Source organism: Lissotriton helveticus, chromosome 9 (genome assembly GCF_964261635.1).
Source record: "Lissotriton helveticus chromosome 9, aLisHel1.1, whole genome shotgun sequence".
In the NCBI taxonomy this organism is placed as follows: Eukaryota; Metazoa; Chordata; class Amphibia; order Caudata; family Salamandridae; genus Lissotriton; species Lissotriton helveticus.
Window position 1 is genome coordinate 1,223,795,128 of NC_136070.1, and position 72,089 is coordinate 1,223,867,216.

Below are 72,089 nucleotides of genomic sequence, written 5' to 3' on the forward strand. Positions count from 1 at the left end.
TTTTTATTTAGAACATTCTACCCTTAATGGGTGGGTTGATCTAATAGCCTATAGCCCTTCTGCTTGAGACTATACCAATTGTTAAAAGCTCTCTCACTCGTTATAGGCCCTCGCCGACTCGGTTTAGGGCCATTAATCACCAGTATAGCCCTCTGCAACAGGCTATAGGCCTATAGTAATGGCAATTACAAGAAATGTACATTAGCTCTCCTCACACAACAGTGGCTACTAAAATTTCAGACAAAAGGACATTTTCCAAACTAGCAAATTTGAGGAAATAAACAGAAGCCTGGGCCCTATTCAGAAAAAAATCGTTCACATACAGGTTTGAAAATTACATCTCAGATTGAACGTATTGTTATAGGAAATTTTATTTTCAAACATTATTCATAGTACACCCGGAAAACCTGCAAAAAACACAGTTGATGGACAGAATGTAGAACAATGTCATACATTCACCCCAGTACAAGGATCTGGGCCTAAATCCATCGTTTTTTTGCACTCCACATCACCCTGGGTTAGACACTGGCTATATGCAAATCAGCTCTGACCCTGTGCCTCGTGGGAACAGTCCAGTCCGAACTACCAAGCCATGTCTTTCCCAGACCGGAATCAAGCATCCAAGGACCAGTTTCTGGCTATCAGCCTTCATTCAGCCTGGATAGCTTGACTCCAGTGATGTGGAGAGCCTGGGACTCACGTCTGAGCATCCCCAGCCCACTCGGGGTGAAAATTTGGCCATGAGTAGGTTTCGAATTATACAACTGGGAATGTCCTTTGACATGCCCCACCTTATTCATGTCCCCATGAGCAGAATTCTACATAGTGTAATTCCACACAGGAGAAAATGAGTCTCCCTTGCAAGTAAAAAAGTGTTTTTTTTATCAGGGAAAGCAATTCTTTCCATTGAGAAAGTGGCCTCTCTTCACCTCCATCAAGTCTGAAGCTGGTCCATTATTCTGCTTATGCTTGGCTCCAAATATTCAATGGACCCCCAAAAAAACAAACAAAAAAAACAGAACAAGGAAATAAGACCCGGCTACAGACCAAGCTCTGTTGGCTAGCTCTAATGTGGCAGCTAAGCAGCGGGCCTTGCATCCTGTGGGATGGACGCACACAGTGGAGGTTTGCTGCCATACACTCCTGCGGGCGACCCCAGCTGTGCATGACTGAACGCCATTCTTGGTGGGGTGTTGCCAAAGCAGAGGTTTGGATGAAGTGTGAGTCTATAGGTCAGACGAGCTAACTCGGTTGTCACCCACGCTGTGCACAGTATGTGCCAATAGGAAACAGAATTAGCCACCGTCATTGATTTGGGTGCTGGGTCTGGATGCTGGCCAATCCCGCTGCCCACCTCCAAAGGCAGTGTACAGTGCATATTGGATATTAAGTGCATTCAAAAAATGAGATTCACTGCAAAAAAGCACATGTAAAACAGAGTTATGGTTCTGCCTCAAACAGACAAAACCAAGAAAATGTCACCAGTTGATGGTTACTAACTTAGACAAAACATGGCATAACTCATGATCATGGTAGTGACAACAACTCCTAGGCAATGTCAATAAAGCAAAGAATATACACAGTATCTATGACATTCAGAAGACCAAGGAAGACAGAAAAAATATATTCAAAGTTGTAAACGTTTTAATAATTTCTTCTCATATTATCTAAACAAATGATATTTATACAAAACATTTAAAAAATGAAACACAATATGTAACACATCACATTTAATCAATATGTAAAAAATAAAGGGTTAAAAAAGTGGCAATATCTTTATTAACTCTGCCAAATGAAAAAGTGTTTATAAGTTAGCAATACAATCTGAGAAAAATACAACCAAGAATCAATCAGGTGTAAGAAAATGTGAGCAATGTAAAGAATGCTAGGAACCTGGCTTGAAATTGAATTAGTGTATGTGAAACTGAACATGATACTGATGAGCATGACTTAGTAAAGAGGCCACAAAAGTAAATAAACTCCATATAGAAAAGGCACAAGGGAGAGGAGACATTGAGAGAAGAATAATGAAATATTGGCATGTGTTGATACTGTAAGTTAAGAGGGCACACGGGGCGAAAAGACTTGGAAATACAATGGAGAATATTAAACTGAGTCAATGAGAATGGTGCAGCCACCTCAAGTATGCAAGATAGAAATCAAAGACTAAATAGTGAATTAAAACGAATGAAGGCTGTGAAGAGAAGGAGCAGTGCAATAAGATAGGGCAACAAAAAGCCAATCCTGGTGACTCAAATATTACAGAGATGTGAAGTCGACCTCATGGTCACAGGATACACACCAGTCAAGTCCACTCAGCCTGTCATCCTTCTGAGGATGGTCAAATGAAAACCTGAGATTTAGGTGACAATAATCATATGATATCTGTCAATACTACACCTGTCATGGTACACTTAAGACACGAATGGTTATAGAAGAACATTAAGTGAATTAGATACAACAATGCTTATTCTCAAAATTGTTTCAGCCATAAACATAGGTTTACAGCCAAAAATACATCAGTTCCACTGTCAGGAATTCAGAAAGTGATTCCTGGTGGGAATAAATGCGTATGCTATTACGGATTTCTCTGCCAGGCACATAGAATTCTATTAAAAAAACAGGTCGATGTAAAAACTGAGTACAGGCACCAGGAAACAGAAATGAATGTACACTGGGGTGGGGAAAATAAAACAGAATATTTAGTTGATGGAAAGATCCAGTGGCGGCTGGCACAGATCGGGGGTGGTGCTGCGGAGGCAGGGGGTAGGTTAAGGGTATGTAAAATAAGAAAAAAAACGTACCTTACCTCGGCGTCTCTCCTCCTCGTCCCTCTGCACCACCGGAAGAGAAAGCACATCCAGACTCCCCTAAGTCAATCACAATGCCGTAATGCAGCCTGGGTGGAGAAAATTCATGCGCACTTACAAAATGTGCTCACCACTTCCCCTGCTCCTGAAATCAGAGCAGCTCCACCCTGCCCTGCAAAGCTGCCGCAGCAGGACAAAATAAAATGAAAATAAGCTCGAGGTATTATCATTTTATATTTCCTTTATTTCACCGCTGCAAAGCAGTGGGCCAACTCTCCTTCACCTTAGCGGAGGAGCCGCCACTTGAAAGATCTATTCTTCATCTATTCCAATGTGGGCAGGAAATTGTAGAAAAAGAAGGAAGGGACAGAAAGCAACAACACTTCGAATGAAAAGGTCCATGGCATGGAAGTTGAATCAATTTCTCTCACATTTGAATCTTACCTCTGACTTGTGAGGTTCCACTGGGATTCATAATGAAAATAAACCATGTACAATTACACATCATTTGAAACAACGGGAGTAATGAGCCCTGATTCGTCCATTTGTAACTACAATTCAAAAGTCAAATGTTATTAGTGCATTACTGTGTGATGATGATGAAGATGTACGTCCATCGCTGTCGATGAAGACCTCAACATCTCATTGATTGGTTGGCTGGCTCTGTGCGTCTCAATATGACTGACAGTGTCACTTGCTTGAGTAGACCTTGCTTAATGCCTTACAAATTACTTTCTAGAATCATTTTACAGAAGAAACGAACAGAGGCCTTCTCCGCTAAGTGTAAATATTGCTTGGATTTAACCTTGCTTTCTGGTGGTGGTTAAATATTAGGCCTGGCGGGAATGTAAATTACGCCGTCATAAATTGCAATGATGCAGGTTTGCGTTACTATGTGCCGTTCATTAGGTAAAAATTTACAACGAATGGCGCCATTTGCCATAATAATTGACTGCAAATGAACTGGAAAAACAAAACGCGAGCGGCTGTTGTTAAAACGCGTTTTCACACTAAAAACTGACACAAGGACGCATTTTGTGCTAAAATATAGTGTGAAATGATGGATTTGCATTGCAAATATTCTGCTGAATTTTCCAAAATTTCATGTAATTGCATAAAAACAAATGACTTTAATTTTGCACACCCCTTTTAAATTCTTTTGATTATAACTAATGCACATACGAAAACGACATGGCATACAGCAATAATGGATTTACAATGGGTGTAATCTGTTATTGAGGAATTGAGAGAGAGGCTCATGACCCACTCATTGCTTTGCTTCTTCTGAATCAGGGCTCATATGACTCCAGGCAAACTACCCAATTGTGGTAAAAGAAAACACTTTATATATACTTGTGCCCTAAGGCAACTATAACTTGTGCCGTTGCCATGCACTGATATTTACCCCTCATATTACATCACATATGATATCTTCTCTGACATTATTAATAATATCAGTGCAACATTTGTCATAAATTATTGATGAAAAAACTGTGCATTGCAGGGGCACGAGTTATAGTTTATTGAGATAACTTACTATAACTGCTGATTATAATTAGGTTCTAATTAGGTTCAGATTTTACACACACAAAACCATGTTTTGCGTGTAAAATCCGAACCTAATTATAACGTCCCTGTAACCTTTGGTTTTCTTAGTGAATTTCTATGGTTTGCTTTTTATTGTATTCCCGAACTATAACGTCCTTGTTACCTTTGGATATATATATATATATATATATATATATATATATATATATATATATATATATATATATATATATATATATATTTGGCCGTCCTGTTGCTAAATGCACAAATTTCTATGGTTTGCTTTTTATTGTATTCCCGAACTATAACGTCCTTGTTACCTTTGGATATATATATATATATATATATATATATATATATATATATATATATATATATATATATATATATATATATATATATATATTTGGCCGTCCTGTTGCTAAATGCACAAAGTGTTATAAAAAGAATAAATAACTGTAACTTACTGCTGCTGTGGTGCCGTGACTTCTGTATACAAGGTGGGAATCAGAAGATTCGAAGCAATATATATATATATATATATATATATATATATATATATATATGTATATATGTATATATATGTATATATGTATATATATATATATATATATGTATATATATATGTATATATATATATATATATATATATATATATATATATATATATATATATATATATATATATATATATATATATATATATATATATATATATATATATATATATATATATATATATATATATATCTTTTTGCAGGGTCACCTAATTGTAACATTTAATTTAATTTACTTATAAGCTTCTAGTAAAGTAGCACTACATGTATGTAGGTCCTTTAAATTATATGCTACTAGTGGGTCAGTAGCGGTTATTGTGCCACCCACTTAAGTAGCCTTTTTAAACATGTCTCAGGTCTGTCATTGCAGCCTGTGCATGCAGTTTTAAATTGCCATTTTCAACCTTGCAAAATAACTCGTGGATTTTTTTGCGATTTATATCTACTCAACTGGAGTACTTTCTACTGGCTAATCAGTAAGTGCTACCTCATTGGGTAAATGTATAGTGCTTTTCCTACACTGCAGCTGCGTAAAGGGCCAGAAGATTTGTCTCCACTGACCATGTGTGCCTGTAACTTTGACCCCGCGCCAAAAGGCGCCGAGGTCCCTTGAGTGAGCTGACCATCACAGTTGGGAAAGGGCGGGAAGACGTTTGATACCGCTAGTGTGTGGTGCGGGGCTTCTATGCGTGTCAACATGCCTCTTGTGTATAAAGGGTCAGAGAGCGAGCAGGGCAGCAGGTGAGGAGAAATCAGCCTCCTGGTCACAGGAACTACACGGGGATTGCGCTCGAGAAACTTATGGATTCAAAGACCTCCCTCGAGTATTACAGCTAATTTTCGATGGCAGATAGGGGGTTAAAGCACTCTTGCCCAGCCTCGACCGTGCTCACTAATGTTTTGGGCTGGTTAAAACGTTACTGAATTGGAGCTTTAACTCGGGCACCTGCTTTATTTAGATCTGTAAGTGCTTCCTGTTGAGGTTTAATTTTCGTGACAGGAGCCTCGTGCCAGAATGAATCCTGCCCTGCAAAGTTATCCACGAAGATGCCACCGTTTTGTGCAATACCTCTACTCAAATGGAGTACTTTCTACTGGCTAATCCAGTAAGTGCTACCTCGTTGGGTAAATGATAGTGCTTTTCCTACACTGCAGCTGCGTAGGGCCAGAAGATTTGTCTCCCCTGACCATGTGTGCCTGTAACTTTGCCACAGCACCAAAAGGCGCCGAGGTCCCTTGAGTGAGCTGTCCATCATAGTTGGGAAAGGGCAAATTAGTCTGTCCCTGGCCCAGTGCATCATGGGAACAGGGCAGACCAGACTACAAAAGCCAATTCTTACACTGGGAAGGAAACAAGCTTCCGGGGACCGGTTTCTGGCATTACAGCCGTCTTCGGCCCGGCTTGCTTGAATCCTGATGGTGCAATGAGCAAGGGACTCATGTCTGAGTATACCCTTCCACGCTTAGGGTGGACAAAAATATTTACAACAAGGGGTGGTGAGGGACAGAGTCTCTGAATTAAGCAGAATACTCTCACCCAGTCAAGAGATCAGGGCTAGATCCAACACCGTTTTTTAGCTCATTGCACCATCCCAGTTTCAGAACCTGGCTGTATGCAAATTAGTCTGTCCCTGGCCCAGTGCATCATGGGAACAGGGCAGACCAGACTACAAAAGCCAACTCTTACACTGGGAAGGAAACAAGCTTCCGGGGACAGGTTTCTGGCATTACAGCCGTCTTCGGCCCGGCTTGCTTGAATCCTGATGGTGCAATGAGCAAGGGACTCATGTCTGAGTATACCCTTCCACGCTTAGGGTGGACAAAAATATTTACAACAAGGGGTGGTGAGGGACAGAGTCTCTGAATTAAGCAGAATACTCTCACCCAGTCAAGAGATCAGGGCTAGATCCAACACCGTTTTTTAGCTCATTGCACCATCCCAGTTTCAGAACCTGGCTGTATGCAAATTAGTCTGTCCCTGGCCCAGTGCATCATGGGAACAGGGCAGACCAGACTACAAAAGCCAATTCTTACACTGGGAAGGAAACAAGCTTCCGGGGACCGGTTTCTGGCATTACAGCCGTCTTCGGCCCGGCTTGCTTGAATCCTGATGGTGCAATGAGCAAGGGACTCATGTCTGAGTATACCCTTCCACGCTTAGGGTGGACAAAAATATTTACAACAAGGGGTGGTGAGGGACAGAGTCTCTGAATTAAGCAGACCACTCTTACCCAGTCCAAAGATCAGGGCTTGATCCATCACCGTTTTTTAGCTCATTGCACCATCCCAGCTCAGAACTTGGCTATATGCAAATTAGTCTGTTCCTGTCCCAGTGCATGATGGGAACAGGGCAAACCAAACTACCAAGCCAATTCTTATACTGGGAAGGAAACAAGCTTCCGGGGACCGGTTTCTGGCATTACAGCCGTCTTCGACCCGGCTTGCTTGAATCCTGATGGTGCAATGAGCAAGGGACTCACATCTGAGTATACCCTTCCACGCATATGGTGGACAAAATGATTCAGAAAAGGGGGTGGTGATGAACAGAGTGCCTGAATTAAGCAGACCACTCTTACCCAGTCCAAAGATCAGGGCTTGATCCATCACCGTTTGTTAGCTCACTGCACCATCCCAGCTCAGAACTTAGCTTGTCTCCTTTCTGGTGAAGAATTGGCTTGGTAGTTTGGTCTGCCCTGTTCCCATGATGCACTGGGCCAGGGACAGACTAATTTGCATATAGCCAGGTTCTGAGCTGGGATGGGGCAGTGAGCTAAATAACGGTGATGGATCAAGCCCTGATCTTTGGACTGGGTAAGAGTGGTCTGCTTAATTCAGACACTCTGTTCATCACCACCCCCTTTTCTGAATCTTGTGTATAAAGGGTCAGAGAGCGAGCAGGGCAACAGGTGAGGAGAAAGCAGCCTCCTGGTCACAGGAACTACACGGGGATTGCGCTCGAGAAACTCAGGGATGCAAAGACCTCCCTCGGGTATTACAGCTAATTTCCGACGGCAGATATGGGCCCAGCCTCGACCATGCTCACTAATGTTTTGGGCTGATTAAATTGTTACTGAATTTGAGCTTCAACTTGGGCACCTGCTTTATTTATATCTGTAAGTGCTTCCTGTTGAGGTTTAATTTTTGGCCCACAGGAAGCACTTACAGAGTTAAGGCAGGTGCCCAAGTTGAAGCTAACTTTGTAACCATTTTAGAATGGCGCTGGCAAGCTGCCAGAGTTGCTTACTTGCAAGTTGCAACTCTGGCAGCTTGCCGGCGCCATTCTAAAATGGTTACAAAGTTAGCTTTCTTCAACTCGAGCACCTGCCTTAACTAAAATCCGCCCGCAAGCGGATTTTTCAGCAATTTCGCTAGATTTGCGGATTGCGAAGATGCCAAAAATCCGCAAATTCCGCGAGCGGAACGGATTTTCCGCCCATAGTTGCTAAACAGCCCACAGGACAGGATGCATGTATTTGTAAGTTGTACATGTCCTGATAGTGATAAACTTTATAGGCCTACCTTTCCCATAAGGTACCATTAGGGTACATTATTACATTTAATAAGTGATAACTTTTGTCTGGGAGTAGGCTGAAATGATGTCAGGTCTGGTGTCTGAGGAGTTGTCATTTAAAGCCCTTTCTAAAGGTAAAGTCAGCTTTTAGGTCACAAAATTTAAAATGCCACTTTTAGAAAGTTGACACATTCCTGTCCTAACCATTTGGTGCCAGCAACCTGTTTCCTGGGTCACAGGACTAGGTGTAGTTGGCAGTTGGCCGTTGTTTATTCCTCTCAGTCAGCCACATAATAGAGGGGCTGAATGTGGGCAAGATGGGCTATCCTGCCTTAATGGGAGGGCAGGGCTGTCACCTATAAATCTTGCACTTCAAAGTAGCTCCCTCCGTCCACCTACAAATAACTCAACACTAACCTTTTGTGAGCCCAGACCCAGTGGAGCAGGGCAGTGAGGTAGGAAATTCCAGACACCTCTGTGGGGGGGAAAGATTCTCAAGCTTCTCCCACTTACGGCCATCAGGTATAAATATAGGACACTCAGACCCACTCTTCAAATCACTTCCGGACCTGTGTAAGGCTCAGAAGAAGGGCTGCTCTGCTATTGGAAGGACCATCCAGATGCAAGAAGGACTGCCATTCTGCCCTCCTGCCTGAGGAAGTAAGACCGGATTTACTCCTTGAAAACAGAACCACCAGAGTGAGTCTAGTGGCTAGCTGACTGGCCTCCTTTTCTGAGCTACAGGTACATTACTCTGGATACCTGCCCTGTATGTGCCCAGCTGGCCACACTCAAATGGACCTCCCTTGCCCTGCTGCTAGGGGAAACATCCTTTACAACGCAACTTTTACCACGCAGTGCCTATACAACGCAATTTTTACAACGCAAACCATTACAACGCATTGCACTGGGGGGCGCTCTAGGATAGGGAATAGATTTAATTTACTATCCAACACCTTCCCTACTATCCACGGGGACTGGAGTTGGAATAGTAAATTAAACTATTCACTATCCAGCACCCCAAAGCGCTATGCGTTGTAAAGGCATGCGTTGTAAATACCGCGTTGTAAAGGCATGCGTGATAAAAGCATGCATTGTAATGCCATACATCTGCTGCCAGCCTCTGCTGGGGTGAGTTCTGAACCCCAAGAGGTGCCCCCACAGGTCCTAGACCCTTGGCTGCCATCCGAATGTACTCCTCCGGGCCCAACTGTGTGTTTTGTAGCTGTTCATTGGAACTGATGCAACAAGACCTAACACGATGCAGGACCTCGCATCGCAGCCTTCAAAACCCGTCATCGGAACTGATGAGTGTCACGCAACCCGACACAGAACCTCACATTGCAGACTTTGCAGCTCCTCATCGGAACTCGATGCAGGTTGGAACTCGATGCAGTGTGGCACAGAGAAACACAATGCTCCGCATCAAAGACATAAAATACATTATTCAGTAGGACTAGCCTGGTCCTTAAAACCGGCCTACAGTGCATCGCAATGGCCCGAACTTGTGACTGTGTCCCTGTTCAGTGCAACCAGATAACCACAGTTGGAGCTTTGCACTTTTGGGCACTACTTTTGTAAAACCTTTTAGTTGAGTTGTGTTTTCACTTTATTACTATTTGTTCATCAGTGATGTAATCAATTATGTCATTTGCGGTATCATCAGTGATGTCATAAATTATGTCATAGAACATGTCATCAGTGATGTCATATGTGAGGTCATAAGCAATACATAGCGGGGTGCAAGTTACAGTTAGCACTGCTAACTATAACTGGCAAATTTCTGTGTTTTTTTATTAGTTCACAATGTTAATATTCACACTGACAGATTCACCTAACTAAAACATTACTTTAACCTTTGTTTTTATCAGTGAATATGAATAATAGAGGGAGAAAGAGAGAGAGAGAGATTTTTCCTTTAGTTTGTATATGAAAACTATATTAAAATTCCAAAACCATGTTGCTTTAAAAAACTCAAAGGCGAAGCCTCTATTCTGTTGACAGTAAGTTGGGCTAGAGTACTGGAATGCTTATGTTTGTGGCTACTAGACAAAAGCAATGTATCAGTTTTACAGAAATACGTCTACGCTTTGAGGTCTTCAGTTATGAATGATCTGATTTTGCAAAGAAGATGAACAAGGACAGACGGGAAGGACAGGATTTGAAAGTGGGAGGGCAGTCTATCATTTGGAAAGTTTAGAAGACACAAAAAAGTCAGACAGGTTTGTTAGAGTAATAAAATGCTTAACTTTACAACTATGAGAAGATCAATAACTCGGTGGGAAGATGCTCTCTGAGCGTGTTTTATGACCATAAAAGATGGTGTTGCCTTTATCAAGGTAAAAGGTTTATAGGAAAGAGAATAAAGGAGAATTAAATTGTCCATACAGTTGCATCGTTTATTGTCCAGATGTGGCAGGGTCATCACAGTGTATTGTGGCGTGAGTGATAGAGTGAATGAAATGGAATGAGGGGCTTGCGCGTGTGTCTGTGTGTGTGAACGTGTGCAGGTGTGTGTGTGCACATGGGTGTCTATGTGTTTGACCCAGCTGGGTCCGGCAGGCTGGGACGCATTGAGCCAGTCAGAATCCACTGTCCTATATAGAATGAGTACAGCACACATGTGCGATAACCTATGCTCACCCTAGGGTAGCTTCACACAGGAAAGTCAGCCTTATCTCCAGGGCTCAAGTTTAAAGCATTGGCATAACACCACCCTCACAATAAACTATGCATGCTACAAAAAAAAACATACGTTTGTATAAAGCATTGATCGTTGTATGTACACATATTGAAATCAAAACATATACCCATCACGTATACACAGTTATAAGCAATTGTCGAATTTACCAATTAGGAGCATGAACATATATGGTCTATTCAGAGGTATTCTTCAAACACGACATTCCCCAATATCGCATACCCCCAACAGTTGCAATGGTCAAGAAATCAAGGTCTTTCACTATGCCTCTTGACCCAACCCCTCAGTCACTCAACTACACCAGCCAACGATACACGTTGCCCCTGATGGCGCCAGGTTGATTACATTATCAGAACCACCTAAAGCTGAAAGAAACAGTTACTTAGTTTCATCCATCTGGATTAGACCTCCAGGCACTCAGGGGCACTTGCACGAGGGCGGGATCCCTATCCCCCCATAGACAAAAGGGTGTGACCCAGGAAGTTGACGCACTTCCATGTCTGGAGAAATGTTTCCCCTCAAGCGGAGGTGTGAGCTGTTGTAGCTCCCAGCAGCCAGCCGTAGGTACCCACAAGGCACAAAGAAACCCCTCTGGCCTAGTCATGATGTTCTCCACAGCAAAGCACATTTTTTGTGCGTCCGGGGAAGGTAGCCAGCAAACTTGGACGGAGGCCGCGAAATCAGACCTCCTGATCTAGAGGTCGAAGACAGTATCAACTCCCAGGTCAGGTCCTCAACACCTCTCAAACACCACGTGTTCCGGAGTTCAAGTTAGCACAGGTCCCTTGGTTGCAAGCACATGTATACCTCGGACTCTGAAAGCTTCTCCCGCACTCCTCCAACTTCTCATGTCTCCGCACCTCAGGGGGGCTGCTGATCTTTAACAGCACACTCTCTGCACAGTGTGATGACAGTGTACGTTAGGATGGCCCTTGTCCCAACCGACAATAACTTCCACCCGTTTCCACCACACCCTCTGTGGTCCTTACAATCTCATGGAAATGGATAGATCCTTTGTGTCCCTGGGACCTCATGTACAGGAGGCGAATGTATAATGATACCAAGCATTCCATCACAACAGATACTTGGCCAAGGGCTTTAAGCGTTATCAGCCAACACGTTGCTTGAGGTCGGCTAATCAAAATCTTCTGGTAATCCCCAGATTTAGACTGGTTACTAAAGGTGGGAAATCCCTTTTTGTTCTGGGTTCTAGGGCCTGGAACAAATTGCCACCTCAGCTGCGACTTATCTCCAAGGAGAGCCACTTCAGGAAATCCTTGAAGACATGGATTTTCTCCCTTACTGACGCTGCATGCAGGGCGCTAGTGTAGTGTGTGTATCGTGCCTTGTGTTGCCTCCAGTCCACCAACCTATTCGAGCTGGGTTGGTCTTGAGCGCCAAGGTGCTCCTTGGAGTGGTAGTAGCGCTTTATAAATGAGATTTTACATTACACTACATTGCATTACATTACAACACAGTATTTTACATTGCGGTTTTGACAATGCAAGTCATTACATTGACTTGCGTTGGAGGGCGCTGGACTTAGGAATAGTGTGAATTACTATTCCAACTCCAGTCTACATACAGTAGGGAAGGTGGTGGAATAGTAATTCCCACTATTCCTTAGTCTAGAGGGCCCTCCAGTGGAAGTCGATGTAACAACTTGCATTGTTAAAACCACGATGTAACCATTACGCGTTGTAATGGTTGCGTGGTAAACGGATTTTTCCCACAGGATGCCAGCCAACCAGCCCTTAGAGAGTACTTAGGTACCTGGGCCATGACAGTCAGCACTTAGCTGCAGGCCAGCAACATCCAGGCAAAAGCCATCAAGTGATAGTTCCCTTCCTGGAGCATCACATTTCCCAGGCCACCACATGTCTGCAGATAATCCAGTTGCAGTCCCTTCTGCCCTAATGCCTCCTCTAGTTGAAGTCCCAGCATCGAACCAGCGTAGAATGGTTCCAAATATAAAAGCGCATCCAACTTCTGAGGCCAGAAGCCCAGTGTCAGAATTCCTGCCACAGCTCACCTCTCTAGACTACCACAATATACCGTCATAACTCATATACTTCCTCCCAACACTTATGAATGAACAACCGTTTTGTACCCTGACTTTGACCATATTACATGCTGTTGGTAATAGCTAGCTGCTGTTGATGTTCCCGGTTGGTTTGAAAAGGCTTAATAGCTTTTACAAATATTTTACCATACGTATGCAAGGTCAGGTTTCAGGCGCCACGCAAACATCCAGAAGATCCCCTATAACAAGCATCAAGCAACCGGTATAGGTGACCTCAACGTGAATCTTCCGGAAGACTGCCCTCATCAAATTAATCCCCTGCACCTGTTCCTTGCTATAAGCAATTAGAATGTGATAGTTGTGAACATTCTAAAGCATCTTCTAGAAGACAGCCTCATCAAATGAATCATCTACACTTATTCCTTGCTATAAGCAATCAGAATGCGATCTTCATGAACATTCTAAAGCACCTTCTAGAAGACAACTGTAGAAATCAATGAGGTCTGGTAGACAGCTCTTGTAGTTGTAGTTTATTCTTCAAGTTACAGCTTAGTAAATTCCAATGTAAGCTCCTAATATAAGCTCTTAATATAAGCCCCACCAGGAGCAGCCTCCTGGCTGCTCAGCCCATCTTCTCCAACTGCTTGCCCTTCAAGTACAAACATCCATAACATTCCAAATGGCATCATATAGCTAGAGCATCAGGCAGAGAACCAGGACAAGGGAGATGCATTACATAAGAAGCAGATAACTACAACAACCGTATCAAGTTAATTATCTGCACCTGTTCCTTGTTACAAGCAATTAGAATGTGACCTTTATGAACATTTTAAAGCTGTCCTATTTAAATACCGTCCACGCTCTTCGCCTTCGCTTAGCCTCTTTGCCTGCCACTTATCTATTTCCTGGCTTCCAGGACTCTGTCTTGCCAGCTCCCTTGATCCTCCAGCTTTGACCTCACCACAAAGAACGTCCTGCATTAGTCTTGCACCTGGATGGGAAAAAGAACAAGAAGAAAAGTAGAGACACATTAACAGAATTGATTTTATTATACACTGAGCTCAGTCACTACATCGTGCTGCAAACAAAGGTAACTAGTGTTTTTGTTCAACTTGGACCCATTGTTGGCAGGGCTCTGCCAGAGAGAACTTGGGTGAAGCTTACCTCATCCAAATTTTCATCCAAATGTGCTTGTGGGTTTGATGCTGAGATGATACTCACTACAGTTTTGAAATTTGTGATAAAGGAGCCTCTGTGGACAATCTAAATGAAATCAAAACAACAACAAAACTAAAGGTTGGTTTGAAAAGCTTTTGTGAGGTGATTCCTTAAGAGATAGAGTTAATACTAGATTAAAGCCTTATTATTAGCTTGTTATAGGTACCATATCTGCAGGTACCATTCATCAGACTAGGGTGAATGCCTGCTGCAGTGTTGCTGTTGAGTAGACGAGCCACCGCATCTTTGACTCTACACACTCTCTCCATCCCAACCCCCTGGGATTTGCCACCAGAGCAGTGCCTCCTCATGTAAACAGAGGGCAAATCTCAGGAGGATTTGGGAACTAGCATCACCGCCCAATTAGAATCATGTGGGATCAAGGTAGGTGCCTTATGACACCTCGTAGTTATACCCACAGTGGCCTTTGAAGAAACGATCAGTTCAAAAGTCCACCTCTGAAATGCACATGCCCTCTCAAAGTTTTGTCCTGTCTGCCGTCCTACCCTGGGAGATTTGATCCCTATCTTTAGTGGGGCGAAGACCCTGCCCCTTGGAATGCACTCGCCAATTCCACCCCCACGTAACCATCCCAGAAAGGCCAGTCAGAGGTCTGACGTTTCCCTTTTGAGCCCCTAGCTTATGGCCTTCTATCAGGAATGCACAGATGTACCTGTCCCCCAGCACCCAGATGTGAATTGGAGACAGGCTGACAGGCACACAGAGCCATGAACATCAAAAATCCCACATCGATATAAAACGCTGTACTGCTACTATTCTGCCCAAAAATGCAGCTCCATAGGCTTTCCCTACATTCCCCCATGTTAATCCAATGGGAGAAGCAGACCCCATTGTACCAAACTTATCATCTGGTGCCAATCACAACCTTTGTATGTCATGCACACGCACACATGCCCTACCTCTTCTTGACACTGCACCCTGTCCACAGGGAGAACCCCGATATAGCAAGAGACAAGCAGCACCTTAGCAAGCAGCTTTTTAAATGCCAAGCTCAGTAATAGTGACATGCAAGCACAGGCTCCACCAAGGCAAACCTGAGGCATGATCGATTAGCTACCTCCGTGGATGGCACAACCTGTGCTGCAAGCCCACGGAGAAGCATTTGAGTGACATGCCCTGGGTATAAGTTTTACCTTTTGACAAGGGACTTAACAACTAACTCGAATCAGCCAATCATGTATACACCAATCATCAGTATGTATATGACAATCACAACTCTTTGCCACTGAATGGCAGTTATCAAACACTCTCACTGTCCTTAGCCAGCAAAACAAGGTCCAAATATGAGGTCGGCAGCCAAAAAGGTCAGGGGAAACCATGCCAAAAGATGCAAGGTCTAACATTGTGCATAGCCTAAATCTCTTCAATTGCTCTGTATGTTAGACTGGGGTCATTTCTGGGGTATTCTTTAGTGATAAGTGATGAAGCCAGCTTCATATGAGTCGCTTGATTACTTTTGCATAAAAAAGTACACTTGTCCACCTGATCCAGTGTTCATGCTCTACATCACCACATCTGTGAGATGGTTACATAAACTCAGGTTCAGAAAATAGCAATTCTGTCATGGGAGCATAATGTATCATGAAGTAATAGCTCAAATAAAGGGCAGGATTTCTGGACTTGAAAGGGTTAATAATTTTTAATTCATGGGCAAACTCTTTCAAAGTTCTTGTGAAATTGCCACGAAAGATAAGCTACCTAGGGTGCCCACAGGGCGGGCTGCTGGTCAGACAGGGTGGAGGATCATTCGAAGAGCCAGGGCTTGAGGTCCTTCCTGAATTGGGTCAGCGACGCTGATTGCCTGAGGTACAGGGGCAGGGTGTTCTAGGTCTTGGCGGTGAGGTAGGAGAGCAGCATTCCTTTGCCAAGCAGACAAAGTAATATACAGGTCTGGGGTCTGGTGATTTCTATGCTAATTTTCTATGGTTTATTAGATTTTATTCTGAATAATAAAGTATTCATTCATGTGAAGTCTTCTCAAATACTCTTTCATTCCTTCAAGGAAGATAGTGCTGTTAAAACTTTTATTGGTGCAGAATATGCCCTACAAATCAGTGGTTCTTAACCTGTGGTCCAGGCAGTGTTTCATTTGAGCCAGTGTTCGCAGGTGGGGGCCACCAGCATTTATTTGTCATCTTTAGAGATTTCTCAAGAGCAAGAGAGGGAAAAACACTCAAAGGAGAAAAAAGGAGAAAGCGAAATCCTGAAAAAACACCCACAAAGGGAGAAAGTATGAACCTACAAAAGTGAAATAAAGGGGCAGAGAGTGTCTGGCAGTGGGTTGAAGAGACTTGGAGTGGATTCAAGACTACGCAGCCTTGATATTCAGCACACTGACATTAAAAAAAAAACACTGGCTTCTGAGCAGAGATTTGGTCATTCATCCTTTTACAAATTAAGCCCTGGGTCCAGGGATCCCTGGGGTCCAAGAGGCCTAATCGGGGAGTCTGCAACTCCTTAGAGAATGTAATGATATTAACAGATTAATCAAGGATATATAAATAAAGAAGCAAAAGGTAAAACTGACATTTTTTTAAAGTTCTGGAAATATGAAGGAATTTAAAATTGTAGGCTAAAATTTAAGTTGGTATCCTCAGAGGGCATTGTGGGAGCAGTGCAAGTGCAGGAAGCAGAATATAGTGTGGATGATGGGTGTATGATGGGTGGCCTCAATTGAACTCAGTAAACGCTCTGACCTTGCATTTAAAATTTCGTTAATTTATATTTGGTTGAGAATTATTGGTTCTGTAATGTTTGTGTATTATTTGGCAGTTCAAATCATCGCAATTGTTCATACCAGGGTACCCGCTTCTAGTAATTACTCACCGGGGGTCCCTGGTACCAGTAATGATTAGATTGTGGTCCACAGAAGTCAAAAGGTTGAGAACCACTGCTATAGACAGTGCAAGTGTTTCTGATGTGTTCAGTGCCTATGTTGGGATTCTTTCCACAGGTATATGCTTAGAGATGTTGTTAATTGTGTTGGTATTTTGGTGTCCAGATCGTACACTTGCAGTGCAGTTTAATATTTTCTTTGTCATTGTGGAATTATTTGAGTTTCTCTTCCATGTGGCACATTGCATTGCTTGCATGTGCAGAGCTTAGCATAAGTTTTTCATAGATGTAATCAGCGGTTGTTGAGGTTGCCTATCCTCTTATATATATGTTGATGATACTTTGCAAGTGGGTAAATATTAAATTTATCAACCTATGTTTGCAATGATCCTCTTTTTGCTTTTCAAGAGATAATTTAATTTTTAACATAACATAACGTGTATTTTTTTAGAGCGCATGTTCACCCAGAAGGGCCTCTTGGAGCTGAGTAACAGATGTTTATTGTTACCCAACTCAATGATACTCATTTTATCGACCTCAGAAGGATGAAAGACTAAGTGGACCCACCAGGATTGGAACTTGTGACCATGCGGTCAAACACAGGCCCGCACAGTGGACACAATAGTACACTAAGAAGATCCGGCTATTTTTCAAATGTTAAATAGGGGTGGGCGGACATCTCCGTTCTGCCCTCGGAATGTGTGGAGATTTGCCCCTTCCGCCTTTCGCAAAGAAGGCGGAGAAACGGGGCAAATTTCCGCACACTCGGGGGCGGAACGGAAGTTGGCTGCCCCCCTCCCGCCCGCCTCCAGCCCGCATCCCGCCCACCTCCAGCCCGCCATATTAAACAACATTAAAGCCTAAACTAACGATTTAAAAAACGTACCTTATCGCGGGGTCATCTTCCTTGTCTATCTAGCCTTCTTCTTGAAACTGCGCATATGCGGGAACCTGCGCATGCGCATTCCTGGCGAGGAATGCGCATGCTAACCTCTCGGCATGGAAGGAGGTAGAGGTCTTCTTATTGGAAAAGTTTGCCATCCAGGCTGTAACACTCTTATCTTTCACAGTACAGAAAAAAAGTCTGAAAACTAGAACCAGAAAGTAATGTGGTGATTAAGTGGAGGTGATTATAGTCTTTATCAGAAAAACACATTGATTTATTCATGTTATCTATATATGTGCAGGCTTCTGTGACTTTTCCTCAGATATGAGTCATCGGAATTAGCAAGAAAATTAGGGGTGGGTGTATTTCGCATAATTCTGTGTAGTGGAATCAAGCGGAATTACCCAGGATTTCCACAAGATTAAGCGGTCCTAAATTGACATGAGGATACATTTTGCACTGAGAAAGTATAGATAGTACTATATGCAACAGAACAAAAAAAATACTTGCAGCCGGTCACGATTGCTATAATGTGCTCTTGTAGTAGAATTTTCCCCTAACTAAGGGGCCTGCGTCCGTCCGCCACCCCCAAGGTGGAGGGACCGTCTGCAGGGGCAGCGGCGGTCCCTCCAGTGCAATTAGGATGTGACCGCCACCCTGGCGGTCACATCCTGTATCTTAGAGCATATTAGAGCTTTTCCGCCGCGGGACCGCGGCGGAAAAGCGGCGGGCGGTCTCCCCGTCCACACATGACCCCCCTGCCATCCTAATCTGGCGGGGGGGTCTTTTCTCCCACCGCAGCGGTGAATCCGCATCCTCCGGTCTGGCGGTGGCTTCCGCCGGCCCGGAGGATGCGGATTCACCGCAATCCTAATCGGGCCCTTAATTCTGGCATTTAGTGCTATTTTGTTAGTGCCAAATGCACTCCTGCATCCAAAGTGGCCACAGGGATGCATTTTGCACTAAGAAACAGCTCTAAAAGCACTAGAAAACAAATAGCGAGCTAAATATGTTCTCGCAGTAGGATTTCCCACCACCCAAATACTCTTAATTATGTGAGGAGGAGTAATCGTGTAATTACCGGTAATTCTGCATCAAAGAGTAACTAAGAATTACCCATATTACTTTGATTACTCTGCCATAATTTAAATTCTACCCAGGTCTAAAGAAAATGAAATAAATGAATAAAAAGTGAATCAATACAACCATAAAATGGCACAAAATAAAAAGCTCACTAGAATACGCTTTGCACCAAAATTCTCCAGTTGATAAAATATTTATGCTAAGATACCGTGGATAGTAATGCATAAAAAGATTTGGGATGTTCGTATCCTTACAGTTTGTTAATCATTATTTTTATTATGTGGTTAAGTTGGGGAGCTGTGGGATACATCTATGAGAAAAAACAATAGAGAAAATTGAAACAAGTGCAGAAGAAATCTAGATCAGGCAATTTATGGACAAATTACCAAGGGGTCAATTACGAGTTGAGCAGAGCAGTATCTTTTGGTGAGAAACCACTCTGCTCAATTAAGAATGACTGTGTGGCCCTGCATCTTGGTGCAAGAACTTCAGACCAGATGTTTACCTGCTGGAAAATCAGTCAAGTAAAATTGCTTTGGAAAAGGGCTGCAAGTGCAGCCTGACCGAGGTCCCTGGAACCCACCGGACACCCACGTAAGCATGTAAAGCTCCCCTGTCAAGCCAAATCCTCCCCTTCCCCAGCCACGGACCCCGATTATGACTGTAATTTGTAAATCTACTGTAGAGCTAGAATGAACCAGTCTATAAATCCACATGAAACTTGTCTTTAGAGTCCATATTTTGAGGAATGGTTGTCTTTTCCCAGGTGGAATCTCCCTACGTCAATAACTAGGGCAAACATTTGGGGTTTTTATTTGATCCCAGCTACAGCTGTAAGACCAAGGTTTACTAGGTCTAGCCCTTCTGTTTTCCACTCGTGGATTCATATTCACTGAATTAGATTTTACTTTCCATCTCTCGAGAACAATGTGCCGAAGTACTTGGGGGCATATTACCAACAAGTAGCGATATTTATCGCTAAATAGGCTTAGCGGCGATTTTTTTATCGCTGAGCATCGCCGGAATTTATATCTGAGATAATGTGCTATTAGCAACGTTAATCTCCAAAGCGATACATTTTCCGGCAATAGCGGCGAAATGCGTGAATATCGCTGAGAATACAGCGATATTCACGCATTAACGACGAAATGCTCTTAGCCATGTTATCCACCTCCCATTGGATAACATGGCTAAGAACTGGCCTGGGCAGGTGTTAGTATTTGGAGATATTCGTGGTTAGCACGAATATTTCCATCGCTACGCCTGCCTTGCTAATAGGCGATAGCGATGTTAGCGACTGTTTTCAGTCGCTAACAGTTTGGGTACGCCCACTTTGCATGTCATTAGCGATAAATATCTCTAACATGCAAAGCGGGCCCCAAACCGCTCGCTATCACCTAAAAGCTGTCGCTAACCGCTGTTAGCAACAGCTTGCTAATAGGGCGATAGAATTATCACCGCTTAGCGGTATACTCAGATGTGAGTCCCTTGCTCATTGCACCATCAGGATTCAAGCAAGCCGGGCCGAAGACGGCTGAAATGCCAGAAACCGGTCCCCGGAAGCTTGTTTCCTTCCCAGTGTAAGAATTGGCTTTTGTAGTCTGGTCTGCCCTGTTCCCATGATGCACTGGGCCAGGGACAGACTAATTTGCATACAGCCAGGTTCTGAAACTGGGATGGTGCAATGAGCTAAAAAACGGTGTTGGATCTAGCCCTGATCTCTTGACTGGGTGAGAGTACTCTGCTTAATTCAGAGACTCTGTCCATCACCACCCCTTGTTGTAAATAATTTTGTCCACCCTAAGCGTGGAAGGGTATACTCAGATGTGAGTCCCTTGCTCATTGCACCACCAGGATTCAAGCAAGCCGGGCCGAAGACGGCTGAAATGCCAGAAACCGGTCCCCGGAAGCTTGTTTCCTTCCCAGTGTAAGAATTGGCTTTTGTAGTCTGGTCTGCCCTGTTCCCATGATGCACTGGGCCAGGGACAGACTAATTTGCATACAGCCAGGTTCTGAAACTGGGATGGTGCAATGAGCTAAAAAACGGTGTTGGATCTAGCCCTGATCTCTTGACTGGGTGAGAGTACTCTGCTTAATTCAGAGACTCTGTCCATCACCACCCCTTGTTGTAAATAATTTTGTCCACCCTAAGCGTGGAAGGGTATACTCAGATGTGAGTCCCTTGCTCATTGCACCATCAGGATTCAAGCAAGCCGGGCCGAAGACGGCTGAAATGCCAGAAACCAGTCCCCGGAAGCTTGTTTCCTTCCCAGTGTAAGAATTGGCTTTTGTAGTCTGGTCTGCCCTGTTCCCATGATGCACTGGGCCAGGGACAGACTAATTTGCATACAGCCAGGTTCTGAAACTGGGATGGTGCAATGAGCTAAAAAACGGTGTTGGATCTAGCCCTGATCTCTTGACTGGGTGAGAGTACTCTGCTTAATTCAGAGACTCTGTCCATCACCACCCCTTGTTGTAAATAATTTTGTCCACCCTAAGCGTGGAAGGGTATACTCAGATGTGAGTCCCTTGCTCATTGCACCATCAGGATTCAAGCAAGACGGCTGAAATGCCAGAAACCGGTCCCCGGAAGCTTGTTTCCTTCCCAGTGTAAGAATTGGCTTTTGTAGTCTGGTCTGCCCTGTTCCCATGATGCACTGGGCCAGGGACAGACTAATTTGCATACAGCCAGGTTCTGAAACTGGGATGGTGCAATGAGCTAAAAAACGGTGTTGGATCTAGCCCTGATCTCTTGACTGGGTGAGAGTACTCTGCTTAATTCAGAGACTCTGTCCATCACCACCCCTTGTTGTAAATAATTTTGTCCACCCTAAGCGTGGAAGGGTATACTCAGATGTGAGTCCCTTGCTCATTGCACCATCAGGATTCAAGCAAGCCGGGCCGAAGACGGCTGAAATGCCAGAAACCGGTCCCCGGAAGCTTGTTTCCTTCCCAGTGTAAGAATTGGCTTTTGTAGTCTGGTCTGCCCTGTTCCCATGATGCACTGGGCCAGGGACAGACTAATTTGCATACAGCCAGGTTCTGAAACTGGGATGGTGCAATGAGCTAAAAAACGGTGTTGGATCTAGCCCTGATCTCTTGACTGGGTGAGAGTACTCTGCTTAATTCAGAGACTCTGTCCATCACCACCCCTTGTTGTAAATAATTTTGTCCACCCTAAGCGTGGAAGGGTATACTCAGATGTGAGTCCCTTGCTCATTGCACCATCAGGATTCAAGCAAGCCGGGCCGAAGACGGCTGAAATGCCAGAAACCGGTCCCCGGAAGCTTGTTTCCTTCCCAGTGTAATAATTGGCTTTTGTAGTCTGGTCTGCCCTGTTCCCATGATGCACTGGGCCAGGGACAGACTAATTTGCATACAGCCAGGTTCTGAAACTGGGATGGTACAATGAGCTAAAAAACGGTGTTGGATCTAGCCCTGATCTCTTGACTGGGTGAGAGTACTCTGCTTAATTCAGAGACTCTGTCCATCACCACCCCTTGTTGTAAATAATTTTGTCCACCCTAAGCGTGGAAGGGTATACTCAGATGTGAGTCCCTTGCTCATTGCACCATCAGGATTCAAGCAAGCCGGGCCGAAGACGGCTGAAATGCCAGAAACCGGTCCCCGGAAGCTTGTTTCCTTCCCAGTGTAAGAATTGGCTTTTGTAGTCTCGTCTGCCCTGTTCCCATGATGCACTGGGCCAGGGACAGACTAATTTGCATACAGCCAGGTTCTGAAACTGGGATGGTGCAATGAGCTAAAAATCGGTGTTGGATCTAGCCCTGATCTCTTGACTGGGTGAGAGTACTCTGCTTAATTCAGAGACTCTGTCCATCACCACCCCTTGTTGTAAATAATTTTGTCCACCCTAAGCGTGGAAGGGTATACTCAGATGTGAGTCCCTTGCTCATTGCACCATCAGGATTCAAGCAAGCCGGGCCGAAGACGGCTGAAATGCCATAAACCGGTCCCCGGAAGCTTGTTTCCTTCCCAGTGTAAGAATTGGCTTTTGTAGTCTGGTCTGCCCTGTTCCCATGATGCACTGGGCCAGGGACAGACTAATTTGCATACAGCCAGGTTCTGAAACTGGGATGGTGCAATGAGCTAAAAAACGGTGTTGGATCTAGCCCTGATCTCTTGACTGGGTGAGAGTACTCTGCTTAATTCAGAGACTCTGTCCATCACCACCCCTTGTTGTAAATAATTTTGTCCACCCTAAGCGTGGAAGGGTATACTCAGATGTGAGTCCCTTGCTCATTGCACCATCAGGATTCAAGCAAGCCGGGCCGAAGACGGCTGAAATGCCAGAAACCGGTCCCCGGAAGCTTGTTTCCTTCCCAGTGTAAGAATTGGCTTTTGTAGTCTGGTCTGCCCTGTTCCCATGATGCACTGGGCCAGGGACAGACTAATTTGCATACAGCCAGGTTCTGAAACTGGGATGGTGCAATGAGCTAAAAAACCGTGTTGGATCTAGCCCTGATCTCTTGACTGGGTGAGAGTACTCTGCTTAATTCAGAGACTCTGTCCATCACCACCCCTTGTTGTAAATAATTTTGTCCACCCTAAGCGTGGAAGGGTATACTCAGATGTGAGTCCCTTGCTCATTGCACCATCAGGATTCAAGCAAGCCGGGCCGAAGACGGCTGAAATGCCAGAAACCGGTCCCCGGAAGCTTGTTTCCTTCCCAGTGTAAGAATTGGCTTTTATAGTCTGGTCTGCCCTGTTCCCATGATGCACTGGGCCAGGGACAGACTAATTTGCATACAGCCAGGTTCTGAAACTGGGATGGTGCAATGAGCTAAAAAACGGTGTTGGATCTAGCCCTGATCTCTTGACTGGGTGAGAGTACTCTGCTTAATTCAGAGACTCTGTCCATCACCACCCCTTGTTGTAAATAATTTTGTCCACCCTAAGCGTGGAAGGGTATACTCAGATGTGAGTCCCTTGCTCATTGCACCATCAGGATTCAAGCAAGCCGGGCCGAAGACGGCTGAAATGCCAGAAACCGGTCCCCGGAAGCTTGTTTCCTTCCCAGTGTAAGAATTGGCTTTTGTAGTCTGGTCTGCCCTGTTCCCATGATGCACTGGGCCAGGGACAGACTAATTTGCATACAGCCAGGTTCTGAAACTGGGATGGTGCAATGAGCTAAAAAACGGTGTTGGATCTAGCCCTGATCTCTTGACTGGGTGAGAGTACTCTGCTTAATTCAGAGACTCTGTCCATCACCACCCCTTGTTGTAAATAATTTTGTCCACCCTAAGCGTGGAAGGGTATACTCAGATGTGAGTCCCTTGCTCTTTGCACCATCAGGATTCAAGCAAGCCGGGCCGAAGACGGCTGAAATGACAGAAACCGGTCCCCGGAAGCTTGTTTCCTTCCCAGTGTAAGAATTGGCTTTTGTAGTCTGGTCTGCCCTGTTCCCATGATGCACTGGGCCAGGGACAGACTAATTTGCATACAGCCAGGTTCTGAAACTGGGATGGTGCAATGAGCTAAAAAACGGTGTTGGATCTAGCCCTGATCTCTTGACTGGGTGAGAGTACTCTGCTTAATTCAGAGACTCTGTCCATCACCACCCCTTGTTGTAAATAGCGGCCGAAAACAGCCGCTAAAGCGGTGAAAATTCGCTATCGCCACCCTTGATAATATGCCTCTTGGTTTCCTAATACTAGCCCATTTGGACTATGGCAATGCACTATATCTTGGTGTCACTCAGGCACTTCTTAGGAATCTTTAGCAATTGCAGAACATAACTGTTGGCCTTCCAGGCTGCGTCCTGGAAACCGATGGCTTAGATTTGAGAGGTTTTGACTCCAAAACAAAGACAAGCGTTGGCAAAGCCAGTAGTCTGGTTTGACCACCAACCTTTTGAATTTGTCAATGCTTGTTTGCCATCATTTTGAAAAACTTTATTGTTGGGGATGCTGCTGGGCCCTACCAAAATCATAGCTAAAATAAAAATATAGTTTTGTTGTCAAAATAAGAAAGCACAGATTGCCATAGTTGTCCCTGGAACTTAAGGGAACTACTGTGCTTGTGTTGATGTGCTCCTTGCGAAAGGACAGAATGCTGCCACTCACAGTAAATGTTGTCACTGGCTGTACTGGGCTTCCCCACTGTCTAATGCAATATGTGTAGAGGGCAGAACGAACATGTTAATGACACAATAACAGGCCAATGGATAAAGAAGGCTGGTTGGAAGACCTCATAAGTAAGCATATTATCCATATAACTGTGGTGAAATCAGAGGTCTTTCTAACACCACACTTAAAAAATGCAGTGAAGCAAGCTTATGAAATTGAGGAAATAAAAAATCCTTTTTTAACAAACCTATGTAGGTGATACACCTCCCTTTTAGATTCTGATATGCTTTAACGTGCAGCACTGTACATTGCCTGTGTAGTGCTATTTTAAGATTGAACGTTTTATCTTGGAGATCCATTCTACCTCTCATTAACAAAAGGCAATTAAAAACCTCATTCAAGAATTTCTAGCAGTTTAGTTAACCCTTAACCAAGGAAACGATTAGTGTTTCTGCTAGGACTCTCTCCATGACCATATGTGATTAAGACGCATCACTCCCACGGGGACTAGTCTAGCCTTAGATGGACAAAGTGACCTATTGCGATTCGAGTGCATCCTGAAATCAATATAGCTTTAGCATCATTGCAGAACAGCAATGAGACAGGTGTTCACTTGGTATTCATAATATGTTATGCTACATGTTGTCTTGTAGTGCAACATGGCAGAAACAGTGCATGTACCTAAAACAGGTTACAATCAATAATGACAAGGCACTGAGAATTTCATTTTACAAGTGTTTTACATTTATATTTTGAAAAATCAAAAATCTGCAAGAAGGTTATCTGTTGACTTGCTCCAAACGTTTCACATCACTAAAATTAATTTAATAACATACTGATAGGCTCTGCAAAAGAAATAGGGATAAATATAGTTGAAACTGTGAAAAAGCCCAAAAACCCTATGAGTGTTTGAATCATAAGTACACCTAAAAAAAGAGCTCAATTATCAAACAACGCTGGTTGGTGGTTTGAAATGCTGATTGTTGTCGCAAAAAATGGCAATATGCGTTTTGTATTGCCGTGTATACATAGTTCACTATTCAGTATATGATGCATGTATATAGTATTTTTAATCTATGACCAATGAGTGTATGTTGTTTAAGTTAGGTTATTGTTAACCATTGTAAGAGTTCTATGTTACAATACATGAAAATCCCAATACAGGTTGCTTTACCCCCAAAGTGTAAAGTTCTTCTGCTTTATACTGTGTGTAATTTATTTCCCTGTACAGAGAGGATGTGCCTGGAATTTTTATAGAACATGCATTTTACTCTGTTGTAGACACATGTAAATGTAATATGTTATCTTCAATGTTTATGGCTACAGCATTTGTACCATTACAGAATATTATGTGAAGACAAATCTATGCTTACACTTTGTCTCTGCAATTATATACAATGCCTGTACTCTTTTTGTTTGCAGCTTACTGTAACCTGTTGTTCAGAAAACATACTGCAAGCAAAGTGCTTGCAAGTTAATACATTGTGCTATGAAATATATGCAATTCACTATGTTTTTATAAAGTGTAGTATATGCATTAATCTTCAGAATGTCCAGTTACTATGAAATGTGTACAACTTACTATTTAATATTTGTAGTATACGGTTTGGTAAAGAAGGGGACCCCTACAATGAACAATAGTACTTATTTATTTATTTATTTGGCATACTTATATAGCGCTAATCTGTCACCCAAAGGGCATCCTGGCGCTTTGACTAGATCAGCCACAACTATCGAAACGGAAGTAGGCTGCGCTTCAGAAAAACAGATGCAAAGTTAGGCTATTCTGGGAAATAGATGGGTTTTCAGCCCTTTTTTAAAGGCTAGGAATTCACCCTGGCTTCTTAACGAGAGTGGGAGAGAGTTCCAGAGTTTGGCGGCCGCAAAACTAAACGACCGTCCACCCATCCTTACTCTCTGCACTCTAGGAACTGACACCAAGTACGCCGACGAGGAGCGCAGGCTCCGAGATGTGGCATACCAGGAGAAAAGGTTCTGTAACAGCACTGGGCCCTGTCTATGTAAGGCTCTAAAGACAAGACAGGATGCTTTGAAAAGGATCCGCTGGTGAACCGGCAGCCAATGTAGATCTTGTAATGCCAGAGTAGAAGAGGCAGCACGTGGTCGAGATAGTGCCAGCTTGGCTGCCATGTTCTGGACCCGCTGCAGCCTGCCCACCAGCATTTTAGGCGCCTCCAGAAGTAGTGCGTTGCAATAGTCCAATCTGCTTAGGATCAGACCCCGCACTACCTCTGGCCTAGCCTGCGCTGGAAGAAGTGGTAAGACCTTCCGCAGCATCCGAAGCAGCATCATGCAAGTGGCCACGGACTTATTTACAAAAAGATCCAGTTGAAGGTTGGGGCCAAACATGACCCCCAGATTGCGGGCAGACTCTGCGGCCGTCACCGTCCCAGAGAAAGAAGGAGGCCAAAACTCATCCGGTAGAGCGCGTGGTACACGGTCATTGGAACAGTAGAGAACCTCCGTCTTAGATCCGTTGAACTGGAAGGAGTTGGAACGCAGCCAGTTCGAAGTGGCAGTCAGGCAGCGATGGAAAGTCTCTAAAGAGACGGCATCTTTGCCCTCCAATGAAAAAACCAACTGAGTGTCGTCGGCGTAGTTAAACACCGAAATGCCGAAAGATTTTATCAGTTGGATCAGAGGGCGGAGATGCAGGTTGAAAAGTATGGGGCTGATGGCCGAGCCCTGTGGTACCCCCTGCCCAACTTTCCTCACATCAGACTTAAAAGGCAGCAGAGCCACTACATGCTGTCTGTTATCAAGATAGGAAACTAACCAATCCCTGGCCAGCCCCGTAACACCGCTCTCCTCCAGTCTCCTGATAAGGGTGGAGTGGCACACCGTGTCGAACGCGGCCGACATGTCGAGCAGCACTAGAAAGGCTGCCCGACCTGTGTCGACCCGCGCACGAAGATTGTCTAACACGGCTACCAGCGCTGATTCTGTCCCATGCGCTGGCCGGAACCCAAACTGGGCCACATCCAACCATTCGTTATCCTCGAGAAAACTAGATAAGGAGCGGGTGACCAGCTTCTCCAGAATTTTGGCCGGAAAAGGGAGCAGGGAGATCGGTCTATAGTTAGACAGACAGGTGGGATCGAGTGAGGGTTTTTTCAGGAGGGGAGAGACTACCGCTAACTTCCAGCTCTCCGGGACGGTTGCAGTATCCAGCGACTGCTGGCAGATGGAATACAGCGGGTGGAAAAGTTCATCCTGGAGGGCTTTCCAGATCTTATGTGGAAGGGGATCTAGCGGCAAACCTGAAGATACCGTCTGTGCCAATTTACAAAACTCCTCTACTTGCTAGCTATAGGGAAAAATTACAATGGTGTAAAGATCACAGCTAAATGCAAGTTAAATAGTTATATAAAGCATATCAGGCCATACATTTCTATATCTTATTTGTCAAGAAACACATTAAAATAAATTTAAATAGGCATATACACGTGACAGACTGTTTATGTATTTTTTATATGACAAAATATTTTTTTATTTTTTTTATTTTTGTCATTCAAGATATTTCATTGATGAAAATACTCTTATTTTTCAAGATTGTCTTTTTTAGGTATATCAATTATAAAGTTTTGTGTACATATGTTTATATCATTGTTCTCAATTCTGTAAAAATCATATGCATAATTATATGCCTATGAAAAGACAAGTATATACAAGCATATATATGACAAAGATAGTACAAAATAACACTATACATGAAATTAAAATACACGAAAAAGTGATAGGCTATAGATCAGTTCAAAGGCTGGCGGTAGATGAAAACTACGCGAGTTTCGGCGTGTGTGTCCTTGTCAGGAAAACCCGGCTCAACTTTTTCTTTTATTGGTGTAATCAGAAATGATCTTTAGGTTTGGAAAAAACAATTCTAGCTCCTTCGGGTCCAAGACCAATAGCTAGGAATTGATTGTCTGTGTTGGTACTGTGTGGTAGTTTAGAGACTGCAGTATCTATATTTATATTGTTGCTGCTCCATCAGGTGGTTTAAATCAGCAGACATGCCTCAGTTGATTCCTAGCTCCCTTCGGCACAGAGATAAGTCAGCTCTCTAAACTGCGCGGGCTCTATCCCGCTGTGTCCCAGTGGCTCTATCGCGCTTACAACAGGGCAGCTCAGGGCATCTATGACAGCTCTAAAGCCAGGCGTTTAATGTGTTTCTTGACGAATAAGATATAGAAATGTATGGCCTGATATGCTTTATATGACTATTTAACTTGCCTTTAGCCGTCATCTTAACCCCATTATATATGTAGTTTACTGCAGTATATACAAAGAATAAAGTGTATCATATGCAGTTTGCTATGCAGTGCACAGCCACAATGTGTGCCCACTTGATTATGTAGTTAATAAAGTTTACTAAAACGTTTGTACAATGTTCTATGAAGAATACGCAAAACATTTAAAAGTTTGTACTATCTAGTATATACTTTTTTACTACCTAATTGATCTATTGAGTGCATTCAATTGTGCCAACAGGTCGAAATTATGGACCAACCTTGAGTGTATGGGGCTTGAGGTGGACCTTTTCTCTTTCTTAGACTCCTCCACCGGGATCTTCTCGCCTCAGTAAGATTTGGGGAGGCCGGCGAGTTCACTGCCCCATTTAAATGTAATCATGAAGTACTCCAATGTTGTGTACTAGCTCCCATCCTTTTCTTGCTGTACATTAATAAACTAGAGAGGACCTTGGTAGCTGCTTGGGTGGACGTACCTCATGTTGCGAATGCCCGCATTGTTATATGCGGACATTGTGATGCTTCTTGCAAGAATTGCTAATGACCTGAAGAATTTGATTACTAGTTTTTTTTGTGGTATTCAAGAAGGACCTAGATCTGGAGACCAATTCCTCAAAAACATTTAGGGGCCTATTACGATTGCGGATTTCCCGCATCCACCGGGCCGGCGGAAGCCACCGCCGGCCCGGAGAATGCGGGAAATCCGCCGCGGAGCCTTGAAAGACCCACCGCCATATTAGGATGGCTGTTGGGTCTTACTATCTGTCCTCCGCTTTTCCGCCGCGGGCGGATTCCGCCCGCGGCGGAAAAGCATTAACATGGCTGGCGGTGTCTATCAGACACCGCCAGCCATATTAGGATGTCTGCAGAAAGATGCCTTTACACGGCGGCATTTCCGCCGTGTAAAGGCATACGGATTTGTGTTTGGGGGCCCGTTGCGGGCCCCCAGGGGTGAAGGGGGGGTGGGGGGGGTGCACATGGGGGGTACCTATGGTACCCCCCTGCATTTGCCTGCACAAAGCGGTAGGCACCGCGAGGTGCCTGCCGCTTTGTGCATGCAAATGCACAACTTACTTTTTTATCATTGCGGCGGGTGCTGCTTCAAGCAGCACCCGCCGCAATGATAAAAATACAGGATGTGACCGCCAGGGTGGCGGTCACATCCTAATTTGCACGGAGGGACCGCCGCTGCCCCTGCGGACGGTCCCTCCTTCTCTATGGTGGCGGACGGACTCAGGTCCGTCCGCCATCATAATCGGCCCCTAAGTATGGTGGGTGGCCCTAGGAACACTGAAACTTGTACACTATCCATTTATATAGGGTGAGTTCCTTTCCATATCTTGGGTTGGTATTTGATGATGCTTTTACCTTGTCTGCATGCTTTAGAAGCAGACTGATTCATTTTTCTCGTGCTGTTGGTACTACCTTTTACCTCGCTGCTTGCATTAGAGGAAATCCAGTGGCCCTGACTCTAGAAATTTATAAAAGGAAGTGCCTTAAGATCGAGACATATGGCTTGGGGATATGGGGCTGTGGAGGTGCAGGATCTATTCAGTAGGCTCAAGTAGAGAAAAAAAGATTCTGCCTATACCTGTTGGGGGTCCCCCTCATCCTCTTATTTTTTCTTTCTCAAGAACTAAGCCTAGAGTATGGTCATGATCTTATTGATGTAGCTCCTGGCTCGCTGGTTTTCGATCTGGGATAACAAGGAAGCAGAGCTTAGGCGGCTGTTGTTAGAGATTGCCTTTTGTGTGATCATGTATTGAACATCTCCTGGCTGAAGTATATAAGGGTTTCTACTTTGGCTTTGGGTTGTGCATATTTGTTTGAGAAACTAGATGCCATTACTAAAAAGGATAAATCTTTGGTACATGACTGTTTCCTTAAGCACAGGCAGGCTACTAGGGAAGCTGTGGAACTTTTGAAGCCATCTGTAAGGGACTATTGCTCGATTCAGATGACAACTGGGACCGCCCCATATTTACTTTTTGTGCAGAATGTGTAAAAACATAATTTACTAACCCAATTTAGATTTGGTACGATACGCTAGTTGTTATGTTTTCCATTAGGGAAAAACTCCTCAGCTGATACTTGTATTTACCCATGTGATGAACTATCAAATCAGACTTTATTTCACTTTGTTTTTTCTGCAATTATTACCTTGACTGTACTAGGAGGTTTTTACTGGCCCTGTTGTGCTGATATAAATTTAAGAAATGTAAAGTTGCTTTGCTTTTTTACATCTACTAAATGATTATGAGACCTGTAGTTTGGTTGCTTTTTGCACATTATTCGCTTGAATAAGGCAATGTTATTTTAACTAATGGTCGTTCAAACCTAACTGCACTTTGTCTCAGCCTTCCTAGTTCCTTGGATAAATCACTCAATGTTATAAAGTCTTTTATGCTTCATCATTGGAATATTAAGCAAGGTTTTATGTTTTGGCATGTATTTTTCTTCTTTGATGCCTTTTAAATATGTATATATATATTTATTGTTCTTTTTTTAAACTTGTGTATTTTGGAATATGTCTATCTTTTATGATCAATTTCGGAATGATCGAATAAAGGTTATTGACTATTGACAACTACCTTTGTAGAATTTCCCATGTATCGTATGAGGTTTGCTACAATGTTCATGCAATCTAGAATGGAGTTTAGACAGTTTACTTCAAAGTACACGTTATAATGTAATAATACAATTATAAAGTTTGGACATATATTTATTAACACCAAAAAATAAAAATATAATCATTTCTTCCATCCATGTTTATGTGTTTGTTTTGATGCCCAAGGGGTCAAGAGTAGATCAGGATGTGGGTCCCTTGCTTACTGTGCCACAGGATCCAAGCTAAACCTCTCTGATTTGGCCTAATATTAAATAATAAAAACCTGTCTGGGGTTGCTTGTGCTCTCTTCTAGAGGTGTTCTCGCCTAACAGCTCAGGGTGGACTGTTCCCATGAGGAACAGAATCAATAATGATTTGCATAAGGCAGTCCTTTGTCTAAAATGGCACACTGGCTGAAAATCAAAGGACTTGAATGCTACTCAGAGTGATTTTCTGTTGCTTATACTATTTGCAAGTATTACTCCCATCACCTTTTGTGTGTTTGATGTTATTCAGTAAGTATCCAAGAATATGCCCAGTTATGGGCTCCTTGCTCGCTGTGCTACAGCGCCAGGATACCCGCAGGGTGACAGTTTGCGCTATATAAGCATCACATACAATACAATACAAGATGAAAGCTTTACTTAACGGACGAGGCCAAAGGCAGTCTGGGGTTGCTTGTGTTCCTTTATGGAGGTCTTTGTCTGGTGGTTCAAGATGATCTATTCCCAGGAGAAGCAGGGCCAGTACTGATTTGCATACAGCCAGCATCTGTTTATTGTGCCACAGTGGGTCAAAACAATGGGTGGCAATGCTACCCAGAGCATCGGCCAGTGTTTTAGGCTGTCTCCAAGCATTTCCCCATCACCTTTTATATGTATGAGCCTGTGGAAACCCATGTAAGCAGGTGCAAAGTAAATTAATAGCCAATACTATATGTTATTGAAGGAAAAAGAAAAACAATGATTTCTGATTAAAGCTTGCTAGATGAACCTTATGGCAACACTATGGCTGTGGGTTTCTCTAAACACCATCTAAACCAGCTCTGTTGGATTATCCTGAATGGCTTCTGATACACTCCTTTCAAGCAGTCACTAGAACCTTGAACTGGTCATCCAAAACTGAGTATCTATCCCCAGTCCAAACCTTTTGTCCAATCAAGTCTCCCATGTTGCATGAAATGTTGGGGTTAGCCTAGGCAAAGTGGCTCGACTTGCATCAACCCAGAACATATACAATGCACCGCTATGTGTTGCACACATCTAACAAATTCATCTAATATCGCTAGTGAGACAAGCCATCATTTTCTGAGGAAGCCATCTGGCCTTGGCAGATGTCTTAGATGGTCGTTTCCAGGCTGGTTCCTACTGAAGAGAAAAGAGCAGTTGTGCTTGTGAATCAGAGAAAATAGCATCGGATAGCGATCTTCAATTTCACGGGCGAGGAGATAAATGGGCTTCTATCACTCAATTACCATCAGGGCCATTTGTCCGCCGTGCATGGGAGGAATACAAACTTAGCTGCAGTGGCATGCAGGACATGGCACTCCTTCACCACTGGAGCAGTTCTCAGTGCAGTTATCTGCCATAGGCAGGCGGCACGCACAAAGGCTCAAGAGGAAATTACAACGCGGACTGTAATGAAAGTGGGGACCGAGACAAGATGCAAAATCTATTTCATTAGCCAAACATTGGACCTTCATCTGCTTTATAAGGGAGCATCCTTGCTGTGTAATCAGATGGCACATTGAAGTCTGTGGGCTTTGTGTAACTGTTTATTGAGAGGTTTAATGCAACAAGACATGCCAATCAAAAGCTTCTGCAGGGCGTGGGTGTGTTCCCTGTCATACTCCTTCACTGTAGAGGGTTTCATCAAAACACTACCTAGTTCTGCATCACTTACTCCACTTACTGTCTGCACTGTGTTCAGCCTCATTGTCTATCCCTGTGGGGGCCAATTCACAAGCTGCATTTTGTAGTATGTAAGTAGTACGGTTACAGAGCTACAAAAGGCTATTCACTAACCTATAGGCGGAGGTCACCCCTCCACTTCTCCTATATTTTATGTGCAGAGATCTCCAAACTGATTGTGGAGCTCTCCATACACGTAGGCCTACATTTCAGTAGTAAAAGGGGGAAGGACTGGAAAGAAATGACTGGAAAACATGTATGAAAAAATCAGAGGGGTTTAGGGAGGAGAAAGGAAGCCCCAAGTCAGGGCTAGAGATGGGTTATGGGATGGACAAACACCCACCCACATAAGAGTAAGCTCATTACTATTCACAAACTGCACTTCTATATTTACTACAGCCAAAAAATATGTAAACCAGTTGTAAGTGTACTCCAACTCAGAGCTGCAGTTAGTCAAGCAAAACACATGGCCAACCACTGGAAATCCAATATCCTCACATGGAAAATATTGGGAGCAGGGACTTAAAGTGAAAGCCCGTAGAAACTAGAAAAGAAACTTAATTAAAACTTGAATATTTGTTTATTAGAAAATATGTAAATAACATGTTTTATATGTAAATATTATTAAAACAAATCCTTTTAATGTAATTCTATACATAACTTTAAATAAGTTTTACTACATAATAAATACATTTAAATGTTCTATTTTTAGTGTTTTTTAAATTGAATAATTTTAATTTCATATAATATATTACAATGAATTGTATATTTTGAAAATAATGCTGTAGCATTTTTATTATTTCCGGACATTAAAATATTTGACTAATTTATTTTGAACATTAATACATTTTTAGACTTTGTCCCACATTTCAAACTTGCGAGATCTCGGTCTACCTGTGAAAAGATATAACTAAGGAACTTTACACCAGTACATTAGGCTCCACTCTCTGAATTCAGCAAGTGGAGGCATTTAAGTTTACGCTTTTGAGTAACTTTACACTCGTAAATGTCGAATAGCCAAAAGTGGTACCATTACTCAAAAGTGTAAGAATATACTTACATATGTAGATTTAGTCCTGTGTAAGTTTATCTTTGTGATTAGCCCTTTTTCCTGCATCACTTTCTACACAGCTTTTTATTCCACTAAACTAAATAAATGGGAATGTATGTAATCTAAGGTGAAATCTATGCAGGATGACTCTGCTTGGTTCTTGGAGGGACTCAAGACATAGATGCACCAGGAGACATCTAGAAGTGATAACAAATCTGGGCTACATTTCTTTAACGTGTATTATGCCTTTTACTGGAACAGATTGGACCTGATTTAACATTTCAAAATAATAATAATATCTTCCTAAGCATTAATGAAACCAGGAAAGTTTGTGCATGCTTCTTTGATGGTGCAGGCTGGTGGAGAAGGCATTCTTCATTAGCATGGATGCAAGGATGTTTTTGTCCTCAAACAACATAATACATTTTTGCACTTCCATTCCACCCCTAAAAAGTCCATGTTTGAGGCTATTTGTTTGCAGTTCAGTAGACTTGTGTGCCCTCTGATTGCAACACTTTGATTACATTGTAAGGTAACTGTTTAGTGTAGCCTTAATGCAGCTGGGGCCCTCTTCTAAGCAATCAGTATGATTTGTATGCCCAGGGTCAGCCTCTATAGAAGCCAATGGGTGAGTTTTAATCAAAGTACATCTTTCTGCCAGGGAAAGTCTACTGTTGTTTTGATTAGGTGTCATCTGGCTAGGTCACATGAACTGCAAGAGTTTTTAGGTAATCATGCACTCATTCCAGGCACAATTGAACTGACAAACCCCCAAAGTTCAGATCAAACTTGACACTTCATACCTGTAGTTCACTGTAAATATCTGTTCTACATTTGTGCAAGCCTCTCCTGCCCCAGGGCATAATTGCTCAACTGGTGTGGTTTGTGGGCTCTGACTCATAAACTCTGTTATTGTGGTCAGGCTACTGCTTTAACTTGGTTTTGGGACAATTCATGCTTTTCTTATTCCTTGTGTGTATGGATTGGTATGTATAGATGGTGAACCTAGCTAGTAAACAATGGAGTGCTAGTGTTTTAATGATGGGTTTGGAGACGATTCACAATGTCATGTACCTTAAGTGGGCATTACACAATTGCACTTCACATATTTAGACAGAAGGATATTATGCGATTTGTCCAGAATCACACAATGTTGAGCCAAGTGCAGATGCTGGGACTTGTACCTGGATTCCAAGGTTACCAATTCGCCAGTTTAAGCCACTAAGCCACATCTCCTTCCTAGTGTTCAAAGGGACAGATGCAATGCAATGATCATTGATTGATAGTAACTGCAGTGAGGCTCCCTGTGGGAGAAATGAAAGAGACCCATGCTGAAGCTTATTGTTTCCAAAGAACTGCACTGAGTTCTAGAATCTAAGTGTGGGGTGAACAGCAAACTGAAGGTTATTCACGTTTCAGTGCAGCATAATAAATAATTGGACTGTGATATTATCCTGGAAAAATTACACAATTATTTTTAGAGGTTTGGTCTGAGGCCACCAGTTCACACTTCCTGCCCTCAATTAAGCAATTCCTAAAAATATAATTATCAAGCCAGTTTATGATCAGATAAGGAGGCCGTGTGGTATATTAATTACATGGCCACCGTTAGCATACATTTGAGTGCTAGACGTCGAAGCACCAGAGGAATAAAAGTTTTTCCATATTCATCCTTAAATTGCTAGCTAAATTGCAGATCAGCAAAAGCCTTTATGAGTACGGCAAGTAGTAGTACAGGAGTATGCTTCTATGTACATATGTACTCTTACCTTATTAATTGGCTCTGAAACGGCCGACTCCCGGTTAGTATAAGTGCAAGAGTGCATGGCCCTTTCTATTTGTACTAAGGGTACATGAATGTTTCATTTTATTCCCATTTTAGATGTTTTAGGGCCAATTCACAAAAGCATGCAAGAGTTGGTAAAATGGTACCGCAGGAATGGTCTTTTACGTGAAATGTGTCTTGGTAGTGGAGGCTGTGGGAGTAGGGTTGTTGCCACTTTCATCTCACAGCTTCATGGATGCAACAAGCCCCTCTAGAAGGGGCAACACTACGGACCCGATTCACAGAACTAACTTAAGACAAAAACCTAACCTTACTACCATTTTGGTATTCACAGACGGCACTTACTCATTTTGGTATTCACTGAAGGCACTTACTCATTTCGGTATTCACAGAAGTTAGGAGTCCTAACTTTAGGACTCCTAAATGCCTTCTGTGAATACCGAAAGTCTTAAAGTTAGGATTTTTCTCGGTTTAGGAGTAGTAAAGTTCTAACTTTACTAAAACCAAACTGAGGCCCAGTTGTTTTGGGGGCCCAGAGCACCCAAAGTATGGCTGTATTTTACCAGCCGATCTAACTTGCTTGCAACAAGGCCCATGGCACTATTGTCACACAGGTGCTGGCTGCCCCCTTCTGACTGTATGCTCAAAAAAATCTTCCGCTGGATCCCCACCGAAACAAGAAAGACGGTCACCCATGCACTGGTCACAAGCCGACTGGACTACGGAAACACCCTTTACGCCGGCACCACAGCCAAAATACAGAAAAAGTCCAACGCATCCAAAACGCCTCAGCCAGACTCATCCTAGACATCCCCCGTCAAGCTCACATTTCAGGTCACCTGAAAGACCTCCACTGGCTCCCCGTCAACAAGAGAATAACGTTCCGCCTCCTCACCCACGCACACAAAGCCCTCTACGACCTAGGACCCGAATACCTCAACTCGCGCCTGTCCTTCTACACCCCCACCCGCCAACTTCGATCGTCCAATCAAGCCCTCGCCGCAATTCCACGCATCTAAAGATCCACCATGGGAGGAAGATCCTTCTCCTACTTAGCGGCCAAGACCTGGAATTCCCTCCCCACCCACCTCCGTCTCACACAGAACCACCTCTCCTTCAGAAAACAACTTAAAACTTGGATATTTGTAAAGCTCCCCCCCCCTCCCTCAAGCGCCTTGAGACCCTCCGGGTGAGTAGTGCGCTATACAAATTTTAACTTGACTTGACTTGACTTGACTTGAATGCTGGGTATTTCGAAGAGTATCAATAGAAGTAGTAGAAATAGGGGCAATGTGCCATTGAGAGTGCAATAGAAATTGGGAGTTGATAAAATGATGGAATTTCTTTCAAGTACAAAATTTTAAATTTTTATGAAAACACTGCTTATACTTTGGGTTTTCATCTCCTTGACAATGGCATATGAGATATGGTCTTGTGTACAAAAACCATGTGAGATTCCTTCTTAATGTATTTTCAATACTGTTTCCAAAGTCAAAAGTGCATCGCATGCACCCGCTGCACAGATCCCTTTTCGCAGATGCTCACTACACATGTACTGCTTAAATCAGCCTCCGACAAGAGAAAATTACATGTAAAGCATAGGTGGAAAACAAATATTATGCAGAATACCGGAGCCCCAAATATAGAGAATTGCACATCCACAAAAAATCAGCCTGGCTAGTGGATGTTAATGCTTTACCAGAACCACTTGATCTTTCAGAATCTCTTTCTACTGAATCATGACTTGCTTGGCTTTTGGAGTGAGAAAAGGATGAGTCCCTCATCATAGTGGGGTTGTGTGATACATTCCTTCAAAGCCTGGGTTCAGGAAATACAATATGTTTGCTATTTCTTGGAATAACCAATATGATCACCTACTCAAGTTTTGTATGGTTAAAGCCCCGTGGTCCATGATAACAGGCCCTGAATTGACTGCTATGTAGATCTGTAAGCACTTAAAACATTCAGTGACCAGACCTGCTCTGACTAGTACTGACTTGTTAGCACCCTGTAGTTTATTTCATTGAGTTAGATCTTTCTAAGGCTCAATGCATCATGTGCTTTTCATGGAGGGGGGTTGGTTACTATGTACAGAATGGTGTCCTATGTTGTTAAGAAGGGAGTCGTGCATCCATTAGTTTCAGGGTCTGAAGAGAGGTTATTTCAGTGTCTCTGGGCCCGATTCACAGAACTAACTTAAGACAAAATCCCAAACGTACTACTTTTGGTATTCACAGAAGGCATTTAGTAGTAGTAAAGTTAGGATTTCTTTTTAAGTTTGACTTAAGACAGACTTAAGACAGACTTAAGACAAACTTAAGACAGACTTAAGACAAACTTAAGACAGACTTAAGACAGACTTAAGACAAACTTAAGACAGACTTAAGTCAAAATCCTAACTTAAGTCTGTCTTAAGTCTGTCTTAAGTCTGTCTTAAGTTTGTCCTAAGTCAAATTTAGACAAAATCCTAACTTTACTACTACTAAATGCCTTCTGTGAATACCAAAAGTAGTAAGTTTAGGATTTTGTCTTAAGTTAGTTCTGTGAATCGGGCCCCCAATTATGTAATGGAGACATGGAGAATTATGTCTCTTGTGGAGGGGGAGTCTCTTCTACAGGGTCCCAGAACCTGCTCTACAACTGGTGGATGCTGAAAGGCAGTCTTAGGAGTCAGATTGGGAACAGGCCATATCATATTTCAAAGTTGATGGGTGGCTGCACAGTGGAGACAGAAGAAACCCAGTGCCAAATACACTAGACTTTCGACTTGGATAATGCCCCAGGGGTTCTGATACCCACAGGTGAGCCGTAACCTTACCATAAAGAAAGTACATTCTGGTAGAAAACACAACATCAACTCTGATACTCGGGGATTCTGATATTAAGGAGATCAGGAGTCCCTTATGGCACAGAATGGGCACTGCCATAAGAACACCATAGATGAAGCCACCCAGGACGTGAGAGCCTCTTGCCACAGAATGAGAAAGCTCAACTGGAATGCTTTTCGTGCATACCTCCAGAGAGCATAGGCAGCCCTACCATAGAGAAAAAGCATTCCACGAAGAGATGTCTCAAGGATTATAAACAGATGTGTGCCATGGATTCTGATACCTCAGGAGAGCAAACACACAATCAGGGAGTGCTCCATGATGCATTTATTACCCCCTTTGCAATGTGAAGGAATCTCTTTGCAGACGTGCTTGTCTCCCCAGTTCTCAAGTTAACACATGTCTTCGGAATGACCTTCTGCCTGTGTGCCCTTATCCTGTGCCTCCCACACCACCCTTAATGACTGGGTCCATACTTCCCCTGCATGCCTGTGTCTCTCTTATTGTTGAACCCTATGTCTATAGTCTCCAGTTCCTCTATGCCTGTGCTACCCTCTGCTTGTGCACTCTGTACTTCCATCCAATGCCCTCGTGTATCCTGGTCTTGCCCCCAGTGGACCTTTGTACCATTCTCGCACATTCTCATTTTTAATTCATATGTGTACCTGGCGCGTGGCCTTGCCTTTGCATCCTTCCCTTTCTTGACCCTGTGTTTGCTTGTGTGTAACACCGTGCCTCCATAATCCTGCCACTAATGTGCCCATATCACGCTTGCTCACTGTGCTGCCATTCACCCATGTGCCTCACTGCCAAATGTGTCTACCTGCTCTCTCCTCACCTCAAGCTTCCTTTTTGTCCTGTGTCACCTGGCACCTTGAATGCGGTGGCCCACACCCACTATACCTGTGCCCCCTTAATGCACCCTTGCCCCTTCATGCTTCCTTACATGCTGTCCCTCACTAAGATGACCAGAGCCAAAGCTGAAGTTCCATCTAGAGTACCCTACAAATTGTTGCGATAGACGAGTATCTAATGTACTAATGTACTATGACATACTGTGCCTCCTTGGCCAACATAAGCAGTGCCCCATTTATCCAATGTACATGTTGCAGTAAATGGTGCTATCATTTATCATAAACATAGTCATCTGTTTCTTAACTCATTTTATTAATGAGTAGGAAGGAGTAGGAATCCACCTGCTGCACAGCTACTAGGTGAGAGCGGGACGTGGAGCAGTGCCAAGCAGACTCCATATAAACAAGGCAATGACTGGGGCACTTAAGCTATGGGGGGAGGTGGTGAAACTACTCTACGTTATCAATAGCAAATGTAATTAACTTGATTACCAGGTCACAACTTGGTTTTAATACATTAGGAAATTGCAGTCGTTTGACTGGTGATTGTCGTGTATTTAAGATAACTGAGTGACCGGGATCTTCACATTTACTAACTGTTCCAGGTGCAAGGCCCATTGACCATGAGTGTGTCACCCATGATGAAGTTTGGTCCTAATTCCAGAATGTTCTAGTTTCCTTCTTATAACCTGCTCTATCCCAGTCAATGTGAATGCTTTTATTTCAAGTCTTGCTATGATCTTCCTCAATTGATTGCCTGCATTGTAAATAAAAAGAGGCTCTGGCTTAAGAGCAACTCACTCAAATTATTTTTCAAAGCTTTAGATTGGTCCATGAAATGAGTGATATATAATCTCACTCTATAGCCTTCAGAAATAGTCACTGGTCGATATGGTAGTCCACTTGGATTTCCTTTACTGTGGTCAGCTTCCCCACTAAAAACTAGTAGGAACTAGCAATGCACAAGTGTTTAGGTTATGGAGTGGAAATTTCTTCACCTTTCCCATTATTCTTTTGGGTTTTCAAAACAGGTAAGATCAAGGCTCAAGAATATGTGATTTAATGATCATGCATTCTTTAAAAAATGTCCTCTTAGCACCAATACTCCCAACTACTAAAGTGAGTTTGGGAGGGAAGATCTTCTATAGAAATTGCATTTGGCAATCAGCGCTGCAGCTCTGTATTCGGTATCCTGAGTTTCAAATGCAGTGAACAAAAAGTGTTGTTACATAAAAATCAACAATCTGAAAACATATCTGTAAATCCGATAAACTGATCATCAGCAATTACAGGGTTTACAAAATATTTATCTGATGTGGCAAATTCCTTTTCATCCCATTACACTTCACCAGTCGCTGATGCAATTGCCATTTTTAAGTTTCTAAACATGTATCTTCCTTTTTCTGCAGATCAGTGCTCTGCTTCTTTTTTTAACTTTATTTCCTTTTTTGCCATTTAATTCCTTTTTACTCCATGAACATTTTGAAAATTGTAAAGTTTCTGTGTTGCCTTTAACATTTTAGATTTTATTATTTAGTTATTATAGTTTTAGAAGCAGTTTAACTCTACAGAGCTCTGTTATCATTTGGCTATAAGCAACAGGATTTTTTAAATTTAAAACAAAATAAAATCACTATTATTTTGAGAATGAATGTTTCTTTTCTACAGAATTTTAACTATTTTGTAGCTACTTACTTCATATCGAATAATGACTTCTAAGAGGATGCTGTTTCTTTAATTAGTTTATTCTAGACTATCATCAGCATACTTATATTTGTATTTCTGACGCGAGAAGTTTGATAGTCTAAAAGTGTAAGCTAATTCACAAGGGCATAAATATACACACAATACATAATTTGTTTATGTAGTTTATGAGGTCTTGGCTATTCTGCAATACTTTTTATTTGTTTGCACAATACCCACATGATGTACATCAATGCAAATATGATGGTAAAAGGTGTGTTGTGTTATTAACTTTTACTTTTCAAACTTTCCGTATTTCTTTTGACTATTATGATTACAAACAACAGTTGAAAAAAGTTTTCTGCACGTGAGATTTCATGTTGCAATTGAGCCCTCTTGAGTCACATTTAAGTTGTTTCAAGAAGAAGAAAATAAGGGATTACCCACATCCATTTTGTTTCAATATCGTAGGGAGAGCAACTGTTAAAAAACATAAGCATTAATATGCATTTTTGCTCACCCCAAAAAATATTTTGTGGGAATTGTGCCCAATCGATTATTTTTTTAATCAAATGTAAAAAAAAAATGCAATGAAATTGGAAAATTTTCCCCATAATTTTGCTAGTCTTTACAAGAAGTTATGTGATTGTGGTGCCACTACATCAAGAGAGGAAAAGTGTATGATGCCACTGCTAAAAAGAGAGAAAGTGATAATACCTGGCTGGGGAGGCAGGACAGTGGTGACACTTCGAAGAAAGAGAGTATTTCACACCTAACTAGTAATACGACTTTACCTGGGTACAAGAACAGAAGCAACACACTTTGACATCCTCTTCCTCTATATGAAAATCTTGAGTAGCAGAAAAATGAATTACTTCTTCGTCCTTCTTCCTTACTACAGTCTTTACTCATACGCCGTGAGGACTGTGGCGAGGAAGACTAGATATCAGATTAATGAAGATGCGAGTACATACTCTGCCTGTGAGCCTAAACAGATCAAAAAGTGAAATTCAATTGGTCAGCTACAAACAGCCAATGGCAACACCTCCCTTACTGTCCAAATTCTTAATCGCTTCAGGAGTTCACATCAAACCCCTCTTGCTGCAAAATAAGCACCAAAAGTGAGATTAGATGCAGTGATAACCCCAGCAGACTTGATATCATTGCTAACACAACACAACCTAATCCATATTAAGGCATTATTATTTAACATTTATATGGCGCAACAAGTCATCTCCAAGGGGATCTCTTGGTGCTTGGCAGCACTTACCTAGACCCTCGCCCACACCAACCCCCTAAAACAACCAGGGGCCTCATTTATGAGGCTGTGCGTCACTCTTACGCTACCGGTGCGCCACTTTTTGTGATGCACCAGTGGCGTAAAAAATGCACCTAGTTCCGCCATATTTACAAAGTGACGCATCTAGGTAGATGTGACACTTTGTAAACCCCTGCGCCACATTATACCTGCTTCAGGTATAATGTATGCAAGGGGGGCGTTTTGACGCAAGAAACGGTCATGGAAGTGACGCAGTGAAATCTATAAGATTTCACTGCGCCATTTCTTGGCCGCTAATGCGTCATAATCTTACACCTGCCTCACAACAGGCGTAAGACTGACGCAGGCACTAACAACATGGGACTTGCCCATGTGAAAGTACACATTGCTGGAGTTGCGTCACTTTTTTGACACACTCCAGCAATGCGTCACTTTTGCGCCTACAGATACGTCAGAAATACTGACGTATCTGGAACTCCTTGCGACATGATGCGTCATATTATAAATATGACGCATCAATCATGACGCAAGGAGTGCGCACTGAGAAGTGACGCATCGCTGCTTTCATGCAGCGATGCGTCATTTCTCATAAATGAGGTCCCAGGTTTTTAGGCATTTCTTAAAGTGTCCCAGAGAGGTACAGTGACGTATCTCTTCCGGTAACCTGTTCCAATGAAAGGGGGCAAGGTAGGAGAAAGCGCGCCCTCCCATTCTTGAGGCATCAATTGAATTCACAAAGCTCACCATTACGCACAACATTTAACATAACATAAAGTAGACAAGACCTTCAATCAAAAGTTGAAGTGTAGAATCTCAAGAATTGACATCGGAGTCGAATGTGTCTATTCTGCCATATTTCAGACCGGAATCGCCCATTGGCCTGGAGTCTGCCTATCTGCAGTGCTCATCCATCATAGTAGCTGAAAGATTGCTGTGACGCATAGGGTGACACACAGGGTGGTTCAAGACCATTTCACTAAAAAATAATACAACATAACATAACACAACATAACATAACATAACATAACAAAGTACCATATGTGGGGAGAGGAAGATTACATATGTCATGCCCTGATAGAAGGCCTAGCGGAATTGATAACTTATCGGTCTAGGACTCAACGAGGCTGAAACTGATGTGTGGCTGATAGGCTCATGTTAGAGGTTGTGCTTGACTGAATCAATTCATCCACCCCCTGCGGTGGGTTGAGATTGCTTCAATTTGTATCAGTGAGCAAGAAACCTTCAGTATATCTAGGATGCTGTAATAGACTTTGATGCACATATTACCTTTGTTGTGTGATCTGTGTTCTTCTGTCTTTGGCTGTTGAAGCAAACCCTCCCATTTCTTGATAAGGCCCATGTTCCAGCCAATGTTGGGTGATTGATTCCTAACTGGATTATGCCAGTGCTCTCATGCGGGGCTTCCTCAGTTTCAAATTGGCTGTCTGCAGAAAGATATGAAAAGTACTACTTGAATGACCCTTAATCTCCACCGGTGTTTAGTGTGTACATTATAAGTGCAGAAGGCCAGCAATGTTCTTAGGAGACTGCACCCGGCATTGCCGTATGTTGGGGTTGCCAAATAACACAGGTGCCCAGACTTGATTTCAACCTGCTACGTTCTTCCACCACTCTACATTTCTTCTTTATCTCACTTTTGCAGGTTCTTTTTCATTCCGTTTTCCTCCATTTGTCAATATTTTCCTTTCTTTCTCTTCCACCTTGTTGCCCTCTTTTCTGCCTTTCTCTCTGGCTCTTGGGCAAAGTCTGAGGATGTAAAATATGTCCTGGTCTGCAAAAATCAGTGCTGCTGCCCACCACCTGCAACTAGAGGCTCAAGTTAAGCACACATAGTAATTGTGCAGCATCACACTTTGGCTTTGATATTTAAATTCATTCTGAGTTTTCAAGTGCATCATATTAAGTTTCTTCTTAGTCAGTTGCTGCATCAATTGATTTGCACCAGTTTATTTGTAAGATAAAAATGTCCTATTTCTCCACTGTTGGTATTGTCAGATCAGCCAGTCATGAGTTGCAAGTGGGCCCTGGAGCAGGACTGAGATAGAAAGAAGAATAAAGACTTGCCCTATGAGTCCAAAGGTCTGGCACGCCTCCTGACATCTGGGAAAGCTAAGACTGATGGCTTGTGGAAAGGGCATCACAACTTGTCCTTCAATAATGAACAGTTCTAATGAGTTCCTATGCCTCTTATCTGGTTGTGCATTTTATTCTTCAATCACTGTCACTCTATGTTTGCTTGGCTCAAGGTCTAGAGACAATGGGCTGATTAACAAAAGGAATTGTGAATCTGTAATTATAGAAGTATTATTCTGCAGGGGCGCAGATTTACAATTTTCTATTGGTCACAAAATTCAGCGGTAGGAGACCCTGAATTCTGTGCCGGGTGCAACAATGAAGGCATATTACTAAGGAGGCCCTGTGTGTTCTTTTTTCAATGATTACATTACCCAATGTAGAATTGTACATAATGTACAACTCTGCTCTGCGGAAAGAAAGCCAATGGGCAACTGCACTTTTATTTCTTTTTTTCCACGAGGAAACATATTTCCCAGTGGAGAAAGCACTTCCCCAGCTTCCATTACACCTTCTTCATGTCTGGGGTGGTCTATTGCAAACACAAGGAGATGATGGACGGAGCGCTGAAACATTTCAACATACCCCACGTCACAGATCTGGGTTGAATCCATCATCATTCTTTAGCTCACTTCGCCATCGCAATTAAGACCCAGCCATATGAAAATCAGTCTTGACCCTGTGCCTCATGGGAACAGTCTAGCCCGAACTAGCCAAGCCATGTCTTCCCTGGACTGGAAACAAGCATCCTGGGTCCGATTTCATGGGGAATACCCCTCATCGGCCAGGCTAACTTGAATTAACCGCATCGCTGCAGCGGCTTTTCCCGCTGTGCGCGGCAATTTTGAAATTACCGCGTTACATGACGAGCTCAGCTCGTCATGAGCGTACGGCAGGTAACGCTCATGACGAGCTGAGCTCGTCATCAGCGTGGAAGGTGTTAAGTGGCAAAGTGAGGTGATCTATTCCCATTCCCACCTTAACCCGTTTACCGCGGCGAACATTTCGCCGCGGTGCGGGCGTTCGACGGAGTGGGCGGGGCTGCGTCAGCCGTTGGTCATGCGCAGCACCAGGGAGGTAGTGTTTGCATCGGCTAACGGCCGACGACAGCACGGAAGGGGTTAAAGGGGAGTTACAGTTCCGCTGGAGTTAAACTTGGGCCGCATCTAAAGTGTGCAAGGGACAGACAGGAGTTTGTGAATTACATCAAAGCCACAAGTTTCTGCTCCTTCACAAAACAGCAAGGCAAACCACACCCAACCTTGTTCCACTCATTCCATACCCCTGTGTGGGAAGAGGACGGAAAACATTCATGGCCATAAAAATTAACTTACGGCTGTAAATGGACTAGTGAATCCCGATCAATCTAGTTTGTCTTGTGAGTCATATAAATAAATAACATTAGTCAAGTTGCTAGAGAAAATTAGCTCATTTGAGAGAAAGGCGGAGTGACTTCTGACCGTGCTGCAATTTGTTAATGATTGCAAGTCAATAAAACCCTTTTCTATTGGACAGATAAGAAATGACGTCACTGCAACACCAGAAACAACTGCAACCCTCCACAGGGAATGAAATGATTCCAGGGCTTTAAGTGGGCAGGGTCTGAGCACGGGCAGTTTTTTAAAGGGGGCCTCGAAACGGGTCTCTATCGCGCTCGGTTTTGTGCCTTGGAACAGGCAGTCAGTTTTTTTCGAGCGTTGTAGGGGAAAAATCCTGTAAAGAGAGTAATTTTCTCTCTGGATTTCCCTTCTCCTTTTGAAACTCAGGAACAGCAACATTGTTGTGGTGTCACCAGGGATTAAAGTGGAAGCTTTTTCAATAGTATATACAAGCCACAGGTGCTGCTTATTTATCTTAACATTGTTTAACAAAACAGAGCCACCCAATATTCCCAGGGGGACTGGGTATAATCAGTAACAACATACAAAAATGTCCCTATAGGAATTGTTCAATCAATATTCAATAAATTAAATAATTTGCCACCGAAGTGATCAATTATTAAGAAAAAGCAAGGAAAAACAGATATAAACTGTTTTTTATTATTCTCCCAACTATTCTTTTACACGCACAATTGTAGGATATGGCAACAAAAATACTACTACGTTGACAGAAATAATTCTCAGTAGTATATGGCAACTTTTGCTATACACATGGAAAAATGAATACCATGTACAGGAAAATACTTTTCATAATACAATCATTTAGAAATCAAATGATGATACAACAATGAGCAAAAAGTTGTCAAGCGTCGACGTTTCGGTCCTTAGTTGGTTTCAACAATCCATAGGACCATCTTCAGGACCATGCGTTGCACATATTAATCCAGGACCTCCAGCCGGAAGTCATAAGGCTTTGCACTGCAATAACCTAAAGTAGATGAGGTCAAAAGATCTACACCTATATCGTCTTGTGCATCAGATTCAAGCGTAACCAGAAATGGGGCGATCACGTCACTTGATGGTGTGAGGGGAGCACCGTCGTTACTGCCCGCTTATTTATCTTAGGCAACTAACAACCATTGACAAAGCCAATAGTCCTGACTTGTAGGTATGATGTTACTTGTTGTATCATATATCTGGATGCAATGACAGAAACAGCAAAATACAAGTCGGGCGACACACTATGCTAAGCACAGATTTTTAGCTTATGTGTTTTTAAGCCACGCCCTTAATTACATTGGCCACGCCCCTTTGAGAGACCTCCTAGTGTTTTCATTTCACTTGAAGCCCTGAATGATTCCCATCCGTTCTAATACCCGCCTCGAAGACTGGGCATCGGTGCGCTTTTTTCAAGTCACGCCTTGGGGCTGAGAAGGGCAGCGGTTTGCACCCAGGGTGACGCGGGCCCTGTCACTCCTGCAGCTGCATCAGTGGCAGAGATGCCAATCCGCGCTGATTACAGAGCTGCAGTCGATGCCTATTAGAGAGCGAGGGATCGATGGTGACGCGGGAAGGGGTGACCCTCGGCAGAATCAAATGTCAGCGCTGCCCGCCCTGTGGAGATGAGACAAGCCCTCGAAATAGATGAGGCGCCGCGTGACCCCGGCACCGGAAGGGCAGGCGAAAGGTCAAACTGTTAAACGCTGGCCATAGGCACGTGCTCTCATCCGAGGGCAGCTGGAGAAGCCCTCATAATGACGTGCGTAAGGGTCCCTTGAGTGGCCATTTGCCATGAACCAAAACACCCAAAGGAATGTTTGCAATTAATCGACCACTTGTTCTCCATGGAATGTGTGGGCAGCTTTTTTTTTTTTTTTGCAGATTTACGTAGCTCAAACATGACTCGAAGGTATTGGAGCGCTTTACATGAGCACCAGTCACTTTAGACAAGCTTTGCTGGGCTGCCCTGGCAGTGAACAGCTGCCTTTATCTTTCTCTGCTCCTCCCCTGTCCGAATGCAGGAGTAGGCGCAGGGCTCAAGTCGGGGTACCACGTGGGTGGACGGCGTCCCCCCACTTATTTTACTGGGAGCTCCATAACTGGAGCAAATGGAGCCACACATTCACTTTTTGGCCTCTCTGGGGCGAGATCAAAGCTCATTCAGAACGCTGCTCATGCGCTGACTTCTCTGATGCAATCGCATCTAAGGGGTGAGCGAGGGGAGGCAATGAGGTCAATGGTGCAAGCCACCTTTCGTGACGTCACTTCCTGTCATGACGTCAGTGTCCCCCCACTTCTTTTTTTAGGACCTGTGCCCTGAGTAGACGCTGGTTTTTCTATGGGGACAATCATCCTTTATGGGAATTCAACCTTTCTCTAAGCTAAATCCTGGTCTTCTATTTACAGCCCATCATTTTGTGACGTGGACAAATGATGCAATTACTCACCTGGGTGGTCTTGCAGATGGCACAAATGGCATACATGCAGTAGCGGCCGGTGGTGGGAGTACTGCGGGGCGGGGTTGGAGCAGGGTTGGGGTTAGTAAACTATGGAATACGGCCGTACAGAGGTAAGTAAACAAATAAATAAATAAAGCAAATGTTGTTGCGCGCGCGCTGCATCACATTTGGCAGTGCAGCACGCACAATGGAATTTTTTTATTTATTTATTTACTTACCTCTGTAAGGCTGTATTCCATAGTTTACTAAACCCCACCCTGCTCCACCCCGCCCACCCCACTGCTGCAGCACTCCCACCACCGGCTGCTACTGCATACATGCCAACAGACCCGATTCAGGCAGAAGGCAACATGGCTTTATTTTTTACAGTTTCCCACCTAAAATTTACTCTGTTTTCAGTGGCAGGAGGAGCGTTGCTCCACTGCTTTCTCACAGTGTGAGAAGCAAAAACATAAAATAGTAATAACTTTTAGTTATTATCCTTTTATGTTTCCTTTGACAGTGAGCAGGTTGGCGGGCCGCTCTGCTAACAGAGCATGGCGGGGGCGGAATGGTTTGCCCACTCCTAAGTGCGACAGGTATGCCCAGTCGTGGGTCTCATGCTCACTGTGCCACTGGACCCAAGCTGCATCTGACTGCTGATCCCCAATCAAGGCAAAACCAATATTTAGTTACTTGTGTTTAGGGCCTGAGACGGCCTGACTTGGTAGTTCGGGCTGGACTGTTCCTTGTGGAGCAGGACCAAAGCTGATTTGCATATGGCTGGGTCCAAGCTGAGGTGGCATGGTGGGAAAAAAACGGAAGGACTGGGATGCGTACCCAAGTGGATGATACCAATTCAAACATTACACCCATCACTTTTTTGTATACTTCACTAGTGAAGATTTCATAGGAAATGAAGCCCATTAAGCCCTTTTTGCTTCTCCATGAGGATGGTTCACCCTCTAAACTCCCACAAAATATTGGGACAATCTTTTCCTCTTTTCACCGTTGAAGGGGAGAGGATGGAGTACCTTTCCAACCGCGTCCAATGTGAAAAGGGATTGTTTTAGAGCTTGGGAAGGATCACAAATATACGTGTTGGTGGTCGAACACAAACGTAGAAAATAAACCACCCCCGGAGAAACAATGTGAATTCCAAATTCTGAAATAGAACATAATGCCCACAGCTCATACTCTGCCAGTTAATAGCCCATCCAAAGTTATATGCCAGAACATAAAATCCCATCAGATTTGATCTTACAATATCACAAAGTGCTGCTATCAAATGCCAGCACCTTGCCCAAATGCTCCCAAATGCAGAAATAATATTAGGAGGCTGCGGACATGTTCTGTGGGGTTGTAGCATGAAGCCCATCAGCCATACCTGATGCGGTTGCTGCGCAAAAAGCGCCGGGGCTACGTGATTACAATCCAGATTGTACGTAGGGGCAGATTTATAATAAGTGGCGCATCCCTGCATATCAGCAGGGATGCGCCAGTTATTGTGCGCCATGCCTCCGCCACCATGGATGCGCCGCATTTACAATCGGCGCACCATGGGGCAAAAACGGCACAGATGGGTGACGCATCTGTGCCGTAAAAGCGGTGCATTGCTGGAGTTGCGTCGCAAGCGAGACGCAGCTCCAGCAATGCTCTGGGGGTCCCTATTGTTACAATGCTGCGTCAAACCTTACGCCTGCTTCAATCAGGTGCAGGGTTTTGACGCAGCATGGACCCAAAAGTGACTGAGTGAAATCTTGTAGATTTCACTCAGCCACTTTTAGCAGGCGTTCCTGTGCCAGAACGCCCCACCCCTGCGCAGGAACGCCTCTTTCTGGCGCAGGGCTTTACAACGTGAGGCATCTCCCAGATGCATCACGTTGTAAGTACCCCGCACCATGGCGCATCTTTTGCGCCGCCGCTGCATCACAAAAGTGACGCAGCGGCGGCGTAAAAGGGGCTCGTAAATCTGCCGCGTAGTGCCCAAAAGTGGCAGTCAGGGGGGATCTACGGCGCTCAAATAAGGTGTTCATCATAAACCTTTTCATTTGAACCATCTGGTATAATCTGTAATTTTAATTATAGCTTGATTTTGATATACCACATCATACTGCATTTTTGCCATTTCAGAGGGTTTAAGCTCATTACCAAAATAAAAGGTGCTCTATTTACCTACCTCAGAAGGATGCAATATAGAGGATTGGCTTTGCCCACATTTCATTAAGTGATCCACTGATCACTACAGGTTTCAGTAGTGAATATTTCACTCACCCAGGCATTCCTGAGCAACCGGGAGGTGTCATGATTCCGCTTAGCTAGCTCACATCTATCGATCAATGCCACCTTTGGCATGGGCTTGCCTGGGAAGCACAGTGCTAAGGTAAGAAATTGTAATCATCCTGTTTCTGCAGGACATACATGTGGCCAAATGTGCTATGGCATTTTTAGTGGGGCTTTGAGTTCTTGAGCCCAGTGAACCTGTGGCAGCTGCAACCAGCTGAGCCTATTGTGCTGCATATCAAAGATCTAACAGAAGCTGGCAATTGTGAATGCTCTGAGACTAGGGGTGGGAGTAATTTGCAAAATTCAGTGTAGCGTAATCACACGGAATTACCGAGAGATTGTGCAGAAGAGTAAATCTGTATTTAGCACTATTTTTTAATGCACAAATGCCTCCTTGCATGCAAAATGGCCACAAGAATGCATTTTGTGCTAGGAAATAGTACGAAATGTAACACAATGCGAAAAGCAAGTGCGAGCAGCCACTTGCGCCTGCTAAATGTGCTCTTGGGGTAGGATTTTCCCCCAACTTGCCCCCGGTATTTAGCGCTATTTTCTTAGCTCAAAATGCACCCTCACATCCAAATCGGACTTGAAGATGCATTTTGGGTTAAGAAATAGCGCTAAATGCAGCAGAACACAAATAGCGAGTGCAAGCGTATGCTCGCAGCTCTAAATGTGCTCTTGCGATCGGATTGTTCTCCCCCAAATTACTCTTAATTACACGAGCAGGCATAATCATGCTTATTATCAGTAATTCTACATCAAAGAGTAATACGGACTTACCGAAATTTCGGCAATTACTGCAACATAACTAAAATTAGGCGTTGGCCTATATGAGGCCCTTACCTTGGGGGGTCGCTTGGGAGATTAACCAAATCGCCAAACGTACAAATGCCTTTACTCCTCCACTCTGTTGTAAATGTAGAAATCATATCCTGTTTCAAAAGTTTCAGCCTTGCTGCTTATGTAAATATCAACTTTTATGTGCCTACCCTGATTTCTGAAAAGTACTCAACTATAAGTTTGGTTGTACTGAATAAATACTCCCTCCACTTACTGTGCCAGGGCCAGCCTGTAGGTTACTGACCTACAAAGAGTAGACTTATTCATCATGTCACAGATACTGTCAGGTTGTAAGTGTTCAGATCTCCCCAGTATCTAAAGCACAGTTTATTATGCTAGTTTTCACCCTGCTAATCTGCATGGAAAGGCAACATTGAAATTAAAGCATGTGCCTTCCCCAGTTTGTAAAGCACTAGCGCCATTGCAGTGGGTCCTTTGCCAATATCTACACCAGTGCTGTCTAGATTAGACTACATGAATGCCGCCCTCACAGTTACTGGTTATTTGCACCCTGCTCCCTCAGAACCACTCTCAACGCAGCAGCCAGAATGGTCACAGGAATACAATCTGACCACATCCTGCCTGCCATGAAAGAACTGAATTGGCTCCCAATTAAAGTCCGATGCAGTTTCAGAATAGCTTTTCTCATTCACAAAAATTCCACGGACCTGATAATTCTCGCCTCGGTGCCTATTCCAATCATGGAGTCCCACTCTGCAACTCTGGGCAATAGCTTGCTTAATCTCCACAACGGCCCCCACAACGCTAAGGATGCCTGGCCTCCACCTTTGGGGTGCCCAGGAGTGGACAACTCCCAGGGAAAGCCAGGATGGGTTCCACAGCGGTATTCGTACAAGCGCCTTGAGACCCTTGCGGGTGAGTAGTGCGCTATACAAGTATCAATTTACATTTACTCACAAAGCCCTCCACCCTGGGAAACCTGCTTACCTTGTCTCAAAATTTTAAAAAGCAGGTCAGTCGAGAAACCTAAGAAGTTCATGCGCCCTTCTCCTCATTCCACCAAAGCCTGTAAACAAAAAAACACATGCACGCTCGTTCTCAAGCAATGCCCCTAAAATCTGGAACTCCTTACCAATACACACCAGGGTGCACCACTCCTTCTTGAGCTTCAAGAGACAGCTAAAGGATCTCCTCCTCAACCGACACCTCTACTAGTGGGTCATTGATTGCCCAAAGTGACAGGCTCTCCAGCCCTTGAGTTCAAACACTTTCTTGATTGGACTCAAATCAGCGTGGCTGATTTAACTTGTTTTTTTGTTGTTGTTGTAAACTTGTACCTTTGTAAAGTGCTCTGATACCCTCGGGTCTTGCCAGCGCAATATAAAGCCTCAAAATAATAAATAAACAAGTGCTCACCGTCCCTCTTAGAAAAGACCATTTCTAATGAGGCCCTCATTGTGTGTTACTCGTAATCTCCGATAGACCAGGTAAAGGGAGTTATTAGACCCATTAGGATTGAGTAACCCAGAAACAGAACAGGCCTACACAGTTTCCACCATGGAATACAGCTGTGGAAAGCATGTCAAATCTGCTGGCAAGAATCTGGCCAGGAATGAGGAATAACCCAGGAAAGGAGATCTATCGCATCTATTCCTCAATCCAACTGGACTCTCAAAGTCCAACTTACATTGGCCTGTTTTCCGACCCATGGAGATATTAGTCTGGTTGTTAGCAGTGTCTCCAAGGGCTAGAATTTTTAGGCCCATTAATGGACCACCCTAAACAAGGACCTTAGCAGTCAACATTTACTTTCAAAATATAGAGCAGCATTGCCATTCTAGTATCCCCATTGACCACACAGCATTTAAATCATTTTTGCCATGCCACTTTCCACAGATACCCCCCAACATGTGGAGAATTGTTGCCTTCCAGTAACCTCACTAATTCCCACCACAGTTGTCATATCGGTATAGTGTAAAACGCATTGCTCTGTAGGAGTCTACATTAAACCTCCATCTCCACCCCATCATGGAAATCCACATTGTCATTTCAGTTTCCTTCTTGGCCCTATAATATAAAGCCCCATCCCCTTGCCAGTTTCCACAATTAATCATACCATTGTCAGGCAGTTATTATACCCAGGGCTACTGGAACTAGGCGATTGTGCAGCCGCTGCGATTTTCTCATAATTATAGACTTGCCGCATTTGCCACATGATCCATCATTTGCTGTATAATCTTCAGATTTTAACAAACAAAAAATTTGTCTCTAGCTCAAATGGTTCAAAAGTTACTAAAAAAAGGCAGCGACACGTATTGCAGTGCAGTAGAAGTCCCCTTGCAAAGATGGATTGGTCACCTATCTGTTGCTTATTGCTATGTGTGGGTTTGAAACTGGCACTAAAAAGGTGCAACTAATGCCCAAAACAGTGTTAACAAGTTTAAAATTGACAAAATAATGACATCATACTATCAAAAAACGTGCAGGGTAATGCTGCATAATTTGCCTTCCCTTGCCGCATAATTTACTCAACCATGCTGCATAATTTGTCCCTCCAGTGCTGCATAATTCCAATAGCGCTGATTTATATACTGTCCCCTGCCACAATTATACTCACCATTGTCAAGCAGTGATTACACTGACCCCTGGCGGCAGCACAAAAGATCCATAGACGTCAAGTAACCAATATTTTCCCAACTAGCACATTCCAGCTGCCAGTTAAAATGATAGGTGTAGGATCGTGTTGCAGTGTTGATGTTTTTGGACAATGTGCAATAAAAAAATTGCAGAACTTAGGTAAAACCTAGGGGTTAAATGTAAAAAGAAATGGAAAGAAATTGAAATGAACAGTAAAAGCATGAGGCATCTTAGTCCCAGGTGAAACTTGACATAACCTGAATTTTCCATGGGAATGAACAAAAACACAGGGTCCTGCACCGTGGGGTCCCGCCTGCACGCGAATTGTATTTACTGGGTTTGACTGTTAAATTATGAAAAATAATGCTGACTTTTTAATTCCGGCCTCGCTCCTTTCTTTGCAATTATCGGAATGTCAGAGCAGGCCTTTCCCAAGAGAAACCTTAAAGTGTATGGCAGAGTTTTATCGCTCAGCAATTTGCATCAGAAAATAGACAATTAAGCAAGTAACGCGCACTGGCGGGAGAAGAACACAGAAACGCCTGTGGATTGTTTACAGAGCTGGGCAGGCTCGTGTGTGTGGAGCAAAGACCCTCCTGGCAGAAGAAGTGATGACATCTCACATAACAATAAGGCTCACTGGCGCTTCGCTGTCATTGAGACAGAAATGTCTTTGGTTTGGGAGAGATCCTGGTTAGAGTGCCAACCTGGCTGATTCCTAGCCAGTTGGCAGGTTAGGGGCTGGCAGATCAGGGGGCCTGAGGGGGTTTGTCTTTTATTTTGCTTTGCGTTTGTTTATTCATAGCTGACAAGCGGTCCCATGTCATGAGTGACACATTCAGACATTCATATTAAAGGGCTCCTCAGGGATTCTCTGGGGATGGAAATAACACGTTATTTATAGTATTAAACATGGCATAAATCTAGAGTAGAATCTGTTACATAAATTCACAGATTATGAACATCATCCTTGCTGTTATCCATTCCAGCTCTTGCAGTTTCCTGCCCTTCTTTAGAGCATCTTTCTCAAGATGCAAAGTACTCTTGAGTTAAATGCAAAGGCTGGTTTAAGGTGGCTCAGTGGACTAATGTGTCCATTGCAGGGGCCTGTGTTTGACCTCATGGTCACAGGTGCAAATCCCGGTGGGCACACTCAGCCTTTCATCCATCCGAGGTTGATAAAATGAGTACCATTGAGTTGGGTAACAATGAACATCTGTTATTCAGCGCCAAGAGACCTCTGGGTGAACGTGCGCTCTACAAATACACATGTCATGTTATGCTATGTTATATGGGGAAATTGTGCTCCATGTTTATTTATGAATTGTTGGTATTTGTGTATGCTTGTGGTGTTTATGCAGTGCTGGCATTAGTAGGAAAACACACAAGGTGATGGACGGAATGTTGCACATTGGCAAAACATTCACCCCCAGTCACAGATCTGGATTTAATCCATTGTTATTTTGCTCACCACGCCACCCCAGTTCATACATGACCATATGCAAATCAGTCTTGACCCTGTGCCTCATGGGAACAGTCTAGCCCGAACTGCCAAGCCATGTCTTCCCTGTACCGGAATCAAGCATCCTAGGACCGGTTTCTGGCTATCAGCCGTCATCAGCCAGGATAGCTTGACTCCAGTGGCGTAGTGAGCACGGGACCCACGTCTGGGCATACCTTTCCCACATAGGGTGAACAGCAAAACACACAAGGTGATGGACGGAATGTTGCACATTGGCAAAACATTCACCCCCAGTCATAGATCTGGGTTTAATCCATCATTATTTTGCTCACCACGCCACCCCAGTTCAGACATGGCCATATGCAAACTGGCCTACTGGCATTAGTAGGAGGCACATTACAGCACACTAGACAATAGAAAATGCCTCAACACTGTTCATTGAAGAAGTAGGCCCTCATTGAAGTCTAAATTACAGTCTCTGTGCAAAGAGAAGTTTGGAAATGAGAGCGAGTCTATTAGAATTTGTTTATTGCATACATCTCTCTGTGGTGTTACTTAATCTGAGAGAGATCTTCACGTTTTTGATCTGATTGATATGGATATTGGTGAGGGCCCCTAAAATGTATGAGACTCAATCTCACCATGTGTGGAACGAAATTCGATTGGCTGATTTCCATTTAATCAAGAAGAGTTTAGTAGCAATAGACAATAATAGTTCTAAAAGGTTCCTATTAGATTTTGTGAGTAGGCCCGGGCGAAATTTAAATGACAACAGCATAATTTCATGAATTTTGTGTTTTGCTTCTTAAGCTAACATAACAAAAATTGGTGTTTATACAAAGTATCGGAGAAAAAATATCATGTGAACAAAATATTATGTCAAGAATATTGAGGACAGATATATTGTGAAGGTAAGTTTCTATAGGTAAGAAACGTTTTAATATATATAACTCCACATATGTATAACTTGATGATATAAGATATATATAGGTATGTCGGTACGGAGTGAAGAATAATACATCTATACTTACCTATTTGCACTTACCTTCTTGATATTTTGATCCTCGATAATTTTGACACAATATTCAGCCCACACAATATTTCTGTTCTGATATTCTGTCAGTAACCCACCAAAAGTATGCCACTTCGAGAAATTGGTGCCATTCAGGGAAATAATGTATATCATAAAAATTACTGCAAACACAAATGAACAACATGATGCAAGTGGCTGTTGCTCAAAGTGCTTTGTTTAAAAGCATCTCTGTGCCGAAAATTGACATAAGGATGCATTTCATGCTAAAATATAGCTCAAAATGGCATTTGTACTTTGCTTAATAGAATGCAATTTCAGATCATTTTTTCCAACCTTTTGGATAATTGTGCAAAATCAAATTATTTGAATTTTGCACCCTCCTAGTTATGAGGAGATGAGAATTTGGGGCTGCAAGTGGGCCTAAGATCACCATGGGGAAGTTTAATTCAATGAGAGTTTTGAAGATGTTGCTGAGGTGTTTTGGAGATATTATCCCAATATGGTTTGATATGTTTGCATCTGAAGAACATGTAAGCTGTGTCGCTGCTGTTTTTCTTGCCGTTCCAACATATGTTAGAATTGAGTCCAGTAGGCCTCGTGGAGTGTGATTGAGAAAGGGAGGGAATGTGTTTATCTTTTATGGTATTGTTAAATGTTTGACTCTAGATTTCACCTGAAAGGAGATCTCTACCAATGTTTATGAACTTATTTTACTATTTGCAGTGTAGCGTGGTGTTTTTTTAAACAATATTTCAATGTAGGTATTTTAGAGGCTGATTGGCTCAATGTACTAAGGGCTAAATGTAGGTAATTTAAATTTACCGATTTGAAAATACCGAATTTTACCGATTCGGTATTTTCGAATCGGTAAATGCTATGTAGATAAAAGATCGGTAAAAATTACCGAATCATTAAGATCCTGTAATTTCCGAATCAGTAATTATCGATTCGGTAATTGCCATTCATTCCTATGGGCCTGGAGGCCCATACGAATGAATGTCAATTACCATATCGGTAATTACCGATTCGGTAAAATAGGGAAAGAGTCAAGGATGGCAGGGTGTCACTTTGACACCCTGTTGCACCCCTAAATAGTGCTTGTGTACACATGTGGCACACATACATGCCCTAAGGGCATGTATGTCTGCCACATGGCACAGGTGTAAATGCACAGATTTGCATTTACAGAGGTATTCGTTATTTACCACCAACTAATAGTTGGTGGCAAATAACGAATCCTGTAAGCACAGAAGCACTCTTCAAAGTGCTTCCTACATTTCATTTACCGATTCGGTAAATACCGAATCGGTAAATGATGATTCGGTAAATACTGAATCGGTAAATACCGATTCAGTATTTTTCCGAATTGGTAAATTTGCCACCTACATAGGAAAAGCCTATTACCGGTCGGTAATGGCCGATTTCGGCCGTTACTAACCGGTAATGGCCTTCCTTCATCTGGCCCTAAGTTTCTACAATAGGTTCTATAGCTGAGGGTTTAAACAATTCTAACTTGGATATTTTGGATGACATTTTTATAAAGTTTTAGGAAGTCTAGGTTGGAGAGAGAGAGGGAATGCTTAGTAGTTCTGGATATGATAGATCTTGAGGATGCATACAGATCATTGATGAGAGGGATTCCTTCCTTGGCCCAATTAGAGGTGATGATTCTAGTCTGGTATTTGTATTGCTCCATAACTCTATTACATTTGATTTGGTTAGTTGGTTGATCATCTTTCTATCAATGAACATAATAATTCTAGTGATATCAAGGATATATATTTTTTAAAGTATTCAGCATTATTAGGATTCATTGTGAAGAATGAGAGAATGTGATGCAGGAATACAAGTTCCAATTTAAATTTCTAATCCAATTGGGATCTAGGGTTTCTAAAAGAAACAGCAAGCGCCTTGGCTTGGGAGGAAGGTCGCTTGGTAATTGAACGAGTTAGAGAATCAAAATCCACCCTGCTTATACTCTAGTCTAGACTGAACTTTTTGTATGATATTCTGGTTCTTTTATTTGCTCCAAGGGAAATTTGAGGTGAGTTTGCCAATTGTGGTGAAATATTTATTAGAGAGTCTGATGGGTCACTTACTGTATCATGTAATGTACATTATTTACTGGTGTAATCATAATGTTTATGATCTCTACTCTTCAGCACCTGGATATAAATTTGGATGGCCAGGAGTCTAGAAGGCCCTTAACATTGGAGAGAGAAATATGTTAATTATGTCTGATTTATTGCATTAAGGACAACCATATGCCCAGGTATTTAGTGTATTTTGGTTATCAATGTAGGCCTGTGTTTCCAATACATGAAGTAAGGTACCACAAACTTAGGGGTAGGACTTTAGTTTTATCTTTCTTCAGATTATAACTTTAGCAGCTAGAGAATTTTTGATCGGTACAGCAAGGGTGCATTAGCATTTTCTAAATCGAAATACGTCATCAGAATATGCTGCTGCTTTAGGTGTGCTAAATTCAAACTTGAAGCCTTTGATGCTATGACAGGTATTTATTAGTTGCAAAGAGGGCTGCTGGCAAGTGGCAAAAGTAGGGGGGTAAGTTTGCATCCTTGTTGGGTGCCCAGGTGTAGCTCAGTGGGGTTTGACAGGCTTCCATCAATTCTATTTCTATGGGTTGGGCAAGCGTAAAAGGCCATACCTTTTTGAATACAGTGGTCCCCTAGGACATATTGGTGGAGTAGGGCCAAAAGCTAAAGCCATGTATTCTTATCAAAGACATTCTCTGCATCAAAGGCAAAAGCTGCCTAAGGTGTGTCAGATAGGTGTGCTTTCTCAATGACGTGGCAGATAATGCGAGTGTTGACACTGCCCCTTATTGCCTTTGACCAACCCTGACTCAGAGGTGTGGTTAGCTTTGTGAATTTTTCTCTAATCGTTTTTCCAGAACATTGAAATATATCTTTGCTTCCATATTGATTAAAAACATAGGGCCAGATGTAGGAAGGCCATTACCGGTCGGTAACGGCCGAAATCGTCCGTTACCGACCGGTAATAGGCTTTTCCTATGTAGGTGGCAAATTTACCAATTCGGTAAATACCGAATCGGTATTTACCGATTCGGTATTTACGGAATCATTACCGATTCGGTATATACCAAATCGGTAAATGAAATGTAGGAAGCACTTTGAAGAGTGTTTCTGTGCTTACAGGATTCGTTATTTACCACCAACTATTAGTTGGTGGTAAATAATGAATACCTCTGTAAATGCAAATCTGTGCATTTACACCTGTGCCATGTGACAGACATACATGCCCTTAGGGCATGTATGTGTGCCACATGTGCACACAAGCACCCTGCCACCCTTGACTCTTTCCCTATTTTACCGAATCGGTATTTACCAATTCGGTAATTGCCATTCATTCCTATGGGCCTCCAGGCCCATAGGAATGAATGGCAATTACCGAATCGGTGTGGGTGAAAGATTGGGTGAAAGATTGCTTCCTTATCACCATTGTAGAAACCATAGTGGTTAAAACTCAAATTTTATGAGAATTGCATAATAATAATGAATTACTTTTTTGATAATTAATGGGTTCAACACATTGTTCATGAATTATGGATATCAACCAATGCACACCTAAAATAAGGAGTACCTCAATCTCCTAAGTAACTCTTCAAAAGTAAGTTACTTAATTGTCAACACTGGCGCTTGTGACAGTTTGCTTCAAGGTGGTGCTTCCTGGTTAATTTAGAGATGACCACAAGGACAGTTAGTTATTAATTCAATATTCATTACAATGACTATTACCTGCCACCCGAGCCATTCTTATAGATTTGAGGGCCTGAAATAGTCTGAATTGTCACACTTGTAGGAGTGTGATGATTAGTAGTTGTGTTGTTACTATCATTGGCAGCATGGCAGGGGCAATGTGCGGTATAAGCTACAGTTGCCTCCTGATGAGAGCCCTGGCCTATATATTTTTTACACATTAAGCACTGAAGTTACTCTTTATTTTCTAATCATTAAAATGCTTTTGACTAGTCAACAGAAACTCTCCAATGTAAAGAGGCTCCTTTGCATCAGACTAGACTTGTAATGCAAAGGGAAAATAAGCATAGCGTGCAAGTCGTTGTGCATTATCGGCTGCACATGCTTTAAAGAGCCACTTCATAACTATAACCACACATTGACTGGTGGTAATCCCCTATTTAGTTCTTTTCTCTTCTCTTTATGTCACATTACAGGCTGACAACGTGTTTACCTGCGTATTCAACTTAATGCTCTCCATCAAAAAGTTAAATTTGTCTTTTGTCGTCACACCTAACTAAACATTTGACATAACACAATCCAGGTAATGAGTGATGTGTTTTGCTCCAACAGTGACATCTTTGGGTTTTGGTGACATTTCAAATCACTGCTCTGAGCGTTGTTTATTACTTTCTTATGTATAGCTTTCATAGAGAGACTCTACAGTTTATATCTGTTTCTAAATGTCATAACTCACAGCTGTGACATAGCAACACTTCATAACAAAACTGGTTACCCACTGTTTGGATGTCATAAAAGCCTCTCGGCCAGGCTGACAGGTCTCTCTGAGAGCCTTATCAGAGAAGCCCTGCTTGCCTGCTATGACTGAAAGCAGAAGCATGGCTGCAGGAGGGGGGAAGGAAGGCAGAGAAGGTGGTGGGTGATGGTCAAGGTTGGCAGGTATTTTTTTTAACCTTTTGGGAAGGAATACATAACACTGGCCTTGTTATGTATGTCTCCGGATGACTCCTCTGCCACTGCGTAGGAGTTGCAATCAGAGGCAGATGAGTTTGGGGGCCATACATACCATAAAATTATAGATGGGTAAAAAGTGTATTACAAGGATGTTTTTTGCCTGCGAGTTCTGCGTGACATCGCTCGTGTTGTCTATTTGCCGGGTCTGTTGGCTCAGTTGACTAATGCATCCATAACAGGTGCCCGTGTTTGACCTCATGGTCACAGGTTCAAATCCCGCCAGGTCCACTCAGCCTTTCATCCCTCTGAGGTCGATAAAATTAGTACCATTAGTACCATTGAGTTGGGTAACAAAGAACATCTGTTATTCAGCTCCAAGAAACCTCTGGGTGAACGTGCGCTTTACAAATACACATGTTATGTTTTGTCACTCAGAACCCCTCGATGAAAACCTTCTCTGTAATTTACTATTATATCATCTATAGTTCTATATGTTATCAGAATCCTCCTAAACTCTATATGGTCAACACAGATATCATTTATAAGATACTTTATTCAGCATTAGCTTTGGCTTTCACACTGATTAGATTTCTTTTTTTTTAACTTTGGTTCTGCCTCAATTTTAGAACTGTGTTCTGTGGATTATTTTGTTATATTATTCTGCCCTGAGCTTTGTTACACTGCATTTAAATGGTGAAATGGCAACAGTTTTTATCATTATTCCTACTCGATTTAAAGCTTTTGAAGTTAGCCTGTCAGCAGTGTCAGCCATTACAGCACCTTAAACAACCAGCAGTTCACATTAGCTGCGGCATCAGCAGCTAATGGTGCTGTTAGATTTTAGTACTCGGGTGAAAGAAAATGAAAATGCAGCGGAGTGGCACTTATTTCATCAACAATATGACAGCTCTTGTGTGAGATGCGCAGTTTCAGTCACGTCCAATGAGAGGAGAGACCCAACTTCTAATCAGTTAATATGGTATGCCAAGCACTTCAGTGGGAAATAAAAGCTATTAGCTGGGTGAGTAAAAGTGCTAGTCTGAGAGAGCTTCCTAGGAGAGAGAGCGAAAAGGAACTTCGGGGCATATTTCCAAGGGTGGCGATAGGCAATTATCGCCGGTTTAGCGGCCGTTTTCGGCCGCTAAGCGGCGATAGTTCTATCGCTCCATTAGCAAGCTGTCGCTAACTGATGTTAGCGACAGCTTTTAGGCGATAGCGAGCGGTTTGGGGCCCGCTTTGCATGTCAGCGATATTTATCGCTAATGACATGCAAAGTGGGCGTACCCAACCTGTTAGCGACTGAAAGCAGTCGCTAATGTCGCTATCGCCTATTAGCAAGGCAGGCGTAGCGATGGAAATATTCCCGCTATCGCCAAAAACTAACGCCTGCTCAGACCAGTTCTTAGCCATGTTATCCAATGGGAGGTGGATATTGTGGCTAAGTCCCTGTTAGCGATAATGCTTGAATATCGCTGGATTCTCAGCGATATTCACGCATTTCACCACTATCGCTAGATATTTTAGCACAATGGAGAAAAACGTTGCTAATAGCATGTTTTCTCCGCTAACATATCCAGCGATAGGCAGCGATAAAAAAATCGTCGCTAAGCCTATTTAGCGATAATTATTGCTGCTTGTGGTAATATGCCCCTTCTTTTTTAAGTGTGGCTGACGGCTGCTGGAGCTCTCTAGTTCTGCAGACCTTTAGCACATATCAAACCAATCAAATGAATTTGAACATTCTTGATCGAGTGATCTTTGGAGTTGTTTAATAGGTGTTGAAAGATCAGGTTGTTCCACTGTAAGAATGCACACTTTCTTTGATCGACAAAGTAATAAACAGTAAAAAAACATTCAAGTAGGACCTGCAAAAAGACTTCTGTCTTGGGGGTTTCTTTTTTTAGTATACAATTACAAAGAGTGCATTGTCGGGAAACTTTGTAAAATACAATTCCACACATTGTGGCATATGGGCAAAAAGACGGTAACAGCAGACACACTTTTGGCTCAATCGCTATTGGGAAGTAAAAATTGGATGCAAATTGGTCATCTGTAACTGTGCAGGTTTCGTAAATGACTGGGTTGCACTTTTCACCCAATTAAACATTTGACACCTAGGAATGGGGAATCAGGGACCTATAGTGGATGTAATTCCCCAGTCCAAGGTATGCAACCAGCATATGTGCAATATTGTTTCCTACAGTTTGCAACAGTTTTCAATTGATGTAATGTTGTGTGTATAGTGAACTATGCCTAACAAATACATTCTTAAAATTCACAGAAGACATTCTGAGTCTGAAAATGGTTGTCTTGTTGTGTCACCGAAGAGAGGAAAATCCTTTCAAGAGGCCAAAGCCCTCACCCTTCCAAAGGGTGTCATGCTTTACCAAAGAGCTCCTCCTCTCATTGATACCCCTGGGAGTACCAGTGTGGGCCAAAATACTACAAGTGCTGCTTTTATTAGTATCACTGCTCATGAGAATACCACCACCACCACTGTTGCTTCTACTGTTACTACTACCAATATTGCTACTATTACTTCTACCACTACAACTGCTACTGCTTCTACCACTACAACTGCTAATACTAACACAACTACCACTGCTCCTTCTAACATCACTACTTCTAATAATAATGCTACTAGTAATTCTGCCACTGCTACTAGGAGTAGTACACCAGCAGTGTTACCATCACTATTATTGTTACCAGTAGTACTAATACTCCTGCTGTTAGCACTACTGTTATGTCTACTATTACCACTGGTTCTACTAACAATACTACTTTATTTCTATGTATAGTTCTACGACTGCTGATACTAACAATAGGAAACATGCTTTACAACGCAGTCATTGCATTTCACTACACTTACAATGCAGTCATAACATCGCAACATCCTTTACAATGCAGGCATTACAATACATGACACTACATTGCATGACAGTACATCGCATGTCACTACAATGCAGACATTACAACACATACCATGACAACGCATACCATTACAACGCATAGTACCCATACACTATCTAAAACGTACCCTACTGTTGCACCCCCTGGAGTTTCAATAGTAATATTTACCCCTACACTATCCAACACTTACCCTACTGTTGCACTCCCTGGAGTTAGAGTAGTAATTTTTACCCCTATACTATCCAATACTTACCTTAAATGCAATGCAATGGTATGCGAGGTAATGGTATTTGTTGTAAAGGTATAATGCGATTTAATGGAATGCATTGTAAAGACAGTTTCTAAAAATGTGATGTAGTGTCATGCAATGTAATGGAGTGCGTTGTAAAGGATGTTGCGATGTGAAAACTGTGTTGTAAAGGCATGCATTGTAAATGCATGCGCTGTAACGTCATACATTCACTAACAATTCTGCAACTGCTACCATTATTGCTACTACTTCTTCTGCCACTACTGCAAGTAGAAGTGTTATCACTGCTTTTATTACTACTAGTATTTCTAGTATTACTATTACTGCTACATATACCACTCTAGTATTACTACAAGTAATATTTCTGCCACTACCGCAGGCATCACTAATACAACTAACACTACTACAAATAAGTTGCTATTGCTACCTAATACTAGTGGACATCTTCAACTGTAGCCGCAAAGATGGTAACTTGCACCCAAGTTATCGAATGTAACCTGCCTCTCTGTATGGCTTGTGGTGCACGTGCAAGACATTGCACACAAGCTGAAACAGTGCACACATCCCTGTCTCTCTCCTAAGTGCACTGTAAAACCCAGCACACTTAGGGCTCAAGGCAGCGCGGGGACACACCGGTGGTGTAACCATGCGCTCTACAAATGAATAAATAAATAAAAATACAATAGGGAGGACATTACCACAGATGCCAGGTACGTACAATGCACAAGCACCTTATGGAGCGCTTCGAAGTCAGGATCTTGCCATAAATAGAAATGAACGCTGTACTCGTGCCTGTATCTCTGCAACGCTATGCCCACCTGACATAACGTAAACGGCTGAGCCTTGCTAGTAATGTAAAGATGTATAGATGGGGGCGGGGCGTCTAGCAGGGCTAGCTCAAGGGAGCTCAGTTAAGTGCACTTATGCTGTGAGCATGCACAGGATGGCTAGACTGTGGTCCAGGTACCTTTAGAAATCAAGTCTGCAGCCGATGACTTGTCCTCATGATGTGTTCGAGGAAACTGAGACAGTTACATTAAGGTGGTCTGTAAAAGAGTGTGTACTGTTACGAATGCAGACTGTGTTTCAAAGCACGTGATGCCTTATGGTTGTAGCTTTTCCCATCAAGCTGCTAAGCTGTGGAATTCTCTTCCCCCTACAGCCGAGATTGCAACCCAATAGGACTATCTTTAGGAAACAGGTTAAGACCTGGCTGTTCCCTAAGGGCTCTTAAATAAATAAGCATCTGGATTAGTATGAACCTATCTTAGCGCCAAGATGCCACGGCAATCGAGCGCTCTATAAATGTATCAGTCAGTACATATAAAACACCAGAGAATGCTTAACTATAGAAATATGGGAAGAGAAGGGCCAAACTGATCCTTTAGGGACCAGGCAGTACTAAATAGTAGTTAAGTGTGGCACAGGCCAGATATGAACTTTCAGACTAGGGAGGCAATCCTATGAGCTCGGAGATGTGGGCTTTTCGAATCGTGGCTTCCCCAACTGATAAGCTGTCTGACCTTGCACAATGAGTTTTTATCTAGCTGTACTTCAGTTCGATCTTCCAAAATTGAAAGCAGCTCTCTTTGACTCTTGTTCGGTGCATATTTCAGTCTTTCTGTTGTGGTGCTGTTATTCGTGGCTGCAATGAGTCCGAGGTAAGTAACCTACATGTTCCATGACTGAGGTTGTTGCTACGACTCACTGCTCATAAATGTGTGTATTGTTCTGTGCATCAATTCTAAAGATCCCAGGTGTCACATCTGATTTTCTGTTTTTTGTGCCCCATTTTGATCTTCACTAGGACTCAGGCAGGTACTTTTGACCTCGAGCCTGTTGTGCTGCAGTTGAATGGACACTAACTTCAGTCTGTACAGATCACACTTGTGAAACGAGTAGGCTTAACTGCAGCGTGTGTGTGTGTGTGTATATATATATATATATATATTATTAAGTGCACTTTACAAAAGGGTTCCTAGTGCATGTGCGCAGAAGCATCAGCCATGGTCCTTCTGTAAAGTAGAATTTTGCATTTTGTCTCTGGAGATCATGCCACAGTATTACTGGACCCTGACAGACCATGTGCACCCTGATGCCTAGAGGCCAGTGAGAGCCTTTTCATCTGAATGTAACGGTAACCATTGGTTACTGGTTGGTATCCATGTTGGGTGATGTCTTTTACCACCTGTTTCCCAGGGCCTCAGTTACTGTTCAATTCCAGCTGGTCAGCCAAGCAGTCAATTTGAGCTCTTATTTCTGCAAAGGTAGATAGCAGGAACAGCCATGGCTCACTCCAGGGGGTGGCAATAGGTTTGGTGTTCATATATAGTATACCACACCTGAAACACTCGTTATATACATATATATATATATATGGGAGAAATGCCTTTATTGAAATAAACACGCTTATGCAACCTGGAAGTGGCCCGGACAATCTTTTCTTGAACTGAGGAAAGTGTATGGTTGGAGGTGTAGCGATTCGCTATCCCGTCCGAGGTCCGCCACTGGAAGCGGCAGGGATCCTAAGCGACTTTGTTTGGCTGGAGATATATATATATATATATATATATATATATATATATATATATATATATATATATATATATATATATATATATATATATATATATATATATATATATATTCCTTACAAAGTAGTTCAATAAAACGAAAAAATGACGGCACTCAAAAGTCTTTCATCCCAATGAAGATTTATTTGGCAGACCCCCTGCCCCCTTGACAAACGCGTTTCACCACTCGGGCTTCGTCAGTGTCAACCTGATTGAAGTGTGAGACACCATTTTATCCACGCCTTCCCTTTCTCATAGAAAAAGGACTAAAAGGTTGTTACGCCTAAAGCAGCGGCCATCTTACAATGATTGACAATACACTGCACACTATTAGTAAACATTTTTCACAGGGCGGAATAAACGGTGTAGTTAAAAACATTTGAAAGGCTAAAATAATAATTCAACCAATCGCATATATACAATTTGACATAGGGACAAATAAGAGGGTAGAGAATTGTGTGGTTATCTTGTCTATCCTCTAAGGTGTTTCAATCGTGTATATGTATACACCCCTTATATGTATTTTCCATATACATTCATAAATATGTCACACATCATTTATAATCATGTTATACATCATCATCGTTAGTTATGTCCCTTAGTATATACATATGTTTGTGCGAATAGGTTCTCTTGCCCTGTATGGGCGTTAGCATAGTTTTACACTGTTCCCTGCTTCTCTGTTTCGCCCTGTATGGGCAGATCTTTCCCTATTTGTCAATTACATTACAGTTTTTGTGTCTTATGCAGGAGGAGGAAAACCCCAACACAAGAACGACCATGTTTTTTGCCGTATTTTCATCATTTCACCCATATTCTCCAAGTTTCTCTGTTCTGCCCTATTAGGGGCATCTCGTGGCGCCAATCCTTACTTACTGACCAAGCATTTACTTTTTCCCACCTGTTATAGGTAGGTTCAATCCAAATGTACCCATAGCTCCTCATCGTTATTCAAGCCTCTAGGTTGCATACTCTGGAGGTCTATAATATATCTGGACTCTAATGCTCTCAAAGATCGTACTTTGTCGCCTCCACGTTCCTTTCTATCTAGTTGATCAATAAGAAAGAATGACAATAGATCCCTATTGCTATTGTGGTGCGTTTCAAAGTGGTGTGCCACGGGGTAATTCTTATCCCTGTTGGTAATGGCACGCATGTGCTCCAGGATACGCTTCTTTGCCGGGTTGATCGTGCTCCCGATGTATCTCTTGGAGCACGGGCATTCCAGACAATGGATCACATATTCTGAATTACAGTTGAGTAATTTTGTGATCGTTCTTACGGGGCATGGATCATTCGGTCTGCCATCATACTTGGTCGGTTTTTTACTATACTTGCATGCCTTACAGTGCATGCAAGGATAGAAGCCACTTACTGATCTTTTGTTTGAAGTTATAGGGGAATCTACAAAGTGACTGTTGGTCAAATGGTCACTTAGGGACCTACATCTTCTATAGGTTATAGAGGGTCTCGGGGGTAGTATCTTTCTCATCACTGGATCTGTTTTTAGGATGTGCCAGTTTCTGTTGAATATAGATACCAACTCACTAGATCGCATGTTGTAAGTGGTTATCATTCTGGTAATTCCCTCATTCTTTGTCTCCTTAGCTTTGATTGTTATTAGATCTTTTCTTTCAAAGAGGTCAGCTCTATTGACTGCACTTGTTAATGATGCTTTCGAGTATCCTCTGTCTTGGAATCTACCCACGGCTTCATCTCTAGCCTGTAAGAAATCCTCTGGATCAGAACAATTTCTTTTCAGGCGGAGTAGTTCCCCAAAGGGGATGTTTCTTATCATGCTCCTCGGATGGTGGCTTCCCGCATGTAATACGGAGTTGCCAGCCGTGGGTTTCCGATATAATTTTGTTTGTAAAGAGCTTCCTCTTGAGAAGACTTCTAGATCAAGATAGTACACTGATGTTGCACTGATAGTGCTAGTAAATTTTAGATTAAGATGATTGTCGTTCAGCGTCGCGATGTACTCCTCAGCCGAGGGTCTGTCGCCCCGCCAGACGACAAACAGATCGTCTATGTATCTTGTCCAGATCATGATATTGTCCAGCCATTTTTCGTTCGTTGTCCCCCCCCAGGCGACGTGCTTCTCCCACCAGCCCACGAACAAGTTCGCGTAGCTGGGGGCGAAGCACGTGCCCATGGCGGTCCCCCTGGTCTGTCTATACATGTTTCCTGCAAATAAGAAGATGTTATTGTTAAGGCAAAACTCCGCCATCTGCAAGAGCATACGGTTGTGTTGGTGGTATTTCATGTCCTTCATACCCAGGAACCATTCCATTGCGGTGACACCATCCTGATGGTTAATACATGTATACAAGTTGGCGACATCAAGGGTAATCATGAGCATATCTGATTCCCACTCAATGCCGTCAATCAGCCTAATAAAGTCTTGGGTGTCCCTTACATAGGAAGGCAGGTCTTTTACAAAGGGGGCCAGGTAAGTGTCTATAAACCTAGAAGTGTTCTCCAGAAGACTTCCTATCGAGGAGACAATTGGTCTCCCCGGTGGACTTTTAATGTCTTCGTGTACCTTTGGCAGGTGGTAGAATGTGGGAATTATCGGATGTTCACAATGTAAGTACTCATATTCACTTTTATTTAACATTCCTTCATCCCTCCACCCCTCCAATAAACCGTGGTAGTCGATTGTACACTTCACGAAGTCTCTTCTGTTAATGATAGTGTAACAGTTCCTGTCCTGAAGTTGTCGCAGGGCTTCTTGTTTATACTTAGTCTTGCTGAAGATCACAATATTCCCCCCTTTGTCCGAGGGTTTGATCTCGATGCTACCCATTCCAGCGTGAGATATTGGAGGTCTTTTTGTTTAATTCCAGATTGTTGTTGGTCATCTTTTCCAGATCCTGGAGGATGGCATCATTAAAGACGTCTATTGCGTCGTGTGTGACATGTGGTAAGAATCTTGATTTCCGCTTTAGATTACTTGGATCTCTGATTTGTTCAATCTCCTCTCTTTGTAAAACCTCCATTGAATCAGGAAGGTCTCCTGCTTCCGCCAATTCATGTGTTGTCATGAGGAGTGGTAAATCACTGTCCTTGAGAGTGTTGCTGGTAGCCCATGTTTCTTCAAGGGGCATCTCTATTTCAGATGGGATCTTCCAGGCAAATACTTTCTGTAACTTTAACTTCCTCACGAATTTGAAAATGTCTATTCTTGTTTGTACTCGATCGGATTTCGCAGTCGGGCAAAAGGTTAATCCTCTTTGTAAGACACTTTCTTTGTGGGTAGTTAATTCTCTCTCTGAGAGATTTATTATGGTTTGTTCGTTATTTACCATCTTCCTCTCCCACCTTTGCTGCGGGTTACCATCGGTTGAGCCGCCTGTGTATTTCCCCCTGCCCCTCCTGCCCCGCCTTGTTTTCCTCTTTTTTGTTGGGGTTTCTGCGGCGTGTGGGTCGTGGTACGTTGTCGTGTTTCTTTTAGGACTTGATATTCGTCTAAAAAAGGAACCGCAGTCGGGGCAACTGGTCCTTTCTTTTTGCCTCTCTCGCTTCTTGAAGATTTATCTTCCGACACAGAAGCTTCTGATTCTGAGGTCACGGTTTCCATTGTACCCAGAGTCCCCTGGGCGAGCCTCTTCCTTGTTGCGTCGAACTTCTTCGCAAAGGTTAGTATTCTGCCTGTCAGATAGTCCTGTTCATCCCTCTGAAATTTAGTTTGTTTGCGTTTTTTTATATCATTCTCATAGTTCTTCAATCTTTTCATCATAGCATCGCGTAGATCCTCAGCCATTTTTGTATCCTTTTCCTTACTGATTAGGTCCTCCAGTCTCTGTATCTCGGCGAGGGCCTTATCCCTGTCGCTCCAGGCATATTTGATTAGCATTAATAGCATGCCTTTACTCATGTCTGTCATATATGCCGCCCAGTCTTTCAGGAGTTGCGGGTCGGGATTTTCATAGCAGGGTATCGTAAAAATTCTAAGCCCCCTTGGGACCCTGCTACACTCC